Source organism: Gallinula chloropus (assembly GCF_964237585.1).
Source record: "Gallinula chloropus genome assembly, chromosome: 5".
Classification (NCBI taxonomy): domain Eukaryota; kingdom Metazoa; phylum Chordata; class Aves; order Gruiformes; family Rallidae; genus Gallinula; species Gallinula chloropus.
The window spans coordinates 71,801,746-71,873,834 of NC_140090.1; the positions used below are offsets into that span (position 1 = coordinate 71,801,746).

Genomic DNA, 72,089 nt, shown 5'->3' on the forward strand with positions numbered 1-72,089 from the left:
GCTCTACAAAAACACTCACAATTTTTCAAATCCTCTGATGTTGCAGGTCAAGTTAAAGACTCCTTTTCCTACAGCAATTCTGTCCTCTATGGGTTGTGTGGAACCAGTCAATGCCCAGAAGCCAGTAACACAGGGAAATTAAAACGAGAGGCTAACCTACTTGTGCTTGTGAAGGATGGCATCCTGTGAATGGCAAAACCAATGAAATGCCGTTTTCTGTGAATTTGTGTCCTGCCTCCTCCAACCACCCCCTTGTCACACATCTTCTTGCAGCCCTTACGTCTCCCATGGGGCACGTGGCGGTAGAAGCAGAAGCTGATCTGACACGGCTGAGGGGCTGCTCAGCCACGCAACTGCTGCCGCGTCTCGAACAGTGAAGGAGCTGAGCAGCGCCGGGATGGTATGACAGCTTGTTAGTGCAGCTGCAATTACTCTGACTGGTGCAAGTTGGTTGAAATTGTCTGGAAAAGAAGACAGACGTCCCGGCTGTCTGAAGAACCTCATCGCTTAAAATTGCCAAGCACAAGCCTAAGCAGAGCAGGCTGGACTGAGGCTCTCGAGGCCGCTAGATTATATCTGATTTCTACCCATGCCTCATTCTTTCAAACAGCTGTTGGTGCCAGCGAAGGCAGAAAACACTGCTGAACTTTGGCTGGCGCAGAGTCCCACCCTGCTGCAGGGCAGTACCGAAGAGTTGCAATAGGGACCACAGTGACAACAGCGAAGGCACCGGACTGGAAGGGATGTGTTACAGCTGGCAAACAAAAGCACCAGTTAGAGGAACATCAGAGCCCATAGGGAAACATGCATGTTCATTTTTTTCAGGTCTCGTCTACCATGCAGAGGAAAATTATAGAGAAAGAGAGTGTTTGTGTGTGTTTGTATCTCCACTCAACTGTGCCAGAAAAGAGAAATCATCCAGAGCACAGATTTATCTAATGTGGAATGATTTAATGGCATATGGCATAATTCAGCGAGTAACCTGAGGCAATCTCCTCCTGCTGCAGCCCAGCAGTGTGGCACAGTCATCCTCCCCCAGCCCCACGGGCAAGGATCCTCAGGGATGTGGCTGCCTCTCCCCAGCAGCCGCCTCTTCCTGCTTGATCCAAAGGCTGCTCCCGCCCTCCCCAAACCTGGGGGGCTGAGGGGTGATGGAGCAGCTGCTCCTGCGATGGAAAGCTGGAAGTTGTTTTATTTCTTAACCTGCAGTGCCTGCAACTTCTGCTCAGAGACATTGAAATGATCACATCCCTACTCTGTATTGAGTCGAGGGATGGCTGGAACTGAGCTCCTGGACTGTGGTGCCTTGGCACCAGCTCCAATTGAAGCACTGGCGCTCGTGGTCCCACCTCACCTTCCCTTTCTTTCCCTGGTGCCAGCTCCAGTGTGCTTCTGGTCCAGTGCTGGGCTGTTTCAGCACTGGGATCTGGTGGACAAGTCTCCATTGTTTTGCTTTGCTGGGTTTGTTTTCACACACCAATCAAGCCTTGTCCTCTTCTGTGTGCCTCCCCAGAACACTCCTTTCCTGCTGTGCCTGTCAAAGCATGTGAGAGCCCAGTCAGCCCTTCCACCAGTATGGCCCTGCTGTTGGTAACTGCCAAACCTCTCTGTCCAGACCATAGGTTGCAGGAGGAAGGTGAGGTGAAGAGCTTCTCTCTCACCAGCCAAACCTCTCTGGCACAGGTGTCTCTGCCGCAGTTCAGCATCTCCTGCCAGGCTGCATCATACTGCAGATGACCTTCATCATGGTGTGCATGATGTCTGTGTCCCTCTTTCCACCGCATTGAGCCCCTTGAAGAGAAGCTTCAGAGCTGTAGAAGGCTTTTTCACCATGAATATCCAAATTGCCCATCATGCTCGATGCCCTGTCAGGTTCTGGAGAGAGCAGCTCCAGCAGGAGCAGCAGGGAGACTCAGAGGGGACTGAGGTGGGGGAAGAGGTGTTGTTTGTCCGAACTGGTGTTAGCAGTGGCATTGGCTGTGCTGGTGGGCAGGTGAGCAGAGGTGAGCTGCCATCCTGGATGCTCAAAAAGCTGGTGGATCCCAGAATAATGGAGTGAAAGGAAAAGGAACGTGAGAAAGCAGGAGGGGGACAGATGATCTGATGTGAGGGCAGTGCTGAGTTTCCCAGCTGCCCTCCGGTGGCTGCCTGAGTACGTGTAAATCTTCCCTGGCTGGATTAGCTCCTATTCCAGGTGTGGAAGAGATCCCTTTGGAGTTCTCCTTGTGGCAGAGCGACTGCTCCTCTCACAAGCAGTTTAAGACAGAACAACCGATCCCTTGTCATTTTTGACTAAAGGAACCAAATTCTGATCCCAAGCAGTTCAGTGGCAGGATAATAAAACCGGTGTTGCTGCTAAAGCTGTTGGGGTCCAGGCTGCAGAGGGCAGCCACAGGGAGTAAATGCAGCCTCTCCCAGCTCAGGGCATGCCTTTGGACTTAAGATTTCTGGGTCAGAACCGTGATCCTTCTCACTTTTAAACCCTCTATAGGGCAATTGCTCTTTTCTCAGACCCAGGCCTTGGTGTGAGCTCTGCCCTCCATATCACCTGAGAGGAATGAAGGGACCTAAGGCTCCTGTTGTTTTTTCTTCATTACCTTCACCTTGCTTTTTGGGCTAGCTGGAAATTCCTTAAATTGCCACAGAAATTGAGAAGCCTGAAGGGTAAGAGACCCTGAAAAAATGCTGATGCAAGGTGTTCCAGCCCTCCTTTCAACTTTCCTGCATCATTTGTTCCTGTCACCAGCTTGGCTCCCTCCACTGCACTGACAGAGGCCAGTGGTGCTATGCAAGGTGCCAGTCTGGGACTTCAAACTCTAGAAAAATAATCTGGAAAGGAGGATGGAGGGTGAGGAAGCTGCAGAATTCCTTTTATTTGAGCCCCTAGCAAAGCCTCAAACCAGCTGCATGGGAATAAGGAGACAGGGGGATCTGGGAGGAACTGAGCAGGGACAGGGAAGGGGTAAGGACAGGATTTGCCACATCAGTGCTGTTGTCATGAAATGCATGAACCACATCTCCTGGCTTCCGAAAACCATCTGAACACCAGGACAGAGGTACTCAGCAGGGCAGTGACCATCTCCCTGTCCAGACCTCACTCCTACATGCTGTGTGGTAGAGTGAAGTACACTGACTCCCCTACCCTCAAGGATTCTTAAACGCAGGGGATGGCTCAGTTTTTATCTAGGGTGAGTACAGATTCACTTTGCATTGGTATATCAGGATGTTTTCCTGTAAGAAACAATGTGAACTGATGAATTCCGCTGTTTGCTGATCTTTTAATGACTCTTCTTCCTGGGACACCGGAGTTCAGAAGATTATCCTCACAAGGAAAGGCCTGCAGAATATTTTAAAACTAAATTAATGCCTGTAATACTTTGCTGAATATTCAGGAGATGTAGTGATACTATGAGGACACCTTGTACCCACATTCAGCCAAGGTCTTGGAGATGCCCTCCAGCATTTAAGGCAGGTTTTCATATAAAGCAGGATAAACTCAGCTGGCAGCCCTGCCAGATATCCAAAACACCCCAAAGATACAGCTTCTCCTTTTCACCTGCCTTGAAGATGACCAAATTCTCTGCCTCTACAGAGATAGAGGAGTATTGTGGCTGAAAGGGTAAGGGGTATGTAACCCAAGAGTCACTTTTAGAGTCCAAACTGAGGCATGCTCAGGTCTGTACTTGCAGCTGCAGCTTTGTTTCTTTAAAATCCCTGTCCAGACCATAGGTTGCAGGAGGAAGGGGAGGTGAAGAGCTTCTCTGCTAAGGCAGGTTTTGTATTGAAGCAGCATAAACACCGCCCTGTGCCCACAGGCATTAAAGATGGTCTTTCAAGGTGGTGGTGTTTGTGTCAGGCACCAAACCCAGCCTGACTCCTGCAAGTATAAAATATCAATCACAAAGACAGATAAAAATCAGCCCCAAACTAAGTGCTTTCCATGCCAAGCAAATACTGCATCTGGCTACAGAGGATACGATGTTTTGTTTCTAATGGACAGCCTGGGGCTGAGGTGTGGGACTGGCAGTGTCCAGGCCCTGGCTGGCATCACAGCTGTAGATGAAACTCCACCACCATCTGCTGGACACACTGAGGATGGAGCTTTGCTCATTCGTGTTTATTAGCAAAATCACAAAATCCCTCTAAGGAAAAGGAAGGTTACAGACGCCGGGACCAAAGGCCTTAACCCCTTGTTTTCCAGCCACCAGGAACTTCTTTTACCCAACCACGTAAGTGGCAACCGCACAACTCCCTGAGAAGTCTGGTTTTGTTTCCTTTTTCTGTAGCCCTAATCCATCTGAGAGGCAATACCTCACAAAGTACAGTGTGAATACAAAAGCAGGCAAACAGTGGGGAAATAGTGTTTTCTTAGGCCATTCAAACAAAAAAAAAAAAAACCCCAAACTCTGAAGTGGTTTACACAGTAGGGAGCAGCTGAACTCAAAGTTAACCCCCCATATGAGATGGGAGATAGAAATCACTGTACCAGAGCTCATGCAAACAGTGGGAATTGCTCTAGTCACTTAGCAGTAACAGGGAGAACTGAATTTTTTGTATTAAAGAAGAGAATCACTCTGAGCTAGTTGGATTGGGAGTCTGAATCCGCCTCCCATCCCCTCATTTATCCCTACCTGCTGCTGAGTGGCTGAAACCTGCCCGGGGTGGCAGTCCGCTGCACATGCCACATGCTCCATCACTGCTGTGCAGTGGCCAAGTAGGTGCCACTTGTCCTGCTCAGGCAGAGATGCCCAGCACAGAGATACACCCGGGGATTGCCAGCACAGTGTGCATTAATACCTGTGGTACTACAGAGGCATCCATCCTCCTGGGAGCTGCAAGGCACCATGCCATCACCTCCTGGGTGCTGAAGGACATTCTAACAAGCATAGAGGATTAAGGCATCCTCCCAGGCTCACATTTGGAGAGCCTTTGAGAGACAGGAGCTGAGTCTTCTATCTCTGTGGATCAGAGCAACATCCCTTCAACCCTCCTCTGGTGCACAGCTCTTCCAGCTTTCCCCTCTCAGCTCCTCACCTCTTCACAGGACCCGCAATAACAATCCCAAAGGAAGTGACCAGTCTCTCTCCTGGAGGTCCTGCATACCCAAAATTTCCTGCACTGAATCCACCTTCCACTTCATCCCAAGTCCACAACAGGGCATGACATGCCAAGCTATTGCAACAGCAATGTCTAAAGCCTTCTGCATCATTTAGACCTGATTCTTTAATAAATGAAGAAGTGAGGCTTTAATAAGAGATAAGGGAGTCTCCGACTGCCTTGCTCAGACTAATCTTTTAATGGTTGAAGATGATAGACAAGCTGCTCCAATTCCTTATCTAGCATTTTGCTTTGAATTATTAATAACCAATTTGTGCTTAATTTACTTAGTTCAGAAAATTAACTACATGTGTCACTGCTTCCAACATTTTTCATTTTTACTGCCTTCTGCATTGGCAAAGGGATAACTTCATATAAACCAATTAAAAGACAAAAACACACACACACAACCTCCTGCCCTGGTTTGCTCTCCTCACTCTCTGGAGTATTTCCAGAGATACCAGATTTTAGTATTTCCATGCTTCTTTGCTTCAGACTTGCTTAAATGACAGCCTGAGTTAATGATTACAGCTAGCAAAGGGACAGAATTCTCCTAATATCCAAAATAGTTTTTATGGACTCTTGGGCAAAAAAAGAAACACTTTGGGGTAGAAGGGACAGAATTTGCAGTTTTGAGGGAAGAACTGGAGTTCTAAACCCCAGCATTAGCATTAATTCACATTTTATCTAAAGTATTGCAAAAATGTAAGCACAAGAGGTGTCTAAACTTCCCTGGGAGGCAGGGAACATTCATTTTAATGCATCTAATGATTTCTTTTAAAAATATTTTAAAATTATTTTCCAAGGTATGTGTCCTGTGATGTGGTCTCCTCAAAACGTAATTTCTTTCACAGAACATGATATTCTGCAGCATAGCATTAAAGTTCATCTCATTGAGTCAGGATGATAATTTTCAAAAATAGCAAGTAACATTTATTCAGGAAAACAAAGATTACTGGATTAATCAATCTAATCTCCAAAAAGGAGACGAATGACATTTCAGCAACAGCTGAATGAAACATCACAAACATTTCAAATCCTATAGTTTTGTTGAAAGTTTTTATGGAAAACTTTTTCTAGAAAAATCTTGTTCTACCTTCACTTTCAAACCCCCAAACTGAACAAGGCCAATGCTTCAGTGCAAAGTCTTTCTTCGAATACTAACAATTCTTGCATAGGAACATACCTGCTTTTTAACACAACAGTTTTTAAGGAGACAGGATCTTAGGAAAAAGAAAAGATAAATAATGCTAATTACTTTCAATTATCATGTCTGGATTTATTTTTGTATTCTGGGGTCTGTGTTTGAATGAGAAAACCAAGTCTCCCAGCCAAAGAGTTGCGGTAAAGAAGGATGATGACAACCCCCTGGGAACAGGAACAAGCATGAGGATGATGAGTATCTAAACCTATTGGACACAGAAAGAAGAAACTGGAGGCTATAAATGGCCAAACAGAGAGAGGGGGAGATTTGTAGGCAAAGGTGCTGAATTATGATAATTAAGTTTAATGCAGAAGAAATATCAACACTATAAAAGAGCTTTTACAGTTTTCTCACAGTTTGATTGGCCTTCTCCATCCTGCAGAGACAGAAGGAAGGCTGGTTCAAAAAGAAACCTAGGACCACTGCTACTTAGGGAGTGTGGATATGAACACAGCCTGTAAAGCTTTCCAGAGATAGCCAAATACTTAACTGGGGAACAAACCATCTGCCAGCCCTGCCTTAGCCTCATCTGAAGGAGAATGAAACAAAGGTGAGAGGTTGGTTTTAGAGAAGGGCTCCAGCTAGCTGTTAACAAGCCATTAATTACACAGCAGTATCACACTTGAAGAGGTTGCTTAAATATTTGGGGGGGGGGGGGGGGGATCCTGGAAAGTCTTCCAAAGAAAAGGTGCTAACTGAAGGTAGTGCCACTGTCAATCCTGAGGCATTTATAAATGTCGTTGCTTCCTTTGGGTAGATATAACCACCAGAGCCTGAACTTCTGGGGTAAAGCAATAGTCAAGGCAGAGGTAAACAAAACAACTCAGAAAGTATCCCTTGGCTTTCAGCCTTTCCGAAGCAGGGTCAGAGTTAAACTCTAATCTGTTAACAGATTACAGAGTTAATCTGTAATTTCTTTTTGTGATTTGTCAGGAACAGTCTGGAAGGTGAAAATGCCAGGGGCAGGCTTCCTCACTCACTTTCCAGTCACTGGGGTTTCTCCATTGGCTCCTACATATCTCCCCAACAAAACGCTCACACGATGCTTGAGGTGCAGTGCAGAGGCATTGCGATGCTACCTGGGTTCTTCTCTATTCCTTTTCTGATCCCTGCTGGCACTCCATCTGCTTTTTTACCAGCAGAGACACTAAGCAAACATTTTTTACAGAACAACCCTTTCACACAACACCAGCACCTCCCCAGCCACCTATTTCAGTGCTTCGCTAAGCTTGAGGTAAACAGATTTTCCAGTATCTAACCTGATTCTTTTCAGTGAAACTGAAAACTAAATTCACTACTTTCATCCCACCTGGGTACTCCCATATCCAGGGAATAATCATGACTCCTCTTTTTCTCCTCAATGAGGAAAATAAAAGCCAATCCCACATCCCCATCCCCTACTCCCCCCGCCGCATCTTGCCCATATCAGCCTTCACATAGGCTCCTAACTCCTCAAGCAGAACATGGTGTCCCAGCTGAGACCTTACCAATCCCTTCCCAGATAAGTTTTGCCCCGTGTTTGTCATTCATGTGCAGGTGTAAGGTACCTGTGCATGGCACTTGCCCTTTCCTGAACAGCATGTTGCTTTCGACTCACGTTCTGCTTGTGATCTGGCCAGTAAATTGGGAGTTTTCTCCAAAGAATTGCTACACAGCCAGTTTATTTCCTTGCCTTTTCATTTAGTTTTACTTCTCTCAGTCATGAACACCTTGTACTTCCCCTGCTGACCTGCATTCTTTTTTGTCTTCAGCTCTTTAGAAAAAGGGGGATCATGACAATCTCTAGGGCACTATACTACCTGGCTCTCCCAGACCTTCTCTGCAAATATTAAGAGCAAACTCTCCCTTCCATTCCCCAGGTCACTAATGAAGATACTGAACAGATTAGACTCAGAACAGGTGCTAGTAGAATTATGTCCACTACTAACAGTAATTCTTCCATTCTGACTGTCAATGTTGCTTTAAGGAGAGAAAAAAATTCCACTTAGTGCCTGTACTCTTCCTCACACTACCAGCACTTGGCAAGACAGCATCAGAAGTGATGTATAAATTAGGAGCAAAAGAATGGGCTGGCCAGTGTCACTGAACCCATGCATGGCCTGAACACACCTTATCTGCTCTCCACGTCTATGTTTCTTCACCTCTCTCAGACTGTCACTCTGTAAAACACTTGAGGCCAAGAGATTGCAATTGCTACAGGTTTAAGGACCAATAGCATTACCATGCTGGAGAAGACTCTATTTATGTAAATTACTTGTGGCAATTATGCCATGCATCTTTTATTGAAATTTTGCATTGTGTATCTGCATACACGTGCATTTGAATAATTAATATAGAATTATTGATTAAATAGCTTTTAGTTCTGTAACTCTCAGTGCTTTATGACAGATGAAATCTAAATGTCTCTTTGGGGTTTATGGTCTCTACAGTCTGAATTCTGGCATAACACTCAGCAATGAACACTTCTAAACCCTGGAAAGTTCCTTATTCTAATGACAGCATCAACTTTTTGGACAATTATATTAAGAAGTGGGCCAATTTATAGAAGAATTAATAAGGAGGATACTTCTCACCCAGCAAAGGCAAAGTGCAATGAACATCTAGAAAGGACCAAAAGGAAAATGTTTCAAGCAGCAATTCAGATCAACGTGGATCTTACCCTGAAAATACAGGGCTGCTGAAAACTTGGTGTACCATAAGAGAGAACAAAGCAGAGAGCTCAAATCAAGCGATCCTTCTAAATAAGCCTGACAAGCTTTTATTACAAGAAAACTGAATTAAGCAAAACCCAGAGATAAGTGCTTTATCTGACATTTGGGATTTAAAAAGACTGAGAAATAGGAAGACATTTGCAGAAAGAATAGCATGTAAGGTCATCACCAATAAGAATTGGGTTTTATTCAAGCTATTGACAATAATTGAATTTTAGTTTCCTGCCTCTGCCTAGGCTTGTCAATTAACTGAGCCCTGCTTGCATGTGAACATGGCTAGAGGCCTCCTAAAGAATCAGCTGCTCACACGTTATTTTTTTGTTCCTCCTGAAGGTCGAACCAGCATCCCTCCTTCCCAATTTAAGTAACGATCATCTATGCAGGTTTTATTATATTAAAGCCCCACCACAATTGATTCACATTTGCCAGATGCTGTCAGAATTGCTGACAGGTGCTTACTGCACTCCAGGTCAGCTGGAAACCACCACCAGAAAGGACAGTTTGCAGCATCAGAGCATCCCAGGCTCCTCTGTGACACTCGCCACCCCTCTGTGAGAGGAACTTTCAAGACAGGAAGCCACGCACAAAAGCCTTGTAGGGATGGGGAAGGAGAAGAAAAAAACCCAGCACTTCTTACTTCACAACAAAACAGTGACTCAGGCTTCATGATGTCACCTCAATCTGCTTTTTAAATGGTTCTGCTTCCATCTGTACACTTCTACAATGAAAGCTTTGGACATAGTTACTGAATTAATCTTAACAGATAAATTTAAAAAGAAACAAACAAAACACACTTGAGGAGCTTTTTAAATGTCATATTAGCAAACAGTTTAATTTATTAAAATGACTCCAGTACACCTCTGTGCTTCTACAACGGACACAGCATTACATAGAACAGGTAAAACGTGGTAACATTCTCAAGGAAGCAGTATCAGGTCCATCAGCACAGAAAGACAAGAGTAGCAGTATCTTCCATCCCCTCCCAACTCAACCTTCTCCTATGCCAAGATCCTGATACTTCTCTGGGGAACACAGAGTCAGCCAAATGCAAGTGTGTGTAATGCTTCCTAACCAGAGATGGGTGAGTAAAGCCCTATGCTGCCAAAGGCAAGGCAGATGTGCCTCCAATGTCAGCATGAGTACAAATTAAACACTTTAATAGGTTTATGATCTCTGGGGGCCTGCGCAGCCGTGGCAGCACGGGAAGTGGAGCTCTACATTTTCATCACTACAAACAACAGTATCTACAGGATGCACATGGAAAGATTTCTCCTATCAGGAAAGGTCCTGGCCCCAAGAAGACTTGCACACCTGAGTAATACGCTCATAACAATGATGAGACTTGTGTAAGTCTTTGTAAGAAGAGAGTCTTAAAATACCATTGTGGTAATTCAGGGCCAGTCCTTTCTTCTTACCAAAATTAACTCAACCTGGCATTCTATCAGCCACAGAAACATGAGAGGTTAAGTAAAGTCAGAAGACACTGAAGGTGTAAATACAGTGCAAGTGTTTGGTTTAGTTTTGACTGTTACAGCCTAATAATTTTTATTCTGTGCTTTATTTTCAGGGAAAAGCATAATTGTGGTGTGTCATAATATACACGCTTGCATATAGCCATAAACCTACACACTTGCTGCAGAATGCAAGGGCTGCCAGTGGCATATGATGTGTAGTACTGACTTCTCACATGCAGGTTTTTTTCATACAAAACCAAACCAATTGTAGAGGTGCCCCCTCCCTCTGCATACTAAATGCATTCATTAATGTGTATTCACATGCATTATTACCCTACCCACGCATTGAATTACATTAACCAGATTATTTTTATTTTCTTTTCTTATTTTTAAATTAAGCCATAAGTTATCTTAGTCACCACACCTGGCCAGAACACTCCAGTGACCACAGTACTCCTGGGTTGTATGGTAATTAATACATCAGTTGGCAGAACATTCTTAATAAAATAACTCAAGTTTCATTTGCTTCATATTGCTTCATTTTAAAAAATCCTTTTTATGTGCAATCTCCACTGTTTGTTAGTACATTTCAGATTTACTGAAGTGCAGTAAACTATGAGAGCTCATTATTCAGAAGCACCTAGACTTTTTTTTTTTTTGACATGAAATGGAAGCCATCAGCAACAACTGTTGTGTGGAGCATTCGTCAGGCTAAGGAAAGGTGCACATCAGCGAGTATGAGATGAAGCCGTTTCCCAAAGAGCTATTAGACTTCACAGAACAAGTGATGCGTGATGTTGTCACTATCCTGCTGAGACAACAGAAGGACGCAAGAACAAAAGCGACTCTAGAGTCAGTTTCTATCTGTATTAATGTAGCTTTGGTTCAGAAAGTCTTTTAAGTGTTGTAGAGCACCTGGTTTAGTGACAAAACACACGCATCTCACAGTGCTAACAGTATAATGCTAATAAACTATAAACTGCAGGTTTCAAATATTAATAGCATTCAATAAAAAAATTTACAGAAGGGTTCTTGTTGACAAATGTGCAGTACAAACGCAAGCTCCTTGGCCACGAACTCAAAGTGTGTGCATCAGTTTTGTGCTGGCGTTACAGTGCAAGTGCTGGGATTCAAGTATGCTTTTCTGGATTGATGTTAAGTGACAGAGAATATATGATGAAGTTTATGGGGGAGGTTCTGCTCACAAGGCCAGGATGCAAGAATCAAGGGAAACACTGCAGTAATTGAAATGTTTGATTTCCCTCAGATAGAAAGCAATCTCAGTGAGGAAAAACACATTTCACAAGCAAACCAGCTTCACGTACCACCGAGTTATTGCTTCAGCTAGATCAGCTGTACTAAAATACAGGACTACAGCTTGCAATCAAATCTCCACTCACATGAAGAGAAGATGAAATCTACAGTGCAAGTTCTCCATGCAAAAGGATCAAATTGCAAGACCAGGGTCCTGTTTCGTGGGACAGGATTTATTCATCATTCATTTTTTGTCTGTGGATTTGGTTTTGGTAAGTCAGATCAGAGTCAAAAAGTACATTGCTTATGGTATTTCTCTGTGTTATTACTTCATGCCAATTTATATCTCCTCAGCAGTGGGTTACAATATGAACATTAATTTCCAGAGAACTGCAGAAGTTATTGCTGAATTTTTTTAGGGCCAAAATTAAAAATTATTTCACCAAATCAAGTAAAAAAAAAAAAAAAAAAAAGACAAAAAAAATCCTATTAATTAAAAAAACCCACCAAACCAACTTAATAGCTTTTTTCAATTAAATAATAATCTAAGATTTTACAAGATATTCACATTCAGGCAACTGTCTCGTGACTTTCATCTGGCTGAATGACAGATGCCACAATAACAAGAACGCTACTCTCACATTCTTCATGACAGCAGTGATTAGTGCAATTTACCGCTGCACTACACAGCTCTAATAGTGCAAGGTGTGCCTGCTAACAGTGTTTCTCACAATCATCTGCTACATGATCATTACTCTCAGATGTCTGCAACTGTTATTAGAATTTTGGCATTTATGTTAACATTTATGAAAAACTATGGCTTTATCCATGAAACAGATATCCTGCCTAAGAAAGATTTTAAGCCATTTATTTAAAATAATAAAACTGAATTGGAATGAAAGTTATTTGTTTATGCCAGAAGCTATGTTGCCACTAAACTCAAGATCTCAGGGTTAGCTACAGATCACAAATATGTGTATTTGTGCACCTGTTACAGTCTTTAAAAGTAGCTTTAAAACAATAACACTGATAAAACTCCACTCTTCATTTTAAATCTAATTCTAACAATTTGTCTTATTTTTTGCAACATGTTTAATTAGGTGTATCCAAAGTGTCATCTGAGTATCGCTGTATTACAACAGGATTGGGATTGTAAGAAACCCATAAATGCATACATAAGAAGGCACTTGTCTTCCAGTAGTTCAAGTCAGAGGCGGCCTTACCCAGACAGTGGCACCTTACACTTTGAAGGATTAGCAAATGTCCCCAGGCTTTGACAGAGTCTCAAAGCCTGTCTTCATGTCCCTGGACAAAGGTGCTATATGCGCTCTATAATACCATGAAGCTCATGATGAATTCCAGTAGTCTTTGCCTGTTGCGCTGAGGTAGGAACGTAGTGCTCAGTTCCAAAATGGTGTCTCTCCTTTGCTTCGTCTGATTAAAGACCTAAGGCACAGCATGAACATGTGTAAGTATTACCAGGTTCAAGGAATTTCCTTTCATGATGAGAAATTTATGGTCTCTACTAAATTTGCCCTCAATTACAAGACTTTGTTTTCCCCTGTCCTTTCCTGAAGGCTTAGATGGCAACGCCTTTAGATATCATTAGAATTCACTGTAAGTTGAAGCCTTTCAAGTGGCAGGGAAGAAGAGAAAATGAGAAATGAGCACAGTTTATGGGAAACATCAAGCTTTCAACAGCAAGGGATAAATCATGCACTCAAGAGGCATCTGACCTCAAAGTGTAAGCACTCTGATGACAAGAATTCAGATGTTATGCTCTGAATGGATTCTCAGCAGATGCTATCTAGTTCCACTTCTCCAACACCAGAATAAACCAGAATTAAAAAGATGGATTTGGTATGTGCTTCCTTCGCAGCTCTTACAATCCACAGGAAAACACCCTTACTATAGGCTTTACTATAGTAATACTCTAGCATTAGATTACTTAATAGAGCAGAATTCAAGAACTTCAGAACTCTCATCTAGCAATACTTTGCCTAAATGCCAATGCTTTCAAAATTATAATAGTAAATCCCATCTGGTATTCTGGAAGCCACGCCATTCTGATGAATGAAACTGTTCATTTGCAAAATCAAGACAGGCAAAATTCAGGAACTAATACCTTTTGAAGATTTAAGTAGCCCTTCAAACTTCGATTTAGCTGTCACTACGCACAGAACATGCTCTCAGCCTACCAACATTGTCACTGACGTCCGATAAAGAAACAGCGTAGGGCAGAGAAACTTCATTTGCTGTGAATAAAACCACCTAGACACCTAACCCTCATCTAGACAGGTTTTTCTGAGGGGCAAGAAGTGCTCTGTTTTGCAGTGTGTACTCTTCTACAGCCCTGAGCTTTAAGGAAAGCAAAATGGTCAAAACCCACATTTGCACAGATACATTCACAGATTTTAAACTGACACCGAACAGGCTCCTGGAACTGTCAAAATTGTGCTCATTGAGATGATACTTAACAGTTTCTAGCTTCGATCACCAAACACTTACCCCAATTTCTTTAAAGACCTTCACTGCATTTTTCACATGGCTGTAGGTAGCGCTCTCAGCTGCAAAGAAAACCCAGAGATAAATAAACTTCCAACCTTGTGCTAGGAAGAACAGAGTTAATCAAAACTGGTTCCACAACCAGTTTAACATACCATATACAGCAACATTCTTCTCTGTCCTGCTTATTAAGTGCTTGTGCAACTTTTGAACGTATTCAGACTCCGAAACAGGACCACTAAAATTGTGCACGAAGATGACAGCAGAGCTGTATGCCTCCAGTAAAGGTCCCAACAACCTCTGCAGGAAGGTGATGTACTGCTGGTGCTCTTGAGACTGGCTCACCTAAGAAAGGGCAACAAGAGCCTAAGTGACAGAGACCAGTGGAAACAAGAAGCAACCCGCACATTGCAGCCAGCATAATTCTTAGCATGGGGGCCCAACACTGAGCATAGTGAAAGGAGAGCAACAAAGCAGTTTACCATGAGGGATAAGACAGGTACTGCACATGACAGATCAGTAACACTTTTTTCTCCTCCAGCATATTAAAATTATTTTCCCAAGATAAAATTAAAGATGTTGTACCATTCTCCATCCAACAGAAGGGCTGCCATACATTCACAGAGATGGACATAAGTTTCTAAGTTTTAGCAAGATATCAAAAATAGTGCTGGTGCCAGCTCTGTGAGAAAACTGGTAGTATGTCTAAAGCCAACATGATTAATTTATACAGTGAAATTTTGGCTGAAAATAAATACCAGCCAGGTGTACTCCTTTCAGAATGCATGCTATCAGTAAAGAATAATACATTTAGATGCTAAGATACTTGAGCAGTACCAGTGTTCATGACACTAACCATTGCCTTTCAACCTTCTTAAAAGATTATTTGATGCTTCTTTATCTGTTTTTCCCATGGGAAGGAGAGAAAGGTGTCTTACTGATTGCAACAAAATACAATACATTAATACCATGAACCAGCAAAATAAAACCTAAAAAAATTATCATTACCCTTCCTGAACTAGTGAAGTATATCTTGCAAGCAGCTGTAGTGTTACTAGCCTTAGGGTAATATTACCTTCAGGTAGCAATCTCTTTGCTCTTCTCCAAAATCACTGTCTTCATCTTCCTCATCACTTCTCCAAGATAACGGTTCAGGAAGTTTTTTATCCCACTGCTGCTCTGTAAGACTGGGGCTAACATCCTCCTGATCATCCTGCTTCAATGTGAAAGACAAGCAGGTAAATAGACAAAAAAACCCAAATCCAGGCAAAAAATAGATTTACTTTATAATCTTATCTGTTTTAGTCTATTCATTAACCAGTATTTAATGAAAGCAGGTGAGACCAAATTACAGACAGGGTTGAGATAAGCAGAAGAGATGTGGTGAAAAAGACTGTTTTCCTTTAGTTTTGGGGTCACATAAAAGCAAAAGTCATTGCAAGGGTTGCTGAATCTTTCTAGCAGAAGCTGTGTGGTAGCAGTTGCCAAGAAAGTATTTTCAGTTGTGTTAGGACAGAAAGCTGAGATGCTATGTGGCTGTGGGTGATGCTAACCTCTGTACTACTGTTGCCTTAAAGACAGAGTAGTAACCCCTGTGTCCTCATATTAAAATAGCTGAAATCTCAATCAATGCAGAATGCCCCAAGTCACTATGTGGAAAAGGTAACTTACTGCCTCTAATGATGCTGTTCTCGTATTCATCCCCACGATAGAGGTTGGAAAAGAGCAAGCCAGTTTTAACCACAAAGGCCCCAAATTGTTTAAAACTTGATTATGCTGAAACATTAAGACCACTCCACGTGATGCATCACTGCAGTTCCCTTGTGCTAATTACCCTGATAAGCATCATCCAAGTTTAGCCTATAGATGCCCCACAGTAATCCTCCCCTGGAGCAGGTATAGCAAGTAAATAGCACCTATGGTTACATATATTGAAAAGGTAAGCATGGATCAAAAGGTAGTCAGCAAGGTCAGGGCGAAGCAGAGGCTGTGTGCAAATACACCAGAGGCAGCTCTAGCCTCCTTTGGCACTGGAGGAGCTGCAAGAAGAAATTAGTCAATATGTAACTTTCTTCTGTGTCCTCCTTAAATTCTGTTGCTTCCTCCTGGGCACCAAGTTTTGTTCACCAGGCATGAAAAAAAAATAAAATTGGGAAACAAAAGTATGCAGAGCCCACTGTCCCCTGGTTCCCAGGTTTTATTTAGTCTGTATGCCTCTGGCAGACTGTGCCACACAGCCACCTGTATGGACACCCCCTGAAACACACAACTGTGCTAGCAGAGGAAGGTCACAATCGTTTCGAATCGATGCAAAGGAATCAAGAAATGCCAAGTGATCATGCCTGTTGATTCCTGTAGAGCATGCATGTAGCCATGCTACAGTCTGAAAGGGCTCCAATAACAAAATAAATCCCCACTTTACAAGACAGTATAAAATATATGCCTTCCTTAGTATGCTTAATGGTACAATGAAATTGCACACAGGCATTCACAGCATCACAGGATGACTATACCCAAATGCCTGGTGCTTACAAATGCATGAATGTAGCAGCAACAGTCCTGGACTTGGAAAGCTGTCACAAGCTTTCAGTAACTGCATATATTTACAGGACTCACAACTACACAGCATAAACTAACGATGGTGAAAAGCACAACAAACAAAGCTCATGTAGCATTTCTACCACCTTACCTCAGCCACCAGAAGAATGCCATACTGTATCAGCCTTTCCACAGATTCATGGCAAACTTGGTATATCACCTGGCAAGGCTGCACAACATAGAAGAAATACAGTGAAAAAAACCACAACCATTACACCCATTACAGCAACACCACCCCCCCTGTGCAGTGGGGGTGTTTTAGATAAAGCAGTATATTACTTCTTTTAAGCAAGTTATTAAGCTTCCACTGGCACAATCTCAACATAAACTCTTATGTGTATCCTGGCAGACAAGCAGACATTCAAAAAACTACAGTGAAATAGGAATATTTAAAATTTGCTAAAGTTTTTAAGTGCATTATTATACTAGTAGAAAGCCCATTAAATATTCTCCCCTGTTAATCGCCCCTAACCAGATTTTATCCCAGAATTGTTAATAAATTGAAGTCATCATAAAACTAAAAGCATTGAGACTCATACCAGCAGTGTATTACTTGGAGTTTAAAGGAAAAACATTTTTAAGAATAGCCCTTGTGTGTTTTGAAACTCTGAATAAAAAAACACCCCAGCCTCTTCTACATTGTTCATAATCACACAGGAAACATTTTCTAAGTTAAAAAAGTCAATTATTAACTCTAAAAGGAAGATATGATTAGTAAAGAACCCCGCCAGATGAGCTACATTACTGCCCAGATGAAAATATTAGAACTGGCTTATGCTTGGTTTACAAAGGCATAAGTCAGAACTACGTGTGTGTGAACTTATGAACTAATTCAAGAATCTCTAGAATTTTAAGTAGCTTCTACATTAAAAAGAAAAAGCACTTAAAACTTCAAGCATAGAGAGTGTAAACATATGGAGTGTCTGCAAACTGAGATAAGATCAGGTCTCCAGTGTTCTGTAACAAAACCAACCCCAAAGTCAGGCCATGTTTAAAATTGCCACTAAGTACTAGGTGTGGCCCTCTGGGACTGCACTCCCATGCAAATTAAGATGAGCTTCAAAATCTGGAGCCTCCGTTCCCAGTATAATTTCAATCACCTATGCAAACTCATATGAGTTGGGTACTCAAGAAGACTTGGATTTGTCTAAGTAAAAAATATGTAAACAGTTTGGGCAGAATGCAGATAGAGGTGTGATGGTCTAATGGCGTAAGTGACACAAAATCTGGTAGAAGGCATTAAAAAGCCCAACCTCAAGTTGTGGGAGGCTGACCGAGAGAGGCTTTTCTTTCTCAGTAACAGCCTGGAGCCAGTACAGCAGCAATGCTGCAGGCTCACTCTACTGTAACCCTCTTCACTTTCCAGAGCAACAGGCCTTCACTCAGCATACTTCCCCCACAATCCAAATATTTGATTTTGTCACACCTAGCCAAGGAAACAAGGTAGTGACAGGAGTGTGGCAAGTTAATTCACATATTATTTTAGGCCAAACATTATTTGGATGAAACATGCTGGTGGAACTATGTTCATTCAAATGTCCAGACACTTCCTTGAAGCAAATGGGGACAATGCCATCCTCCTTTTATAAATTATATTCAACTTTTGCTAACCATTACCCTTAGACTGTACTTCCAGTGAACATATCAGAACTGTGACGCTCAAAGAAAGCATCAATTTATTTCAAAACAACACAGGCAGTTCCAAGTAGAACAGAAATTTAAACCTAGACAATTAATGTAATTACTTACCAGAGACACAGTGAATTCATTGGAAAGCAAGTAACACAAGCTGGCTGCTTTTCGGACCAGGTGCTCTTGACTAATCAAACTGGGAGAAGCCCCATTGGTACCATTTCTGTACCTCCTACTCTGAACCGCATGAAGACTGCAGGCTAGAGCAGAAACAAACACAGGCAGAGTTTATTCTTCCAAAGAGCTTTATAGCAAAGGAAACATAAAGCTTTTGTTTTTTCTATTTCCTGACTTGAAATAGTCAAACACTACAAATGCAACTGCAGAATAAAGACAGAATTCACCACTACTCCATTTGTATCCAATTAATACCAGATTGAAACAAAATCTCATTAAAATTTCAGTGACCAGAGCACACGTTTTGCCATGTTGGCTCAAAACTCTGATAGTGCCTTGACCATGGCAGTGACCAATACAGAAATACTTCAAGACAAAGTATGATGTGAAAAATTAGTGGAAACTTTCCACAAATGACAAGCAAGTTTACTTTAAAATAGCTTTTGTTAGGGTAAGCTTGGGGTGAAGCAGGAAGGGTAATGGGATTGTGGCATCATGCCGATTCTTGTGACTGGTGAAGTCAAAGTATGTCTCTCCTTGATAAGCTCCAACACATACCAATAATGGCCTCTTTAATGAATACATGAAATACTCCATTGCTGTAGAAGTTGAGTTCAAAGACAGCAGGTATTGTCGTGCTGGGAGTGATGAAGAACTCGTTGTTTCGGCTAGTGTTTGTGATATTTACACAGTTCCCCAACAAGTGGATGGCATGCATGACAACATCATCTGAGTTCCCTGAAAATCCCAAGTCAAAGTCACGGGCTAAGACCTCTTCCTTCATGGAAAAGAAATCTTCTACCAACCTGGAAAGGTCAGTTCCCTAGAAATAAAATCAGAATCACAAAGTGAAACAGACTTTTTTTGCACAGGAGTTTATCCTTAAATCACATAAGCACGTGTACAGCAAAAGCATAAACAAGCAATTAAGTTTCAAAAACCCAAAGCACAACAGGAACACCAGAAAGCCTTGTTTTCACAGAGATACTGCTAAAATAGTCCACAAGGTTTGAATTGTATGCTATTATATTTTAAAGCCACTGAGCTATTTGAGAATCCACATTTTTTGTTTTCTTCTTGGTTTATTTCACAGGCTGCATTGACCTAAGTTGTTCTTTAACAACATGTTAGAGATATCATATTTCCGTTACCTATGCTATAAAATTAATGATTAACTATCTGGAAACACTGTAATAAGCAGAACTTCTCTTCAAGTGTTTAAAGACTTGAGGAAAAAAACTTTTCCTCAAGCATATTCTTTCTTTGCCTTTTTGTCAAAATCTCTTCAGATCACATTGTAAAATGCTTCTTTCATCACATTATTTTAGGGAACTGGAAACACCAGACTGACATGACTAATGATACTGTCCTTAACTAGGATGATTACATATCTGACCAATATTTTTCAATTTGTTCTTGATGTATGTCCAATAAAAGTTTCAGATTAGAGGCAGGAAGAATTTCAAAAGAAATGCTAAACACACCTGTAGGAGAAATGCCTCATGCATGAGACAGGTTAAATATTAGTATCATTTTGCCATTGGGGTATAATATTCTAGTACCAAAGAACAAGAAGACTCATTTAAATATTAACAGAGCAGTTGCCAGCATATTCAAAAGTGAATGTGTTTAGTATCTAAAAAACAATCTTAATACAATGAACCAAATCAGCATTTTGAATTACAAACATGTGTTTCCACAGGAGTATTTATTATCATCCCATCAATAATGGCTTATCTTCAAGCAGCTAATACTAACTAAAATATTAGCATGCAGACTACCTGAAATCTACTTTAAATTAAAGGCAACTTTCCTCTTTTATTAACAAAATCATACAATAGTAAACTGCATGCTACTTAAATAAGAAGGCCAAAGTAATGTTTGGCGCTTTAAGTAGCACAGAAGCCTTACCTGCCTGTGTCTGTACAGCAGCAAACAGGCAACAATGTGGGTAGACATCACAGCACAGGACTTGTTAGCAGCTAGAGGTAAACAAGATAAACTCGTTAAGCGTCTGAGAAGTTCATTACAAGAATACCCACTATTTAAAAAAAATTACTTAACAGTAATACTATTGAGAAGGCTCTGGGGGGACCTTATAGCAGACTTCCAATACCTGAGGAAGAACTGTTCGTGAGGGCATGTAGCAATAGGATGAGGGGTAATGGTTTTAAACCAGAAAAGGGGAGATTTAGGATGGATATTAGGAAAAAAATCCTTCCATATGAGGATGGTGGATCTCTGGAGCAGGTTGCCCAGAGTCAGAGCAGTCTCTCCATCTCTGGAGATATTCAAGGTCAGGCTTGATGGGGCTCTAAACAACCTGCTCTAATGAAGATGTCCCTGCTTACTGCAGGGGGGTTGGATTAGATGACCTCTAAAGGTCCCTTGCAACCTAATGCATTCTGTGATTCTATACTGGAACAGCACTGTACCTTCCAAACAAAAAGTGTATTATGTCCATATAGTAACAATATTAATCAAATTCAAGTAACTTGAAGTAAGGTGGATGAGTAAAGCTGTAAAATGCTTACTAAGCTAAGTACCATTTTCTATGTATCTCATACCACAAACTGCAGATCTCAAGCATACACCATGTCACCTATAAAACCTGGCAACACTGGTCTACTCAGCTAGATGAGTTCATGTGTGTACAATCTTACATAACACCATTAAGACACTGCAATAACTTCTTACATGAAATAGTAAGAAATCAAGGTATCAGGATAACAACCAAACACTTCATGGTACAGCAAGTTTAGTATACTAGTCCAAGGAATACCAAAGTTAACAGAACAAGCAGGAAAAAAAATCTTGAACTTAATCAGAAAGTGTTTATTAAACTCTGAAGAGGAAGGAAGCAAAGGATGGAGAATTGTTAACACAGCATTTAAGTCATGAAGTAATCACTTGAACAAAGGGAATTGGGAAGTTCCACATTACCAAACAGCAAGTTAGTTCATGCAACCAGCAAACCAAAACAGGTAGCTAGCTGATAATGATGCCAGAACACTTACTGAACAAAATATGCTCAGCCAAGTTGGATATCAGCTCTCTTCTGAAGGGCTCACTGGTGATATCCCTGGAGTTGGGCACTGAGGCCTCTGTACCTTCATCCACAGTATCATTAGGTCTGAATACAGAATAAAATAATAATTGTTAAGAAAGAAAAAAAAAAAAAAATCACAGTATGACATTTAGGTTTTGATCAAAAATGTAAAAATAATCTAGACTGGTTTTAAACTGAAATGTTTGTGAGGTTTAATGTAAAATGAAGGATTTGCTTTAAAGTGCTATTTTTTTGCTAAGTTATTCTACAAAATTTAAAATTAAAACCAGAGGTTACTAAGATTTAAAAAAAAAAGGAAAAAAACCCCAACAAAACCTCTTTGTGCTTATTTAAACAGAGCTTCCCAGGCAGAATGCAACTCTCCTGATAAATGGCACAGTTAGAAAAACTAAAAACTTAAGACAGTTCTAGACACGATCAGATTGCCCTTAGGAAGCTCAAACACTGCTTGGAATGTAATGCAGAACACTAAAAAAAAAAAAGCAAAATAACCCCCCAACCTTTCCTTCCTCTCCCCAACACCCAAAACTTCTCTACCTTGATGGAAGGATAGCTGGTAACAAGGCTTGTTCCAGAGAAAGAGGAGCAGGCACAGGTTTTTGGCTTTGGCTGTTTACATATTCCTGTTAGGAGAAGACTTGTTATGTTTTGTACTTTTTCCACTTTATTCTTTCATTCATCTGATAATATTATATGAAAAAGGTAATTATTCAAAAAGGCAACTAATTAAAAATAGCTCATGCTAAAAGAGCAGTAATAAGGTCACAGAAATTAGGAGTTTTCAACAGTTTATTCGTTTTTGATTTTATTTTATGGAAAGTCAAACTTTCCACAGCAAGGAAACCACACTTCATTAAAAAACACTGCAACAAACCCAACACATAACCCCTGTCATCACCCTGCTGGGAACAACTCCTTTGAGACGAGCTTCTCCTTGATTAAATTAATGAGAGCTGTCTTCATTAACATGAATGAGAGCAAAGTCTAATACCCTTTCAGAACCAACACAGAGACAGCAATTATTGCTTGCTGCTGCCTTCCTGAATGCCAGCACAGGGAACTGCTCCATAGGTGAACACAACTGCAGAAGCTCCACTTCCAAGACCCATCACAGAGCCTCAAACTGAAGTGCTGGGAAAGCAGGCAGGGTACCGCATGCTTGGGATTCTTGAATCCCAAATTTCTCAAAAGCCAAGCACCTCTCTCCTTACAGGTCACCACTTCCATTACCCTGTTTTCAGGACACACTGTTCTTTCTGTTTCTATGAAGACTAATGTGGGAAACTAAAGAGCCACTTAACCTGCTGGTCAGGAAGAGAGTTCCCTCCCAGGAAAGCTGCTTAAAAGACTTTCACAGCCAGCTCACCCTCTTCTGCTTCTAAGCCTGCACTCACAGAACAGCAGATGCCCAAAATTAACCCCCAAAGCTCACCTCCTGTAGAAAAACTTGCAGTGACATAAACTACCACAAAAAATAACAGTTATACCTCTGCAAATCTTGGTTAATGTACACGTAAATAATTCGTGTCTTGTTTTTAGCTTTCTGGTATCAAAAAAAAAAAGAACACACCTACATATGAGACCTGAGAGAGGTTACTAGGAAGGTACAGAGTGATTAGCATTTCACTAGATTAAGAAGGCAGATAACCTTCTTTTCCTTATACTGATCCAAGAACAATCGTTAACTCCCTACCAAGAATAGCCTGGAAGTGACCCAAGCCTTCTCCTTTGGAAGTGAATTAATATCTTTCCCTACTACGCTAATTATAATGCAGTGCAGACGGTCACAATAATTTCTTGCTGTGGTAATTGAACCCTCAAAGCTCTCCAACCTACTGCTTTTCCGAGAGAAGTAGGGCAGAAAGAAGAACACCTAATTAATTTGAATAATGTTCTAGTAGGCTGTTGTTACAGTAGTTAATCTTATTAAAGTCACACTAAAAATAAGGTATACTGTAGCAGAACACAGATTAGGGAAAGGCAGATCAATTAGGTGTAGTACTAGCAGATTCTGCAAAGAGAGCAGAGAAAATTTAAACAGTGAAGGCAACTAGTACTGCACCACCCCCTTCCCTGAGAAACTACACAGCAGTATTTGGTGAACTCGTATAGGTAATAATTGTAAATGAGTAATAAATATGACATTCCAAGAATATGCCAATTTTGATGATATATGATCCATGACTTCTACAGCTCCTAATTTGCTTGGTAGTTTTAAATGTGCAGTGAGATGCCTTTCCAGAACACTAGTGCACACCTTTTAATTTCTCAAGCTGGAGAACAGGACTTGGTTTCCTTCAACCCCAAACGTCTGCACTTAAACAAGGTGCAAGGATCATTTTAAAGACAGTTCAAATGAAACAAAGAGCCCCAGCGAGAATACTTACACCATTTCAAACCTAACATAACCCTTTGTATCAACTCTGAGACTATTTTAATTTAACACAAACATGTTTGCAGACTCATGCCTTCAGCAAAACAAGGATACTTTTGTCCCACTGGAACAGATTTCAGCAGGTAATACTAATGCTGATAACCCACAAAGAGAAGAGTCAAAATAAATGCATCCCATTGTTGAAACATTAAAAAATGTCAAGTTTCAGAAGTATCTTCAAAATATCAAACTTACTTTTAAGGAAAATGGTTGTGCAAAATCTACTCTGACACACCCATAATTCTTCCTCAGCATCCTGAAGACTCCTCTAGCTATACTCCAGAGGCTTTCATTCTTCTTAGGCTTACCCTGGAAAAAACAGGTGGATGGTTTGGGTTTTTTCAAAGGTGCAATTAAAAGGTTATGTTTAAAATTAAAATGCATGCAGCAGCAAGCAAAACAAGGACAAATCTTGACACACCTTGTGAGATCAAGTAGATCCAGAGAACTATTGTTTTTCATACATATGCATCCACTTGAACTTATTATTTAATGTTATGCCAGGAATTTGCATTTGTAAGTATGTCACCCATACATGCTGAGAGGTTTGGTCACTCACGGTGCTACTCTCTTCAGCACTAGTGCCAAGTACATGTGACAGAGGGCTACTAGCACATCCTTTAACTATGTAGCACGTTTCCCTGCACATAAACAGAAAATCCCCTAGGCAAAACAAGTTGTTCAATTGCTCTTACCAGCTGTTCACTGTTATAGTGACCTTCAATTATGCGATCGTAGGAGATTCCCACAGGTATAATTAGGACATCAGGAGTAGCATTTGAGAAGAGAGCATCCACCACCACAGATAAAAGACCTGCTCTAGCTCCAGATGTCTTTCCACTTCGAGACCGTGTACCTTCCAAGAATATTTCTAAAAACTGCTGCTGTCTCAACAGTTCTTCTATGTGCTGAATGAGAGATTGAAAAAGAGGGGAAAAAATATCTTATTTTACTGGCAAATTTACATTTGATACATATTGTCAGCAGCCATCTCCTTTTAAAAACATCAGAAGATCATGAGTTGGCATAAATACTCGTGAAAAAAACAAAAGTGGTAATTAATGCTTGACACAAACCCAGAACAAACTACAATTGAATTTGCACGATGAATCCACAAGCAATAATAATGCCATTCCAAGAACAGCATCCCTAGCAGCAGTTGACCTAGCTGGTTTGTGGTAGTCTCTTCTGGTCCCCCAGTACACACCAGCTTCCAACATGCAAATACAGCAGTTTTATTGAATGGTGCAAAGGACTAAATCAACCCAACATCAGAAGACTCCCATTACATTCACAGAATTAGTGTAGATACATCCCCAACCCACCCCTCCTCCAGACAAATCAGAGAAACAAGGCTTTAGTTTAACAGTAATTCATAAAGTATTAACCTCACTTTCTTTAACAAGAAAGTTTACTTAAAATAAAAATTTCATCCTCAAAGGTGCTGGGCATTCAGGTCTCTTATTCAGACATTCAAGACTTGATACAAAAACGTATCCTGCTTTTGCCACAAGAAACTCCAGACAAATTCAAAACAGTAAAAAAAGGTCCCCAGACTGATGGAACTCACTTTCACACTTGCCACCCAACCGAAACGATGTCTACAGAAACAAAGACAAGAAATACAGACCACATAGAGCAGAGCTCTGTAGAGGAAGTCCTTACGACCATCAGGGCTCTGATCTAACTTCCGACGAATGAAAAATCCTCCCAACTTGCGGATCAACGTGCTGCATAAAGAAGAGTTGTACTCACTGGTTTTAGTTTGCAGGAAGTTACTACACATCCAGTACAGAATCCCTAGTACACACCAGGAACTGTGTTACGGAAACGTACTACACTTCACCCATGATGGCACCACACAAATATCACTCTATTTAACTGAAGAACCAGGCTTCTCTGTGTTTCACTCCCTTGGCAGACCACACCAACCCTCTGCCCTGACCAGAAGACCACTGAGATGTTGGTGACCCACACAACTGTTAACCCAAGCTGGCCCAAGCCTGCGCTGTGCCATACACAAGGCATGGCCATCATGCCCATGCTGTACTGCACATACCCCTTGGCTGCAGGATCAGCCCAGCCAGCTGCCTGCGGGCAGCTCCCGCTTGGCACCAGCCACTGCACCACTGGTGTGGCCTTGGCCTTTATGTAACAGTGCGGCAAGTTCTTGTGAGAACATCCTTTCTGCTTGACTGAAGAGCTGATGAATATAGGATTTTCTTACAAGAAAAAAACTCAAATGAACAAAACGGTAACCCTTTCTGCAGGCAGGACCACATGGTATGCTCCTTGTGGATCAGAGGCCCACAGGATGCTGCACAACTCAGGGTTCCCAGGGTCTAAAGGGACATCAGATTACCTATGCTAGTCCCACTCTGTATTGCTAACCCAAAGAAATAGAATTTAATTGATACTTTATAGAGTCTGAATGCCTTTCTTACTGGGATCATCACAGAAAGTCATCATCCCTCTTTTTGCCTCGTAATTTCCTGCAATATCCAGTGGCTTTTCAGAAATCAGTTCTCTCCAAATTCCGTCTCACTGGCTAAATACTACCTAAAAGACCTCAGGTTCTTCAGCCACCAGAAATTTAAACAGAGAGTACTTTCCCACAAAGTATTATTCACTCAGTACTGCTGCTGCCCATTAACCAGCTCATTAAACTTCATGAATAAGAGTTGTCAATTCACAACACTTTTTCCACATACTCATCTTTCCTTAGTCACCTACCCACTCTGGAACTTGAAGACAGGAATATCCTTCCTTGCCCTACTTAGGTCATGACAGAATTTCTCGGAAGGATTTTACTATGCTTTCTCTCTCTGAGCATGCAGTAGGAAACAAAGTAGTTCTACATGATGGCCCAGTAGTATCCAGATTATTTTATGCTTGGACATAATTGAGCACTAGGTCACCTGAAGATCTCCCCACCCGAGTCTTTCTCAAATAAGAGGAGGTTATTACCTGAAGATGGGGATGTTGAGGTTGTTCCCTGCAGCAATGTAGGGTGCTTTGATGTTGTGGCAGAAGAGAATGAATGTAAGAAGCAGGTAATCGATGTGGGATTTGTGAACAGGCAAGAAGATAAGAGGCAAATTCATCTGTGGTGGTGAGACAAGTTAAAAAGGGATAAGACAGCTGGTAAGAAATGTGGAATATTACGCCTTTTCTAACAATCCATCATTGAGATTGCTGGCATCATGCTATCAGAATTGATGGTATTTTCCAGTTACCATAATTCTGTTTGTTTACTTCTGGTTTTCATTCAGCTGTAAGAAGAACATTTCAGTCAACTGAACATAATTTTCATGGACTGTAATTTTCAGTTGTATGCATTACATTAACTATGATTAATATTCCCAATTTCTTCAGACTCCCAGTACTGAGACAGCAATCAAACAATTACAGGGATGTGGCCAAATCATCAGCGTCACCAAAGTACTGCTATTTCTTTCTGTTGTGTATCAGGAAGGATCTATGAATAGTGGGAGTTCCCAAACACAGAAGATAAAAGAACATCTAAGGAACCCTTTTTGTTTGTTTCATTCATCGATTCCATATTTGTAAGGTAAACCCTGCAAAAAGAGTCAATTCCTTTGACTGCAAAGCAAATAGCAGAATTTAGGAATTCAATAAATATCAAAGGACTGGAAATATATTATTAGTAAGAAATAGGAAAGGTTTATTTCTTAAAGATTTTTATTCCAAATTAAGAGTGAAAAATCCCAAATAAACCTATTAACTTATTACTGGCTTCCTCAGCACAAAAAGAGAAGTAATGCAGGATGCAAGTTATCTGAGATAATCATTCAGCCCAACAGTTAAAATTTGATCCTGAAGCACAGGTAAAACCAAAGTTCACATAGTATTTTAGATTACACAACTCCAAGAGCATTATATTTAATTAAAGACACTATTTCATAGATATGAGACAGTTCTGTCAACAATCTGATACCAGACAGACTTAGCAGAACTCTCCTAAAAAGAGGAAGTGCTGTAAACACGAATAGAAACTACATCAGAAATCTGCCTTACTAGCTTCTTCCCCACCCTCCCTTACCTCTGTTGCTGCTTTGACCATTTCTATTTGACCTCTGTGGATCTGAATATTCCAGAAAAAGCTGTTAAACAACTTCAGTAACACCCAGCCAGTCAACCTGAAGGAAGAACAAACACAGCTGTAAAAAAAAGCTTCATTTGTTTCTGCCTGGTTTATATTGCTGCTGCACAACTACAGCCATAAAATCTGCTTACTTTACAGTCAAACAAAATTACTATAAAATCCAATTACATAGAAAGTTTTCGCCTATCAGCCAAGCCATGGTTAGTAACCACATTTCACCCTCCTGCAGTTATGACAGAAAACTACAAAACTTGTGTCAACCCTGGGGAAGGCTGTTCAAAGGGCAGAGGCCACTTCAGATATGGGACAAGTTAACGGAAGTCCTGGGATCAATTCCTACAGCTAAGCTAGTTAGGTGACAGCATACATCTGGTCTTAATATAGTTACAAAAAATATAGGGTTTACATTCCAAAAGTTGGTGAAGGGGAACTAAGAACATGACAGAGACAAATGCATCCTTTGTAGTAAAGGATTTTTATACTTTGTAGTAAAGACTTCACTACTGTTGAAGACTTTAAGGCAAGACCTGTATTAATAACCACAGATTATGATATTCAAGGGACTACTGGAGAACAGATCTTCCACAGCCTCAGACACTGCAGCTAGCTGCTCTCACCCCATCAGCCTGACAAAACAAAGGGCCCTAATACTGGTCTAAGTGTTGGCACCAGACATTATTTCAGGAGGGGAAAGAAAAAACAACGCAAAAGTCTGTATTGAATCTTATCATAAGATTTCTCTTGAAAAAGTGGAGGGTTTCTGTTGCATCTAAAAATAAGAATAACTAATACTTCATTAGTTAACATCAGAAAATGGATTTTTATGAATAATGCATTATTTTTAGAGTAATTATTTATTATTTATGAATAATGTGTTGCGAGTTCTGCTGGCCTAATACAGAGAAAGCTTGGCTGTTCTTCTACCCAACTACTGATGAGCCCTTTTTCTTACCTGATTAAAGCAGGAGACACGTTTGCTACCATTTCCTGCAGGATTTTCCTAGCTTTCTTCTTCACTTTGCTGATAGCTTTAGGATCTGTCTGAGCAAAACTACCCGGAGCACTTGGTTCAGAAGCTTCATCTACAATGGCCTTCTGGACTCTAACATTCAAAAGTAAAACTTATGAAGCAGTCCCGCAACAGAAGAGTTCAAGACAGAGACAACAGCTACTGAAATGAGCTATATATTACTGCAGGAATAACTTGCAGAGTGTGCAAAGAACAGGCACACTGAAGCACCACATACAGCAAATGCATTACATTTAATTCAGATTAAGTAGGTGGAAGATGGATGAACGTTCTCAAAGCTGACCATATGAGACAGGATGTATTCAATTCACAGGTACTGATAGTAAGTGACTGCCAATTTCCAGAAATGGTTAAAAATGCAAACAAGCACAGCTGAAATCTCATCTTTGCTACTATTTTCTTTTACCTGCCAGAGCAATTTCACTTCCCTCATTAAACAAATTTACACAGTTGCTATTTTGCACTGCTACAGTATCTTCCCCCCTTGAATTCTCCGTTTTACAAATTGTTACTAAGGATTATTTTCCCTATTTAAAACATACCTAAGAGAGATTAAGCGTCTTAACACACCATAACTGTGGCACAAGGCAGTCTGGTTTGCTTTTCAAATGCAACACTATCATCTTCAGATGGGACTCACACATTAAAAATTCAGGAGTGTTAGGAACGCTAATGTAGGCAGTGCGTGGCCTCCGACACAAGTAGATGCAAGGAGTGGGCATGTGGTTAAATTTCTTTGTGTGCAAGGAAAACCAATACCTTAACAGCTAATCAGGGGCTCAACATGCCATTTAAAATGCAATATATGAAAGAGAAAACAAGCTCCACAAAGTAAAAGGTGGGGGTTTCATTCGATACCCTTTTCCCAGTTTTGCATCACACTGTTTGCATTCACCCCAGATAAGCTGAAATGCTGCTCTCCTATTATTTCTGAAACACTGACAACTTCTGATGGCTGCAGGACAGCTTCAGTGGTAACGATTTACATGAATCAGATAAACAAATGCTTGACGAGTTCCCATGTAACAATTTATTTTTCTGCTTACTGTCTGCTGTCCACTCACTATGAATAATTCATTTGGAGATTTATAATTCTTAATCTCTCCTCTTTTATTATTCAAACAGAAATTGCAAGGTGATATGCTGAATGGATGTGCTGAAGATATTTTATCTTCTAACATTTCAGACTCATTTTTCAAAACCTGCTGTGTCTATATTCTTAAATCATATTATAATAACCATACAATAATAATAATAGACCCATTATATAAAAATTAAGTTGTTTTGCATTATCTTACCTGCTGCTGTTCAGCACATTTTCTGTCAGATTCTTGGCAAACATACCCTTATGAACATCCCTCTCTTGCACAAAAAGGACATAACAAAGGCGTCTTGCAAGCCATCCTCTGTACCTACAAAAATATGAAGCATATTTGAGCATAACCCTCAAAATATTTCACTGAAAAAAACCACACTTAAGTAAATTTTTAATAAGTAAATTTTTATTAAGGGCTGGCTAAAAACTTCTGTATCATCTGGTAAATGGTCGATATGTTAATGTTATAGATGAAATAACTGATACGTATCTGGGACAACTGAGGTCTGCATTACTTCAACTGAAGGTGATACGGGCCTTAAAGTATCCATAGTGTGAAAGGAAAGTAGCTCCAAACCAGCTTACACGTTTTGTCTGTCCACTGGAACTGACTCCCCAGCTCAGTAAGGGGCAAAAACGACTTAGAGAGTATTTCCAATCAGGTGACTTTCCATCTGGGAATGTAAATGCCCAGCGAAGAGGTTTGTCAACTTCTTCAAGAAACACTGAGCCCGCTGTGGAAGGCTGCTCACATTGCATGCAAAGGGTAAACTCCCACAGGCACTTTTGAAAATATGTTTGCATCACCCAACACTAAAACCACTTTTTTTGGTAATCTTTTCTTCCTTTCCAGTGCTTTTAAGCACCCAGTCCTATGTTCCTCCTACATATCTTCTCCCTGCAAAGCTTCATCAGAAATAGAACCTCTAAATAATCTGTAAACTTCTCTACACGTTCAAGCATTCAAAGAGGGCAACTTCACCAATGGAGCCAATTATGGATCACACATCATCTGTGAAAATGTTATGTTTTGAACAGTTTTCCTACCATCCCAGAAGATGTATGTGACACAGGAAGGGACAGAAGCCAGACCCCTGCAGTGAACACTCATTACTGTTTTCCCTCCTCACCACCCTTGCTCCCCAGGCCAGGGCTGGACAGGCCACCACTGAAGGCTGGGACACCCGAAGAGCAGAGCCGATGTGATGGGGCAGAAATAACAGTTGGAAGAAGAAATTCAACCCCAGCCACTCCTAAGACTGGATGACTCAGCATTACGCAGACCCCAGTCCTGCAGACTGCCAGTGCAATGCACAGCTGATGCTCCAGCGAGCGTCCCAGACTGAACTGTGGGTGATGATATTCATGGTGGTTTCCATGCTGGAGTGCTGCCAAGGTCTCACTCCGGGTTGTCACCAGAGTTACTGCTGTTGGCTGCTAAAGCTCCCTACCACGTTTCAGTCCATGTGTTAAAAACAGTGAGGAAAGATGAGAAGGAACTTTTACACTGCAAAAGGCCCAACCACCGAGCGCAGAGACCACTCACACTGTAACTGATGGGTACACATGCATATTCAGACCGTTCTGAAGGACAAAGAATTTTGCTATTCATGCTGTCAGGGAAGTAGACTGGGACTGTGTTTTAATTGCTTTTTTTCCATTTTTTCCCTTCTTAGCAGGGTTTGAGAGCCTTATCCAATTTTCTAAAGAGCAAAGTCAAGGAGATATGCTTCTTTCTGGCAACAGTTTTGCTAACTGGGAACATATCATAACAGCACACAGCTATATTGTCAACAGATAAAGGCTTCCACGTTAATTTTACAGCTTAGACACAACATCATACAATTAGAAAAATCTGGTTTTGCATCGTGCAGCAATGACATGAGACACAAACAGCACAGAACAGACTCAGTCAATGTATTATAGAGCTGACATATTCACACCTCAGGACAGGCTGTGGTGCTGTCTCTATTCAGGTCCAGCATGCTAGCAAGCAGTTCAGAGCATCCCTCTTGTTATCTAAGGCCAAGAAACTGTGACTATGTAGCCCCACAGGACCTCAGAACTTCATTAAAATTGTCAATTTTCAGACTACAATAATATTCTGAGCTAAAGGCATTTTATTTCAGAAAGATTCATTAACCCACATTTTGTTGCCCTTAAGCAACTCTGACCACTCAGAACCATTCAGGCATTAGACTTTGGAAACTTTTTTTTTTTAAATAAGTTAAAATTACACCCTATTTCTGCTATTTTTCTGTATTCTAAACTACATTTTCAACTCCTAAATACCATAATTTATTCAAATTGAAGAAAGAACAGCCTCTAACATTAGCTTCCTCCCTCTCAAGCACCACACAAAGCTGCCGTTCTTCCTCTCAGACACTTTGGCTCGTTTCTTTCAGGCTGCTGGCCTCTCTTTGTTTGCTCTGACTCTATGACAAACACTGTGGGATCTGCTTATGCTAATGATTACTGTAAAACCCTTAGCAAGCACTACTAACTTTACAAAGAGCAAAATAAAGATTTTTGTGTACTTCCAGTGTGTTCATCCCAGGAAACAAGATATATTTCCAATAGCACAAAGACACATCCTCAGTTTTAGGCTACGTAGACCATTGTTCAGGAGCTGCGCTCTGCTTCTGAGGCAGAGGGGAGACTGTCTAGCAAGACATGATCAGATTTAAACATCGTTAGGGACACTAGGCAACACGTAAAACATGAGCCAGATCTGCTCAGGAAAATAAAACACATCCCAACATCATTTTTAAGCATGGGAATAAAACAGCTCCTCTCAGCATTACGCTACGGATGCACTGAAGGAGAAAGGATTTAAACGTGCTCTGGTTTTTGTGAAACAGGTTTGACCCTTACACTCCTTCCCTGTAACCTCCAAAGGACTTTGCCCAGCTCCCAAATACACACAGCCAGATTGAACAAGCACATTACTTCCCTGGAGTCAGCATCAATTCCTGACTTTTAGGACTGCAATATCTATTCCCTCAGCCTGGACTGTGCTAGAGATTTCCTCTGCCATAAGATGAGAACACACTGAATTTTAAAAGCAAGAGAAAGGCTTGCTACATTACCTCGTGTGCGTTTCATTGATATAGATGACGTTACGTAGACCCAAAGAAGGAATACTAGCATTGAAGAAGTTATCCTGTAAAACCAAGGGGAAAATGTAAGGTCGGTGGTCTGTTTCATTACATAATTGTCATGTCTTTATATTCATCATAACATTTAAGATAATTCAATGTTTTTCATCTCTATTATAAACAAAAGCTAAAGCAGAGTAGTGCTGAAATTGCTTATAAAGTAATTCTGAAATGAAATGTAGGAAGTCACCATCCCCAACTCCAATACTTTCAAGGCACTCTCTAGGCTTTACTGCAAACAGAAATGGTTGCATTTTTCAAGCCAGAATATTTTGTCATATTCCAGTGTAATATAAACCAGAACTTGGCACAATGCAGAACTCATCTTTGAGAGAGAACTTTATTAAGCCACGTTCAGCATCAGAATAATCATGAGCCTTTAGACACTCCTTCGGCAACATCCAGTTTGCCAGATCCGGCATCCCTTAACAGCAGCCCAAGGGTAGGGATATCCATCCATGGTTAGGTGGCAAATCTCCACATGCCTGCTCTGCCCAAACAACAAAGTACGTCCCTGGTACGGGCTCCACATGCCAGGCTATTAACTGTTCCCAGATGAGTCTGGGAGCAGTTCCACTTTGCAAAAAGAAAATAGTCCTTGGCAGGAACAACTACATTTTAATCTTCTGTATTCCAAGTAGGTACCTTGACTGGGAAGCTAGTTTCTTTCTGCCCCCAAAAAATGTAATTATAAAACTAGTACCATGCCAACAGCAAATTACAGCTAAAACCAGGAGGACTGTGTATGACAAAGAAGGCAAAAACAGGACAGTGAAGGAGAAATGATGGTTACCAGCCACGGCATAGCTGCAGCAGCTTCACTACCAGCTCTGCAACGGGAGTCAGGCAAGAGTCTCATTTGTTTGTATTTTGTTTAGGATGCACCATTTGCCACAAATTAAAATCCATGAGTGTCCTATGCCATCTGAAAATCAGGTCAAAACCAGGTGCCACACTGGGAGCACACAGGCTTTTGCCTCATGTTAAAGCAAAACTGTAGTACATACAGTCAACATGTTGTTGTTGCTCTAGGCTCTTAAGAGGAAACTTCAAGGTAATACTAACTTTTCTGAGTACTCAGTAGTATTTTTTGGTGGGTCTGGAAGCTAGATGAAACATTCTGGAAAAGAGAAGTGAAATGATCCGTTCTTGGTCTCCCAAAAAGTCAGAAACAGAGTACCACTGAATGCCCAAGTCCACTCCAGGGCTCTAACTGCTAGGTTATAACCTCAGCCTGTGAAATTCATCCTCCGGGTGTAATGTCACACGTTAACTTCTGCCTATTTAACTTCTCCATGATCCTGTGTCAAGATGCAATTCTGTGAGACCAAGTAGGCTGGTACAGCATCTCCCTGCTGCCACCAGAGAGAAGCCCAGCTTCCACCATCATGTCCTGCCCCTTCCCACTGAACACTATCCCCCACCTCCCAACTCACACCATCTCTTGCATTTATCACACCCCTTCATGAGACAACTTCATCCAGGCAAGGCAGAAAACTAAGCCAAACTAAATGAATAAATAAAGCAGGTGTTTTCCTGCTTGGTTAGTAAACCTGATCAGCTCCCAGGGGGGCAGGAAGTAACAGAAGAGGGAGAAGGGATACTTCCCACTCCCTGTACCAGCACTCAAGGAATTCTGTCTCACTTGTCCATCCTTTTTCCTGAAGTGAATTACCAAAGCAGGCAGCTCAAAGCAAAACATCTCGAGTCTAATGAGAGGATCTGGTTTGTTATCATGCGCTGCAAGGATGGTATTTTCTTCCTTGTGTCTAAAGGCAATAAAGGGCTTAATCAGGTCATGCCCCTTTCCTAAGTGGGATCTCAATGCAGGTAATTAGCTCCTTATTAAATGAACAAAATACAGAACAAGATTTTTCTTCCTAAAGCTCGGTTTCCAACTTGAGAGGAATGGCCTAATTACTAAATGCATAAAGGCCCAAGTTGCGGGTGACTACACACCTTTTAACAAGCTGAAACACTTATGAGGCTGTTAGAATTAGTCTGGGTTTATCTAACTGCTTGTCTTGTTGCCCACTGTCACAGGTAGCCTTCACACCCATTTGGATTTCTAGCCTCCATTTGTATGCTGGCACTGAAATTTTCTATTCCAGCATAGGAAAGGAATTAAGTAACAACTTTTCCTCCTTCAACGAAACAAACAAACTTTTGCTCTAGCCCAGCCAACCACAGAGCTCAGTGAGGTGTAATTGAGTGCAATTTAAAGCCCGGGGTGTACACAGTCAAATTACACAATGAACTGGTTGCAAACTACATTATGCCATTTATCGGCATTGTGCATCTTCAGCTTACAGAAAGCCTGCCCCATACAGTTCAATAAGGTTTGCATTTTAAATCAGCTTGTGCAACCCCTCCAGAGCCACCATCTCAACACTGTTCCCAGCAGACCCTGACTCTCCTTGTTTCCAGGCTGGGCAGAGAAGGCAGGAATCAGCCAGGTGTAAAAAAGCAACCTGCTTTCTGAGGCACTGCTCTTCAACTCTGAAGGGAAGCATCTTGCTTTCCTTTCAAAACTGTACTTACTCTGTGGTTAGAGAATTAAGTGGCCTAAAACTCAGCCTCAACACTTTCACATGCACCAAATTCCCACTGTTAATCTAGCAGAACAGGTTATTTTTTTTTCCATACAATTTCCTAGTGCTAACTCTGAAGAGCTGGAGAATTTTGTACAAGAAGAAAGTCCACACAAGGAGTTAATTCCACACTGAAAAGCAAGAGACGAAGCACCACAGTCCGTCTCTGTCATCCATTAATTCCACAGCAAAGACAATACAACCACAAACAAAGGAGAAAAACTATGACCCTTTACAAAGTAAGAACATTGTGGCCTTAATTCTGAAAGTAAGAAAAACTACTAAAACTTCATTACGCTGCAACTATGCGTTATTGTCAAACATAATCCAGTCCATAATCTTCTTACCCGGCTCTGGGGAGTGCATACGTAGCAACATCGTCCCACAAACGGCCTTTTTTTGCTCAAGAGAGTCTCCTTCCATTTTAAAGTGGCAGATCGGAAGAGAGTGGGCCTAGAGTTACATTCTCCCTGTGGAACAAGAGACCACCATGTAAATATCCAGGAATTTAAGTTTCCCTGCCCACGTGAAAACTTTGAAAAAAGAGGAGTTGCCTGACACACTGAAAAGAAAAATTAACCCCCAAAATTACGTAAAACAAATAGACTTTTACTGAAGGTTTTTTTTCCAGAATAAATTCTATTATCTCCAGATAATGCAGGTTTTTTAGAAAATAAAAGCAAAATTACATTGTTGCACTTATGTGTCTTAAGCACTGGAGCATTTGTTGACACACACAATTCTAAAATAAATAACAACAACCAAAGGAAACTGACAGCTGAGAAAAGTGGAAGAAATTAACAGTAAATTACACTCTCAGTAACATAAGGGCGGTTGTAATATGAGCAATGTATCTTAAGCTTCAACTGGACATTACCCTGTAAAATTGCAGGTAGACTGAATGCACACAAAATATTAACTCAGTTAACTCTACAGGCTCTCTCTCAGCAGTTTCATGCAAAGCAATATGAAAAAGAAACCACTGTGCCTCCTCCAATGTTAGGCTGTCTTTTTGAAGGTTACAGAAGCCCAAAATCCAGTAACTGCATTCACAGAACACTATCTCTATGCTAGAAAACAGTGAAAATATCCTTAACTGCAATTTTTAAAGAGACACTGATTATTCCCACCGAGTTATTGCTCGTATGAGAACGAGCACCAGGTTGGCTTTTTCTGAACCATACGTTCTCAGCTTTTAATAAAAGGGAAGTTACAGAAACAAAACAAAACAATGGCAAGATAAACTGAAGTGTGTTTAAAATAGCACATTTAAGCAGAAGAGAAGCAGAGTGGAACCACAATCTTCAACCAGCGTAAGGGTTAGGAAACACAAATGCAGAGCATCGGATTCCCAGCTAGAAAGCCAGCCCCGTGAGAAACCACCAGAAAGTCAAAAGCAACACTGAAGATGACTGAAGACTAAGATGTGCCTATATCACATTTGGCAAGCAATATGAATTGGCAGTTATTGCAAGGCCAAGTCTTCTATCTGAAATAAACAGTCATGAAGATATTAAGCCTGGCCCAGCCCCTCCTCTATCACCTTCTGTAACACGAACTCTAAAATTAACCAACTTTATAACAACACTCTGTTCCTTCTGCTCACCTCCAAGTCCTGACTGAACTCACCACACTATTTTTACAAAACCTCCCTCTTATCTTTCTCATCCCACCTGCCTTTACCCTGTTCTCTCATAGATCTCCCTGTTATGGCAACTGCAGTCCAATGTGTCCTACACCTGGCTACACAGAAAAGCCAGCTACCAGGACAGCTGCCCTTTCCCTCAACTCTGACCATGTCTCCAACTCTTCTCCTGTATCAAGTTCAAACTCCCCCTCTCCAGAGCCGTGTCTAATTCCTCCCAACCTACTCTTCTAAACCAACCAGCCCCAGCCTGGTCCCCATGTGGCTCCTCCTGTGCCACCCAGCCCCCACTACTCACTGCCCCCCCTCTGTATCCTCCAAATCCCAGTGCTCACTCAACAGAGGACACAGTCTTTTAATAGGCTTCTTATTTATAGCCACCAAATTTTCCCTGCCTCCTGTACTGCATGAATAGCTCCAGCTGTAACAGCTACACGACCGTGCATCTTGAGCATCACACTCCTTTTCACTTGCGCCTTTCAAACTACATCCCTCAGAACAGCAACAAGCTTTCTACCTCATGTTCTTTTTGACCTCAGTCTGTTACAGGGTGGGATTCTGCACATTTACAGCTACCATAAATGATTAGTAACATCATGCCAGAAGACCACAGGACTATCACTGGGATTTTCTTTACTAGCAACGTTAAGCCCCTTGTACAGTACTGATATTTGTTCCTCCTTAGGTTTCAAATTAAATTACAATCAAACTGTATCACACATGAGAGAGATGATGATCTTCATTCTTTATAATAAATAAAAACCATCCACTTTCAACTTGGAAGGAAAAAAAAATAAGGTAAATATGGCCAGCCACCTTCACAATTTGTACTTACCCATTCCTCACCGGAATGCTTACATCTACTGATACTGCACTCTGCAGAGGTGGACAAATAGGAAACATCTATTGTTCCAAGGGATAAAGTAGTTTCATCCATGACACACAAGTTGACCTGAAGATCAGAAGCTGCAAAATAATGATATATACAAAATAATATATATGCTGAATAATACACACACATAAAAAAACCCGAACCCACATATGCACACACAGAATCTGAGTGATGGGTGTCTACAACAGTAAGTTAGCAAACTGGGGGCTTTGTGCCCTTCAGTAAAGTTACATTCTTAAAAGTGTCATCGCGGTCAGAAATTGGCATGATTTTAATGTGACAAAAACCCCCGCACACATCCAATTTCCACAAACACAGCGTATCAAGCAGCTACCTGCAAGCTCTTCTCTCCCTGCTCCTCTTCCCATTACTGGCCAGTATAGTCCCTTTATGCTTTCCCAGTGTTCTCATGGCATGGTTTAAGCCATTCAGCCACAAGGATACACATTTCAGCCACAAGGATACACATTTCAGCCACTTTCAAAAGTTTACTATTCTCTTGCACTACATGACCTTACTGTTTCATCATTTGGTTCTCAAGGACACCCACTACCTACAAAAAACCTTCATTAACGCTCTCTCCCAGCCCTACCTGGCAGTCTATTTCACGCCTCTGATTTAGCTGTAGTCAAACCAGTTTGCAAGCTGGGAGGAAGGCGCTCTCCACACAGAAGCACACCCCTGCACCCGAACGCGCTGCTCACTGAAGTGACACTATGGGCTCGGGGGATTGAAAAGCTGCAGAGAAGTCTAAACTTGCGGTGTTTAACACGGAAGGGTTACAGCTCATGTCATAAGCCCAGTAAACAACGCGTCCTCAGCCAAATTAAAAAGAAGGCAGGACAAATAGATGGGAATAACTTAGGGCTGCTTAGAGGACAAACCGCGCTGCCGGGCTACGGAGAGTCATGGGAACAGGAATCCCGGCATCTCCCTCCAGAGAAACTGCGAAGCGGCATCGCCGCCTCTTCCCCTCCGCCCCTGCAGAGGGGCTTTCTCCGAGCCGCGAGGAACGAGGCCACTTCCCACCCCTGACATCTGCAAGAGCGAGGCCTGAAACTTTTAAAGTCCAACATTTCTCCTTTCTTACCGTGCCCGTCCCGTCTCCTCCTCCCCCCCCGCCACCAGCCCCGAGCAGGCGCCAGCCTTCCGCACGCCGCTGCGGACGGGGCTCCGGCACCCGCTGCTGCGAGCTCCTCTGGCCACGCACCTACCCGGCGCCGCACAGCCCGGCCACGCAAGTTGCCCTTTTCCTCTGTGCTGCCCTCTTACCGCTCCCATCAGCCCTGATTTTTAAATCAGCGCTCGGGCAAACTGCTAACCCCAACCCCGCAGAGAGCACTTCAGAAAGGCTCCCGAACACCTGGACCGGTGCAAGCTGAACGCGTCCTCCAGCCGTGCTCAAGGTGACCTTGGCCGCGGCGACACACCGAGAAGACGGACTTTAAAAAGCCGCCTTCATTAAAAGCGTGAGCCGAGCGGAGGCAACTTCATACGAACCTCGATCGAGACCTGCCCGCCCCACTGCGCGCTCCCCGCTGCGGCGCTCCGGCTGTTCACCTGCCGCCGCACGCCATCCTCCGGTCTCCCGCCCGCTCGCCGGATCTGCTATAAATAAAAACACGGCGGATGAGCGCGGGCACCGGGTGCGGAGCGTCCCCCGGCGCCGCCGCCGCTGAGGGGCCGGTCCAGTGCGCAGCTCCGGCCGACGCGAGGGGCGGGCGCCGGCTCCGGCAGGGCCCGGAACCTCCGCACAACTCCCCCCCCCGCTAAACGCCGCCGCAGAGACGACCGAGGCTGCTCCCCTGCCTGCCCCCCCACCCCCCCCCGCTCGGCTCCGCTTCCCGCCGGTCCTGCGCACCGCCACACGCGCCCTCCGCACCCCGACCGGCAGCTCCTCCGCGGCGCCACCGCAGCTCACGCTCCCCGGCTGCGCTGCTGGCAGCGAGCGGCCCGCCCCCTGCCGCCACGCGGCAGCCCCTCGCCTTGCCCTGCCCCGTCCCGCCGCGGGGGGCAGCACAGCCGGGCCCGGACTCCGGCCCGAACCCGGACACGGGACCTGGAGCCGTACCGGGAGCCGGCTCCGGCCACCACGCCGGGCCCTACCCGCACCGCGGGCTCCGCAGCGGGGGCTGCCCCAGCCCGCCAAGCCGCGCGGCGGCGCCCGGCCTGACGCGACTTCCTGAGCGCCCGTCGCCATGGTGCGGGCCCGCCGCTTTCTGCCTGGGCCCGCCGGCTGCGGCCCCGCCGCTGCCCTCCCGCTCCTCCGCGACTGCTTTACCCGCCTACCCCACCCCGCACACCCGTGGCCAGGCCGGTGGCCGCGCTGCCCTGAGCAGCTCCGTCCGGCCGCAGCACAGCGCGGCCTCTTCCCTCTGGGAGCCGAGCGACACCGGCTGCAGCCACCGCGGGTGCAGGGGCATCGCTAACCAGGCGTTCCCACCCCAAGCCGCCTCCCCTCCCCTCTCCTCCTGGCGACGGGACCCACCAACAGTTACTTTGTTCTCAGAGCTGCTAAAAAGAAGAAAAAGACCCGCTGGAAAATTGATGTAAAATCGTCTTTATGTGGGTTTGCAGCGACTCCTGAGCCGCGACTGAGCTGCTGTTGAAATGAGATCGATGGCAGAAAATTCGGGACAGGTATCGATCTGCCTACCTGGCCTTGCAGCGCTGCCAGTTTGCCTTTTACTGAGCGCAAAAGCAAATGTTGATTGAGATTGCTGCATAGAAACAAACATGGGCCGAGAGTATTTTTTGGCTTTGGCGGTCTTGGGCTATTTAAAGATCGTCTCTGTGCAGCTGGAGCTGGGTTACAGACCTATGGAAAGGCTTAGCTCCTGCATTTCTCCCCTCGATTGTCTGAGTGCTTAGTCAAAACAGTGCAGCACAGGAACAGTGACACAAAAATGTGGTGGACTTGCCAGGTTAACGGCTGGCCTTGAGGATCTCAAAGGTCTTTTCCAACCTTAACAATTCTATGGTTGGAAGAGACCTTTGAAGATCATCAAGTCCAACCATTCCCATCCTATGCTAAACCATATTCTTAAGTACCTCATCTACCCTTTTTTTAAACACATCCAGGGAAGGTGCCTCAACCCCCTCCCTGGGCAGCCTGTTCCAGGCCCTGACAACTCTTTCAGTAAAAAAATTTTTCTAACATCCAATCTAAACCTGCCCTGGCACAGCTTTGTGCCATTTCCCCTTGTTCTATCTCCTGTCACCTGGCTGAAGAGACCATTGCCCACCTCTCTACAACCTCCCTTCAGGTAGTTGTAGGTGGTGATAAGGTCTCCCCTCAGCCTCTTCCAAGCTAAACATCCCCAGCTCCCTCAGCCGTTCCTCATATGATTTGCCCTCCAGCCCCTTCACCAGCCTGGTTGCCCTTCTCTGCACTCGCTCAAGGACCTCAATGTCCTTCTTATGGTGGGGAGCCCAGAACTGCTCACAGTACTCAAGGTGTGGCCTCACCAATGCTGAGTACAGGGGCACAATTACCTCCCTAGACCTACTGTTTTTGATACAAGCCAAGATGCCATTGGCCTTCTTGGCCACCCGGGCACACTGCTAGCTCATATTCAGCCTGCAGTCAACCAACACCCCCAGGTCCTTCTCTCCATCATTTTATGCTAACGCAAATATTCTGCTTACACATTTAAGCAACCCAAGGAGGTACTCTCCTTCTGGAGGTCTCACTTCTAGGTGCCATTCTTAATTTATTACAAATTAAAATTGTTAAGAATTGCAAATGCTTTTCAAATATAAAAGAAAATGCAGAAGATGTGGTAGACAAAACCCAAAGTGCTACATGCTTCAGTGAGTTGTACTGCTTCTCACAGTGGAGTGCCCCTGGGAATATCACTGGGGTATCAGAGCTGATGCTTTACCATGTCCTGTGGTTTATGGGTCAGAAGAGATTTTGAATCTGAATTTTCTGCCTTTAGCAAGAAAAGATACTCTGTTTTGTTGCAAGGTGGACTTTGGATTTTAAGGTGTCTACTTTCCAAATAATAAAAACAATTAAAATGTGATCTACTGAAAGGTAAAACTCGTAACAAGTTTGTATCTCTGCACAATATACAGTGCAGCATTTTTTCACAGCAAAGCACCACTTTCTAGGGCATCACATTTTGTACAGAGAAAGGAGAATCCCTAATTGTATTTCTTATGGTTTCTCCCAATTTTCTCATAATCTGGGCCAAGAATTTCTGTGTGTCAGTTCTGTTGAGGAAGAGTTGGTTCAAATAGTGCCAAACACCCACTTTCCAGTTTTGGCTTCGACAAGCAATACAGCCAAAATCTCTGGCCACTTCTGAAAGAGAAGCCCCTAACTGTCCAGCTTTACAACAAAGATTTTGACTCAGTATCAGCTTTTTCTGGAATTGATTTACTCAAGGTCAGCTGGGAAAGAGAGGGGCAGATTTTCATCTGGGGCTGAGTGGATTTGTAACTAACTGCTTTGGCAGCGGCCATCAGAATGGAAAGAGAATAGGTACAGCTTTCACCAACAACAGAGTCACGGTGCTACTGTCAGATTTGTGCAACCTCAGTTATTACATCCTCATCTCACCTTCGCTTGCATAATGAGCATCTCATTGACTTGATGAGTTGTGGAGGACAGAGAAGACATCTGTCTCTACTCCTGCGGCCCAGCCAGTCAGCATCTCATACTTGTCATTGCGTGGAGATTGTCCTACATGCACTGGGGAAGCATTGGAAGGGGAAAGTCTGGACTTCATTCAGAACAGTGAAATCCAGTGTTATGTCACGTATTTTTTGTAACTCTCTCTGCATAAAGAGCAGATGATGGTAGTCAAAGCCCTGGTATCATGATCATCACCCTGCATCCTGGTCGTTGCTGTGAGCATAGGTCTGTGCAATGGGGGAAGCCAGAGCTGTGACTGAAGTGGCAGAATTATTTCAGAAATCACGTTGGAGGAGATGATTCAACAACTGGATTACACAAAAACTGACTGTAACAGAGATGGCAATAAATGGTTGCATCTCAGAAAATACATGAAATGTTAAGCAGTTAAAATTCTTGTTAGTGTTGTCTAATAATTTCATTGCTCGACTGCATGTGTATTGTTACTTGGGCACTTTTTAGTAGGTACTTTACCTTATAAAGGACTCTCAATTTTCCTTACACACAACTTTACTTTCTCTATGGAATCACTATTTTTTTCACACATAAAACCCTAGGATTGAACAGTGCATTCAGTTTCAGCGTGCTACAATATAACTCAGAGCAAACTCTCAGCCTGCAAGTGTAAAGCAAGCTTGCCTGCTTTGCTTCCCTCTATAAAGATGAACTCTGGTACATCCAGAATCTAATACAGACCTTTTGGCATGCTTTTTTCTTGCACACTTTTATGCTGGTATATTTTTCAGGATGTAAAGTAGCTATTTCTGTGATATAAGCAATACAAAAATCAGAATAAAAGCTTCAGCGGCTTTATCAGATAATTTTATGCGGTCTCTAGGGTCTGGTTTTAGTATAATTTGTGAGAAAACTGCTTAGGCTATTCTCTAGAGTGTTTTGGGAAAGAAACAGTAAATAGACACAGTGTTTTACTCCAACAGCAATTCCATGTAATCAAAAAAACCCCAACTTTTTCTGGTATGACTGTAAAGCAGTTTTCTTGTTTTCCTAACCTTTGAAAATTCTTGGCTTATTGTAAAATAAATCCAGAGATGATTTTGTCACTCATCTGAAAAGGACGCAGAACTAGTCCAATGTCAACTGCAGCTCAGCAAGATCTTTTTACAGGATATGCTTCTATAAATCCTCAGGCTTAGTAGTAAAATCTCATTTCAGTGTTGAGAGCTTGGTGGTGATGTTGTGTTGCCATGGAGTCAAGCAAATGGGAAAAATTTTGGAATGCCCTAAAGGAACAGACTTTGAGAGCTGTGTCTGCTCCAAAAAGCTCAAATACTGCTGGGTCTCGCTTCCAGAAAAGAGAGACTCTATCCTACTTCCATTGAAGTCAATGGGAGGCTTGCCACTGATCTCAGTAGGAGCGGGAGCATGCCTAAGTTTTGCAATCCATCTTTTTAAACTTCTTAAACCGAGGTGTTTCCCGTGCCAGTGAGTCCAGGGAGGTGATTTGCATAGGATGGCAAATCAGCAGAACCCTGGCTTTGTGTGAATAAGCTGCTGACCACATCACACATAGCAGCCTGCAAATAAGAGCGAGCTGGCAGGACTCCTTTTTATTTTAAATAATGGTTAGTCCTTCCTATGTTTAAATTCCTCATGAAGCTTCCAACGGAGTTCAACAAAGTACCTGTTTGCCAGACAATGCTCTGCAGAGGAGGAGGGAGAAGGGATGCGGGGGGCTTCTTTTTACATCGCCCCTACCCGGGGTCTGCGCTCCCAGCTCGCTTCCAGCGATTCCCATGATGTCACTTTTAGTAATGGAGACATGTTTACAAAAGAGTACACAGCATCCTCTTTGAAAAGGAACTTTCAAAACCGAGGAGTGCTACAAAAGTTAGGAAACCAAAAACTGAGTGAGGAGGGAGTAAAGACCGAGACAAAGGTTCTTTGTTTGCAGTGACCGAACTCGACCTCACATGACTATGAACAATAATGAATATGCAATTTGGCAGTTGCAGAACTCCAAGTCAGCGGTATTGCCTCTGGTATACAAGGTTTTAAGAGCATCTGAGAGTGGCAAGTGGCCATGAAATGGACTGATAAGATTTTACACAGAAATGGTTTGGGTATACTTTATATCTCCGTTCAAGAGAAAGGGTTTCTTCTCTTCTATTTCATCTCCCTTATCTTGAGAACAAATGCAAAATTCATTAAGAGCGCAGTGACTCTCCTATGCAATGCAGCACATCGTGTTTCTGCAATTTCTTCTCATTCAAATATCACATTTGTTATTGTAAGAAAAAGATAAGGGCATTTCAGCCCAAACTGCTCCTAGCTTCTCCCTTGAACTTGTTATTCACTTTAGTACAAAAAAGGCTTTTGTTCTAACAGAAAGCACCGCTGGGTTAAAACCAATAAATCTAAGTTTTATACTTGTAAACTTAGCACCATTTACCTATCATGCAATTACACACATACTTGTATTACACACAAATCAGAAAATCTTAACTACTCAAAAGAATTTGCCTGCATTTTTAATTTAGGAATGCTGAGTGACAGAATTTGGAACATGATTCTCCTATACTCAGACCTTAAGCAATTATCTGCCATAACAATGCAAGCGTCCCTGTGCCTGCTGTGAATAAGGGGAACCTTTTCTAAGGGTGGTCATTGCACTTCTCTGCTTTTCTTTGTTGAGGGTATTTGCAAAGCTGACACTTTATCTAAGATTTTGCCTGGAAAACACCACGGATGAAACAACTCATTTACTGTATATAGGCCCTAAATACTGTTGGATGCCTCAAGATACTATTTGTAAATCTTTAAAAATCAGTATGTAGGTGAGGGGCTCTGATTATATAAAGGATAAATCTAGATTTGTGTTTGCAGATATTTATAGTTTCGCTAATGACTTTATGTCAAGTCCAATGGACTTCTACTTGTTGTTAACCTCTCCCCAGAAGGGTTTCTTCTCATCTGGTTCCCTCTTCAGGGATGCAGAGCTGCATTCTATCCTTCTAAGCAAGCAACCAAGAAATAGACATGCAGGAATCTGAGAGCTGAGGGCAGTGTGGACCATTCTGAAAAATCATCATCTCATTAAAAAAAAAAAAAATCACGAAATCATGATCTGACCAAATTTGCTGTGATTCATCCTTGAGAGATTGCATTTTTTTCTAGAATAACACAACTCTTGATTGTTATGAGATGCTAGGCAAGTCTTTCATCGGTATCTCAAACAGAGAAGGGTTTCACCACTCAGGTTTGCTCTAGTGTGCAATTGTTGGCTTCAGGAGGACTTGTCATATCCTAGAATGTAAAGCACTGTAGATATTGGCAATTGTGCTCACAGACAGCTACTTCAGCCTCCTATGCACAAGAGTCTTTGCAACAGATTGTAGGACCCAGGTGTTGATTTGCATGCTGTCCCACCCCTCCCCGCTACTGCAGGGATGTGGGACCATAATCAAGGTGCTGACATATGGAAACGCCTTGATGCCTTTGACCTGGAAGATGTAAGACCTGTTGCTTGTTCTGTCTCCACAGACAACTGAAAAGAGGCTGGCTATTTCCCCTTGTTTCCCACACTTAAGATATTGATTAGATCCCCTCTCAGCCTTCTTTTCTGAAGGCTGAACAGTCCCAGCTCACTCAGCCTCTCCTCATAGGGGAGATGCTCCAGGACTTTAATCATCTTTGTAGCCCTTTGCTAGACTCTTTCCAGGAGATCCCTGTCCTTTTTATACTGGGGAGCCCAGAAATGGACACAATACTACAGGTGGGGCCTGACCAGGGCAGAGTAGAGGGGGAGGATCACCTCCTTTGACCTGCTGGCCATGGTCCTTTTAATGCACCCCAGAATCCGATTGGCCTTCTTGGCCACCGGCTCACACTGCTGGCTCGTGGCCAGCCTGCTGTCCACTGATGATTTAGGTTTTGCAAAAAGCAAACAGGAAGTAAAGCTTCCCACAGATACGTAGATTTATTTTCTTTTTAAGACTGTCTCACTGAAAAAATACAAGGTCTCCAGGCTTTAGTTTATCATAGATGTATATAATGAACTACATGTAACTGGAATTTTATCCATGGTCACAATCAACAGAAAGTAAATGATATGTTTTGTTCCAGCACTACAAAATTAACCAATAACCCTGAAAAAAAGCCATATTTTTTGCCTTTGGCCTTCTCTTCGAACTCATCTGTCTACACCAGTTGTTACATTCCACTTCTGACATTCAAATCACATTGAGCAATTTTCCCACAGTGCGTTTCCCAAACAAAAGCACTTTTTCCCACTCCCACTTCTGTGTCTCCTGGATCTGGGAACTGCAGAAGAATATTCTTCTTTAAATCCTAAGACCCAGCCTACAGCTCTATTGCAGCGCTTGATTTCATAAACTACCAGTGATCATTTGAGTAACACGATACCAGTTGTAGGCAAGCTGCTTTTGCCTACAATTTGCCTAGTAATTTTCAGTTACTAAATAACAGATAATTCAATATATAGCATAGGTGTTTGTTTGTTTGTTTTATGTAACTATTTGAAGCGTAACCTAATACTTCCTCAAGCACCTTGTAAGTACCCTAAAACTATTAAATTGCTTAATTATTCCAGGATATTCACCTGGAATGGCAGAGGTCTGGAAAGGGATATATAATCTCTTGTTAAGATGATGTTTTTTTACAGCTCTGGCCTTTCCCCTTTATAAAAGCACAGTGTGTATTAGTAGCTTGGTATTTCACCCACAACCACCCAGAGCTTCAGGAAAATTGCACAGGGCACAGCACGACAGGCTGGTTTCATAAAGCTGTTTGTGGGCTTAGGACTGAGTCACTCCACAGCTCTTTCAGATTTAGGATAATGCATGATCATACATGCCTTGTATTTCTTCCTGCACTTTTCCCATTTCATTCCCTCCATAGGAGGGGTAAAGCACCTGTGGTTTCTGGAGGGTTCCTGTTTGTTTTACCTTTACCTGCAGTGAGAGATTAGAGTACACATTCCCTGCAGCAAAGTACCCTAGGCTGTGGGATAAGAGGTGTTTTGAGTCAGGTCTTTTGGGGAAGAGAAACGATTGATGCCTTTCATTAGGACCTACTCAACCTAACCTGTGGTACAAAGAGAAGATTATATCAGCTGTTGACTTCAAACCACGTCTTTCAGAGGCACAAGTTACAAAATAGCCATTTCAGCCACCATATAAAAATGGGGCAAATTTGAGCACCTATGTGTCAGCATGATTTACTATACAAGTGTCACAGTAGTTCAGGCAAAATCAAACTGGCATAGAATTCAGGTTGAAAGGGAAGATGAGGAGCCTCTGGAAGAATGTGTCTTATTTCTTCTGACAAGCTGGAAAAAAATGTAGTAAACTATAAACAGCCCTTCTGCATTTTGTGATTGAACTTTTTAATTGTCAATGTTATGGATTGACTACACTGCTCTGATTTTATGAAATACAAAAAGTAGTGCGCAGGCCACTCAAAAATCTGCTTTAGTGGTCAGAATATACGGGTGTATATACTGCCTTTAGGCTCTTCCTTGCAAAACGTTTTCTTCTCATTTTCTGCTTGTTTCTATCTTCAATATGAAACTGAGCTTCACCCCTCAAGCTGGGTGGCATTTCCCCACCAGCTTTTTGCATGAGAGAACTTTCTGTGCATTTTCACCTTTGACATTTCTCAGATATGCTTTTGTGGGTAGTTAGTATTTAGTATTTCTTATATGACAGAAGTTAAGTATGTTTTAGTTGAGTTATTTAATTAAAAAGCCCAAACACTTGGGAAGCACTGGCCAGGTTGGATACTGGAGAAGGCTCCTTTGCAGTTAAGAATTCATTTCCAGAACAGCCTTCCAAGAGAACTATGGGGCCAATATCAGCCTTAAGTCCAACCTATATCATGGGATCATCCCGACATTTCTGGCCAGTTTCAGCACCTCCAGTAGATCCTTAGTACATATGGGCCAGGAGGTACCATCAGTAATCCTAGTATGATGAAAGATGGAACAAAATTTCATAACTTGTTTACACTAGGAACACTTGTTGCTAAAAATGTCTTAGTTACTATATTTTAACTAATATTTCAAGTGCTAGCATAGATATGTTATCTGTTCCTGATCAGCCCTCAAAGTGAGAGCCAATGTATTTTGAAACCTGATTTATTTTCTAACCTAGGCCTTGATGAATCTCATAAAACCTGGGTCAGGCAGATCTGGAGAAAAAGTCATCCATATCTCTGTACTTGCAAAATCTGGAACAATGCACGATCAAAGAGTCTGAATGCCCTTTTGCAACTTTGTGATCAGTAGCATGATCCACTCTCTCTGTTCCTCTGTTCTATCTATTCCTCTGGAAAATCCATACAAGATGGTTTCTGACCATAGATGTGCCACATCTCATCAGCTGATACTTGGAATTGAAAAAGGCTCCATACAAAGCAAGGTGTGCATTTTCAGAAAATATATGCTGATGGAGCACTCCAACAAAGAAATTCCTTAAATCTAACTTGTGGGCTGTGCTATGGAAATTAAAATTAAATAGTAAGAGAGGAGTTAAAGTATTGTTAGAGGAGGAAAGGAGGAAAGTGTAATTATAGATAACAACATTTCAAACTGCAACTCTATAATACTTCTGATTTAGATTTAGATTTGAATAGTTGTTTCATTTTTCTGAACTAAGATTCCCCCTCTGCCCCTGCATATCAATTCTCTTCAATTTCTTCCACTCCAGGCTAAACCCTGCATGTAGTGCAATGTCTAAGACATCTTTAGCCTCTCCTTTCATGACTTAGCCCAAGTAAAATTAAATACAAGAAAAAGTGCTAACACAGAAGATGTAACTCGTTACTGTTGACTAAGTCTTCTGATGTCTTCTCTGTCTGTATGTTACTATGTTCCAGCTGGTACAGCCTGAGACCCTTGGGGTAAACACTGTCATCCGGAACCGGAGGGCTGCATCACAGTATATGGTACTTAGATAACTTCTTTATATATGGTACAACTATCATAATTTATATGCAGGGCAATCACAGCTGCATATATTGACCCGTTTGAACTTAGATCATACACTTCTGTATTAATCAAGTATTTGGCTTATGTGCAAAGAATTTTAATTAATGTAAAATTAATTTGTCCGAGAGTAACCTCTGAAACCATGCTTACATTATCAGTTGAGATTTGTGCAGGATACTTCATGGAGCTGCAATCTATGCATCCTTACGTAACAGGCATTAAGAAGCAGTTACACAAGTTAACGCAAACACCACCGATAGATGAAAATCCATGGCACAGACAGGATCTTGAGTAATCATCAGAGCAGTGCCAGAAAGCAAATGCTACCTGCAGAAAACTTTTTTCTTTGGTCATGTTAAATGCATTGCAGGGGATGCTCTGCATTTCAGTTGCTGGTAGGCAGACTGAATTTTTCCAAGCCTTAATACAGGGTCTGCCACAAAATGGCTTTTTATTGTAAACTTTTTAGCCCTCAAAACCTGTTAATACAAACTTTGACCAATGCTGCCACAAAAGGTATGTGCAACTCAACTCATATCTTTACTGACTGCAATAATAAACTTTTGGTCTAAAACAAACAAGTCATTAGCAAACAAATACCTTTGTGCACTGTGGTTACTTGGGCCCCCTCCCATCATCCCCTTTTTCACTCGCTGTTCACATGCTTTGAGTCTGATGTCTGAGTGTGTCCTCATGATGCCAGGGCCTTGCAGCTTTCTCAAATTTAGTATGGGGCAAGAACATACTCCATTTCTCCGTGCACAAAGTTTATTAGCATCTCAGGTGTTAATTTAAGGCACAGGATATGGCTGAATTCAGGCAGCTGTGCCTGTAGATACATGTATTTTAACTCCAAGAAATGTGATCCAATTAACTCTACTAGTTTCAAAATATTTTTTAAAGTTGATGTTAATTCCTGATAAATATATTTCATTTTGCACAAGAGGATCATCCTGAGCCCCCTTTTTTAGATATGTTATATTGCAGGCATTAAAGTGCTATACAGACTATTTTGTGGGGCAGATTCTATCACTTTTACATCAATAGAAATTGGGATGACTGCAAATACCTACTGGTGCAACAGAGCAGATTTTTTTTCTCAGCCATTATAAAAGACTCATATTCATGGCAAGGCATAACTGTGTGGTCAGACATACTTTTTGAAAGATGCACAGTTTACCACAGTTTAACTGCATTACACCTTCAGAAAACACACAGGTCTTTTAGCATCAGGCCTGGAGGAAGACACAATGCTTTTTTTCTTTTTTTTTTAAATCTGTGGCATTGCCTGCTTCCTTGGAGGAGGTGTTCTCAATGGTTTAAAAGGTAACCAAATATATCCCAACAGCAGTAAAATAGTAGTACTGGGTGACTAGGGTGCACAAAATGAGGTTGCATTGAGTGGGACAGGAATGAACAAGGGAAGGAAAGTTTGGGTTTACCCTTTTAGCAGCCTGATAAGAATCCACCCACACAACTTTACTTCTAACCCACTAGTCTAAGGAGGCATTTCATTTCCCCTTTTAAGTCTCCTGTTCTTAGGCCTCCATCTCTCCAAACACAACCTCATGCAAATAAACACATTCATTTGGTCTCTGACAAACCTACTCAACATCACCCCAAAACCTGAACCCTCCTGATTCACCTTTTCCATTTGTTTTCCATCTCCTCTCAAGAGAAAGAAAATGTATCATTCCTTTGGGGTTTTTTTTTGGTTAAAACTAGCTAATGACAAAACATACCCCTCAGCTGGGAGGTGTGCAGTGAGCTAGCTGGGGGAAATGATCCACCTGAAATATAACCATCATTCTGGTGCAACTGAGGCAGCAGAAGGGTGGGAGGAATAACAGAGGGAGGGACAGGAGCTGCGCAAAGCAGCAGGGCCATTAAAAGACATGGCTGCAAAGTGGTGCTCACAGAGTCACATCCTACTGCCTGTGAGGAATAGCATTGCTTACTGCTACTGAATGAGAACACAAACATGGTGGAGGCAGAGCCCCAGGAGGAAAATAGACTTCTTGGAGAATGAGGTTAAATCACAGCTTTAAAATGTACATTCTTTATGTGATTATCCAGGTCAAGGCTCAGTTTTGTTTTCTGGGTGTGTTGCAGAAGAGTGGGAAATAATTCAAATACTCATAACATGCCTTTTCTCTCATTGAAAATAACTTCTTTTTTATAAAAAAAAAAAAAGATAAATTAATCAGTTTTGCTTGTATGCTGACAAGTCAATTTACCAGAACATATCTGCAATCATTTCTCAATTAAAACTACATTCCATTTGTTGAAGCCCTTGAGAGCACAATGATGTCAATGGGATCAATCATCACAGCATGTTTTCTTTAACAAGTTGTTTTCCTCAGTGTGATGTTTTGCTACAAGTTATAGCCAATTCAGCTGCTCTTGAATACACTGTAATTATATTGGTCAGGAACATATTTTTTGTCTTAACGAAACAGGTTTCCAAAGTGGTTTCTGCCACCTACAGTTTGGACACCAGTATATTGTCATATAGGCCAACCAAAGTGCCATCTTATCTCTATATGCATGGCTTAGTTAAAACCTCTGCATGCAAACAGAGGATCCATGAGTACAGAATAATCCAGGAAATGTGACAAAGCATTTACTTACTGTCTTCTCAATGACTTTTACCTTCACCTCTTATTTTTTAAATGCTTCTTTGTACTGGTTATTCCAGAATTGCCTGTCATCTGCAACATTCTAACTGTATTGCTTTAATTAACAGAAAAGTACAAAACATCATTCCACAGACTTAGTTTTAATTGTGTATTTCTCTTCCTCCATGGAAAAATAACAATAAGAGAACACACAAGAAGATAACTGTCAAACAGATGGTGATTCTAAAAGAAATTAAGCTGTTCTGCCCCAAATAATTCAGTTCACTTTGCCCGCTGTAAGAGACCTGAGAACCATGTATTTCCCACCCTTCCCTCTGCCTACGAGTGTCCTGGGCACTGTATGGGCACATCAATTTCAATTTTATTTTCTTTTTACGCAAAAAAATAATGACAAAATAACCAGTGTCTTACCACACCCAGCCAATGCTGTTAAACCTGTGGTCATGAACAAGGACATAAATAAAATCTGCCTGGATGAAGTATGATTCATATTTAGAGGGGAGGATGTGCCAGGGATGATCTCTGTGCCCTGCTATTTTATCTGTCTTGCTAAGGCATTTACATGGCTCCCATTACTATGATGCCAGGATATATGGGAGCATACGGCTATTCTTACCACACTCAAAGAGGGTGGCCAGATTACATGGGTTATCCCAGGTCACAAGTCTGAAGCAGAACAGATCATTAAACAAGCTTCACAAGCTCTTGATCAGAAGGTGCTTATCGACCATTTAGATACAAATCAACACCTAACCCCAAGTATCCATGTGTTTCTCAAGGATTCATGTGTTTCTCAAGGATTCATGCTAAAATAGTCAAGAAGGTCCATCACGGAGGTCTCACTGGACATGAAACAATGGTTGAAATGAACTGGTGTTGGACTTACAGCAGCTTCTTTCAATGCACATCAAATGCTCTTCAGCTATGGCTGTTAAAATAAATTTATTTCATAACAATACTTCTAAGTTTCTATTTTAGTCAGTCATTTTAATCATAAACTGCCCCAGCAAGACTGTATTTCCCCCATTTCCTATGCGGTCATAAAATTGAGATAATTTCTATGAGAGAAAATGTCTCTAATTTACCTTTAGGTTTTCAAAGTTAGATTATCAGAACATGCTTTAAAGCAGCTTTATATGTGAAATTGATCTGGAAGCAAAATATAACCCGTTTACATACATATACCTTGGGGAAGTTATCTCCAAGATCCATGAATATGATCTTATTAATTTACTGAAGCCAGCAGCCAGATACCTGCATGGAGCAGGTATGTCTACTATGAGTGATGTATATTCAAACTGATGGTTGGATGTCACCTGGTAGCCTCTCCTGTAGATGTACACCTTGCTGGCTGGCTGAGTAACACAGGTATGTACCCCTCAGTCCATTAACTCTATACTCTGCTTTGGTACAAATGGAGGAATAACACTTTTATTTGCTTCTTTATGATTCCCACATGATACCATACAGTTGGAAAGTATTAACATTTATAATTATTGTTACCTGTAAAACAGCAAAATACTTACCAACTTGTTAGGATGATGGGAAAGATAATTATCTATTATTTGGAAAAGCTCTTAAAGGCTGCTGAATGCTAAGTCCTGCAAGAGAAAGAAATATATGATCCACTAACACTTGGTTAACACACACCCTGTGTCATTATCCATGCAGCTTTTGTGGCTTCACAGGCCTTGATAGCCAAAAGAAATAACCAAGGCTGGATTGTTAAAATTAATGAGTTTGGACAAGACTCTGCAACTAAAAATGTTTTCATTATGTTGACATCTTTTCCCTTAAAACACCCAGTATTCCGGTTTAATCCAAATATTTTTCATTTACCATCTTTCTAACATGATAATTACTCTATTTTCCACCATTTTGCTTATAGCACTATGTGTTCATTCTCATTAGGTAACTTTATTTCTATTTTCTAACCCAACTTCTATTTTTTTATTCTCAGTTTTAAAGTCACAGGGATATATTGTAGTTATCCAGACAAAATCCTAATTCCAGAAAACCTGTGACCAATAAAGGTACCAAAGCAAAATATACTAGAAGAAAATGTAATGAAATTCCAGATGACAGAGACACTTTCTGCAGCAGTATCACTGCAGCAATGTAATGAAGGTAGTTTTTAGGATGTATTAATACATTTCTGCTTTGAGTGGTGACAATTTGAGCTTAGTAAAATCAGGGGGTTTGGACTGGAGTTGGTTTCACACACTGCACCCATTCGAATGGCTTTGGGAAGTTGTGGTTTCCTTTCATATCTTCACTCTGAAGTATCATTGGGACTTTTTCAGCTGTAACCAACATGTGCTTTAAGATCAATTTAACACATTAACCTTCATATGGTGTAGTCAGATGTAAGAGCCATCCCATTCTGAAATGTTCTTAATGTGGTTTAATGATGTTTTGCACTACAGCTCGTAGGATATTCTTGCATGAAAGAATGGATGGCAAGTATGGCACAATTAGTCTCCATGGGAATTTTTGTTGATGTTCAGCTCTCGTTTCATCCAAAAATATAAGTAAGCTTGACCCAATCACTCGCTGATAAATGAAGATGTTAGCTCAGAAATACTGCAACACTGCCTTAAGGAGATGGAGGATGAGCTCACAGTTTAATAGCGTGTTATCAGTAACGTCAGTGTGCTTCAGCAGAGATACAGTCCAAATGCTTCCTGCCTTCTTTCTCCTCCCCGTGCTAGAATCCTTGGCTAGGTTATGTGTTCTGCAACATCTGTCCTGGCATAGTGCACCTTGAGAGAAGTTGTTGGAGACAGAAGTTCATGCACCGAAGTGCATCATTCGAGGTCTCAGCAGCAGTATTTCTGATTGGGCAAGAATTCTGGTTTGCTCTTTCAGAAATCTTTGGACAAATCTATGAACACAGACTGACTTTGCTCTGCTCTCTTTACAGAGACAGCCTTGCACACACATGTCAAGGGAGTTTAGCCACACAGGGCAGTTTGCAGTGGAACAGCATTCGTAGAAAACACGGATATAAATCCTGTCCTGCCCCTCAAACACTTGTTCTGCTGAACAGGCCCCTCTCAGCAGAGGAATCTCAGTGATGCTGAAGAGGCCTGCGACATACATATTACTCATGAGAGCCATGGTGCAAGACTGGAAGTTCACTTCCAGCTCATTATGCATGTATGGTTTCAGTTCTCTAATGGCAGGCTTACATAGATACATACAGTGTAACGACACAGCAGTGGGTGTAACAAAACCTGTAAGCATTCAAGGTAAGTGTAACAGCCATGTGCCTCAGTAGGCACCTCTCCACAGCAACTGGGATGAGCTGATAGCTGTTCTGTGCCATACTTCAAACCATGGAGAGGAGATAGGGCAGAATGAAGGCTAGGAGGAGTTCTCACAACTTTACACCAGAGGGTTCATCACAGGACTTGAAAATTTCCATTTCAACCCCTGGATATGCATATTGGGAAGAATAAAATTCAAGATGTGAGGGCCATAAAAGGCAGTAAGAAAGAAATCTGTGCATGAATAAGGGGAAGGAAAATTAGGCTCAGCATTCAGTGGAAACGAAAATCTACTGATGAAGGGTGCTGAGAAGGCTGAAGTGTGTTGGATCTTTTAATTTCCACAAGTACCACAGAGAAGTAACAGTTCAGTGACTGCTTTTGCTAATTCCTGGGGCATTTTTTTTATATACCGGTTCTCTCTATATATGTGCTTTAAAATGTTCTTTAAAGTGTCTTTTCTGTTTTATGACTTAAGCTCCTACCACATAGTTAGAATTAATGTTGCTAAGCTTCTGGACACAACTAATTTTCAAATTGCAAACCCTGAATGATTTAATTATTTTATCAACTGCTATTTGATCTGTTTCCATGTTAAGCAGTAAATTTCTAACTTGCCTTTGTCTTTCCTTCACATTTTCATTATAGAATCTTTTCTTCTTGTTCTTCTATAGCTTCCAAATTATTCAATTTAGCCTTCCTGACTTTAGTCCTGTGTTCTTGACCTTTACAGTTATCCTCAGATATATCTCTCTGCTTCTACTTTTTATTCACATTTCATTTTAAGTCCCAAAAGTGATCCTGGTGCAGCTCTGCCAGTTCTGGGGGTAGGGTGTAGCCACAGCTCACTCCAACTCAGAAGATTCAGTTTTTAGTCATTTTGAACATGTCCCTACAAGAAATTAGATTATTAGATGCCAGCAACCAGGAAAATCCAGTTGCTGATATCGTAGGACATGACTAGTAGATACTCAGATGAGTGAAAACAGCTTTGGTGCTAATCAGGTAGGAAAGTCTGAAATAGCAACACAGAAAACCATTGCGGGTTCTTAATTTGGAGGAGGTTATCCTCTTGGACAGTATCACAAATATCATTACCACAACATTGCAATGCTGGCTCTAGCCCAAGGGGAGCTGTGGTTCTGTCTCCCTAACTATGTGTTAGACCTTCAAGGTCGATGAGTTAGCTCGGAAGGGATGCTAATTCGGAGGTTTTTTGTAAAAAGCATTAATAACCTGAAACTGGAGTGGGCTTTCAGGTCCAAAAGAAGTTACATAAATGATTTGCACACCTGGCTTTTCTCTTTGCTTTCTCTGTGCCTCCTGCCACATAGAAAATTACGTTCCTAAGTCCCACTTAGTGCTGCTAATACTGAGAGGTTACTGAGAGGCTAAGGAAAAGCTGGACTGGACTGAAGGGCAAACGTGCTGAGTGAGTTTCATCCAGCTAAGCGTAGGCATCTATATTTGTATCTCACTCTGGAAAGAAACATTCATTTCTAGGGCACAGTTCATCTGATCCCAAAGCAGATGCCTCAAACATTCAAATGCATTGCCCTGAGGAACCCTGCCCCTCTGCACTGAACATGAAATTAGTTTAAGGTCACCACCCCAAACACAGTCAAACTACCGACTTCTGGTGATGAGGAGAGTAAACTGCATCCCAATTTCCAAGCATTGACAGTACAGTACAAAGGAAATAAATCAAGAGTTAAAACAAATGTACAGGACTGACATGAAGCCCTGAGGTGTTTGTAGTTACCCACTGGAACAGCTCAAGGGAGTCAAAGCCTGGACTTTGAAATATGAAACTATAAACATCTTCAGACTGATCATCAAAGGCTTGAACCAGCTTGTATCTACTCCAGCAGTACTTCGCAGCTGGGCTCCCAACTTCCCTGCAGGGTTGCTTCAGTCCTTGGGGTAGACATTATCCTCCCACTGAAGATCTCCAAGGATCTAGCTGTGACGGAGCTAATTATAGGTAATCTGCTGCTGTATGATTAAATATGCTCCAAGTGCAATTTGCAGGTTGCGTGACATGCTCTGCTACACCACACAAAAGGACCTGACACTGAACAGCAATAAATAGCAGCTCGGACTGCAGGAGATCAGTGATCTGAAGCACCTGTTGAGTGACAAAGACATCCAAGCTGGGATGCCAGTTCAAACAAATTCCCTTAAACAAGGATGCCTTTGCCATGTATGTGATGGGAAATACAAAACGTCCCTAATCACCATTTAGGAGTAATTTTTTCATATTTACTCTTTACTACAGACCAGAGGAGTGGCCAGAACTGCTAATCCACCCACTGTGCTACATGTGCTACAAATATAGTAAGAAGAGACAATTCTTCCAGTACGGAGACTGGAAGCTAAAAATACAAGGCAGAGGCTGAAGGGCAGCCAAAGGCACAGGGTGATACTCCACGCCTGTGATCACATGGCTAGTCTGTGCCCAGGAACTGTCCCCTGTCCCCGTGGCACTGCTTAAATAGTGCCCCAATGGTGACAGTGGAAATGAGGAAAGCCTCTAGAGATTGTAGAAGAAAGGGTTGCAGGGAATGATGTCTTTCACACTGTCCTTAACTTGAAGCCAAAGATCACAGCCAGTGCAAGGCCATGTGAGTCACTGGCTGTGTTTCTATAAAATGGGTGGCAGAATCTCCTTCTTAAATGATTGGCCCTCTCAGCACTGCCTGAGGATTGATGAAACCAGTAGTGGGATTTGATTATGAGTAGTCTCAGATTGGATCAGAACACTGTTTTACAGAAACCATTGTGCAAAACACCAAGTAAGCCTTAGGAGAGGCCCAAGTCTCTGCAGAAATCCCTCCTGAACTGAACTCACAGGCCTGGGAAGGGGCTTTGCTCTACACCAAATTTCCCAGAGTGCCTCCAGTCTGAGCACAAGGAGCTGCAGGAAACAGGATTATATTCTACATAGTAAGGCACAGTGATTCTGTCTTCTACACCTAACGAAATGTAACTGGCACAAAACCAAACATACCTCAATGGCTGAATCATGGTGGGAAAGTTGAGCTGCAACTACATCCTCCAAAAAGTTTATGTAACTATCAAAGGCACCCAGAGCTCAAAAATACACAAGACTCCCCCATTTTGCATGTTGAGCTTCAGAACAAAGTCCAAAATCTTTTGTTCAAGTAATTTCTTCAAAGTTGCTCTCAAAATGAAGCAGCCAAATGAAAAAAAAAAAAAGCATCAAAGAACTCATAAGAGATTATGAAAAATCCAAAGAAACTACACTAAACTTCTCAGTCCCTGTGCCAGCACTAGCACATAGCGTGTAAGTACTTGAACATAAGAGGATTTATTCCTATCCATGGGCTATTCGATGTATTTATGTTTGGAATTGATCTGTTGCACAATGCAATGAATAACACAGTAATAACAGAACAGAATAAATCTGTTTCCTTGGCACCAGGTTCTCAATACCAATAATATGCAAACACCACATGGCTCATTGTCAATTCCCCTTCATATGCATATTTAAAGGCAACAATATTGAAGTTTCTGAAATTAAGTCCATAGAGCCAGCTATATCCTGTTGGCCGTGAGGTATATTGTCCACTAACCTGGTTCCTGAGCCAAAGATTATTAGCCAAAGGAGTTACACAAGAATGATGAACATAAGCAGTATCTTTAGGCCATAACATCTATGGCAAAACAATGGCTATTAAGTAAAAGCAGAGCACAAGCTAGAAGTGAGTTAACAGCTACCCATGTTACAGGTGGGAGAGAATTAGTACTTTCCAAAAAAAAAAAAAAAAAGGTGGCAGGCAGTTTGGTTTGGAAACAATCAATGCCTTCAATGTTAATTAAGATCATAAAACTTAAACCACCACCATGAGTTGTTTTGACAAGAAGAGCAGAGGACACAGCACCACATCACAGGAGAAGTCCTGGTCTCCTTGACATTTAGTCAAGAAATGGCTCAGTTCTGAGGCTTTCTTTTTAACCCCTATTTGGGTCTGGAAGAACAACACAGGGAGTAGAGAAATTCAGCACAGGGGAGGCAGGTGGTGGACACAACACACTTCCAAACCCTGCATCGTTAATTATAGCCCTGGAATCACACTCAATTGATAGTGTGGGCCAAAGAGATTCTGGGGCTTTTTAATTGCTTGTTTCTATATTGATGTTACTTTTATAGTTATCAGAAAAGTCATGACTCAGAAATGAGCCACCACAGGAATGACAAGCATTTCAAACTGGAAATAAATGCACTGGTCTTTCCTGATGGAGGTTCACCAGGTGGTAAGGTGGTGTAAATGAAAGGGAATCTAAAAGCAGATAAAATATTTCACTTAGCCCTTGCATGTTATTAAACACCTATTAGACATGAGTAGCATAGAGTCTCGTGGGGAACAAAACTGATGAAGTCAGGTCCACCATGCAAGTAGTTCAGAAAGATCAGACCTTTCTACAGCTGAGAATGCAAGTGAGCACACCCTCACTGCTGCTGCACAGATGGGTGCTCAGCTAATGGGTGTACTCACACCCAGAGCTGAACACACGCACGCCGGCAGCCATGCACCTCTGTCCAGATTCAGGCTGACATTGTCTACACAGCCTCATACACACACTGAAGAAAAGCCCATGTCCCTCCATGGCAATGTCTGTGCTAGGAGCATACCCCCCACGCTGCTTTGTGTTAATTTGACCTCCCATCCTATTTCTTTCTCACCTCTTTCACTTACCTGCTTGCATTTCTTTTGCATTTCCGTGTTTTTAGAAGCCAAATGACTGCTATGTAACAGCTGTGTTAGTGCAATTGTTTACCCAGCAAGGTCAGGAGGATGGCAAGAGCTATCTGGCATACAGAGGTGGGGGAGAAGAGCAAACAAGGGCAGTCATGCCAGACACTTTCAGAAGCATAGCCAAAGGCAGGGTCAGAGGGACCACAACAGTTAAAATGAGTCAAAATGTCCTATCCTGTGCACTGCAGCAATGCTTGGGGCATAGCCATGGAAATCATCACCCTCTCAAGTAAATTTTCCTTTGCACTGTGTAAGAAAAAAGTTTTCACATCAGAAGCAGGTATTTCCTTGTAGAAGACTTTTGACCACAAATCACTGACTAGATCTATCTCCTAAAGATCTCTCACTTTAGGACAGAAATAAAAGCAAGATGCAGAGGCTGACTGTTCTGCTCCCTACCAGCTGCTAGTTGGCTATTTAGAAACTCATTAACTTCCGCAACAGACCTTGGCCCTAATTAGTACCTGGGGTGATCAGCCTGCCCCTTTCTCCTTCACCTCTGCCTCTCAGAGGCTTCCACAATGATTAAAAGGAACCATACTCCTTTTGTACAATTTTAAAGCTGGAATTTTTTGAGCTATCAGGATCTGTCTGCGACTTGAATTCAGTTCTGCCCTGGAGTTTACCAGACCAACCCAGAATTATCCTGCTTGCTTTGACACCCTAATTCTTCACCTGTACATGTAGATAATTCTCTAAACCAGACTCTGTAGTTTCCTTTACTTTGTCTTTTGTACAACAGAATCTGCTGAGACTGAAGTGTCAGCAGGGTCACTCAGCCAACTGTAATGTGGATGCCAACCCTGCAGTCTCTCTTAACAGAGGGAAATGAACAAACAGTTGATTCATTCCATCTTCCAAAATTATAATGTGGAAGTTATGAAGATATGTACCCATGCACTCTATAACGGTGACAAAAAGAACTTCCTTATGTAATAGAAAAACAAGGGAACTTCTCACTTCAATTTCTGCCTGAGTGGATGCAGTTAACAGTATTAAGTTCAATAACTATATGAACTGAAATATAACCAAAATGTAGAAAGCAGAATGAGAAAGCTTTTCATTGCAAAGAACAAGCACAGTCTTACTCAGGCACTTACACAGTTTAATGTATGTGGCCAACTTATGCAAAATGTTTTTGTATTTCCTGCATTTCTTCCAATTTCTCAGAAATGTCTCACATTCAATATGCCTCCACAATAACATAAATGCTGCTGTGTCCTGAAAATGGTCTTTTGGAAGACTGGATGTGGGTTCCAGTGCTCCACAATCACAGGTGCACTCATAGCCCGGCTAAAACCATCCCCTTCCCAGGTAACCATGAGAGTCCTTACTCACCAAAATAAGGGGAAGTATTGTCCTTGCACATGGACTATTAAAACAGTCAGTCCAAGGGCTATAAAGTAGTAATACTACCCCAACACCTCTCTAATTAATATAATTACTGTAAATGCCACCTAAAGACTCTTATCTTATCTTGCATATGCACACAGATCTTCCATTGGCATTACAGGAAGGCAAACTGAAGCCATCATAATTCATTACCATAATTATATATTAATGATAACCCTAGATTTTTTTCCAAAACAATGTTTGAGAAACATCATCACTACAACAATGGAAATCCCAGCAGGAGTGAGGATAGTAATCTCACCTCTAGCGATTAAATTAAATAGTAATCAACAGATTTCTCAGCTCAAAGACAGCCTGGTGAAAATAATAAAATATTTTAACAAAACATGATGCCATGACACCCAAGGAATTTCCTAACATTATCTCCAAGAGGTGCATGAAACTACAGAGCCCATTGAGAATAAAAGTCAGTAGCCTGTTAAAAATGTTCCTGTTTTGGCTTCCTTGCCTTGACTAGTCACTTATTTACCAAGCTTGAGCTGCAGATATGGCTAAGCCATGGATTAAATATTTCCTGAATTCTATTGCTGTTTTCCTGAGGATTCCATATGTATGTACCCAAACCACAGTTGCCACATTGCTTTCACACATCCTCATACACAAATTTCCAACTCTGTGTCAACTGTCCTTTGTATTCAAACACAGTTTCCCTCAGGCACTCATGGATTCTCAATTTCTTTAATGACCACACGGAATATGTAGACATTTCCCACTAAGTAAAAAATTCACTGTATATAACTCCTGGGAGAAAAGACTTCTGCTTCTGAGAATTCTGGGGGACACAAAGCTTTCCCAGACAAGAGGTGCTTCCAGCTTTGCAATCACTGTCATTCAAAATGCAGACTACTGAAGAATGCTGCAATATTTCCACAGTAATCCTCTGTAAAACTTAGATGAAAATTTGAGATAATTAACTCTATGCAAATATTACTATATCCTATGGATACACTCTCCCTACAGAACAGACCATTATCTCCTTACCCGTTCTCAATTTTAAGTAACTTGCAGGGCAACAGACCATCTTCAGAGCAAACACTGCTTTTCCAGATCACTCTGCCAGTATTCTCAGGCCAACGAATCTAAACTGCCCTCAGAAATGATGGAGGCTGCCTATACTTACAGGATGAAGACCAATCTGAAGCCCAACAGCCTCCTGGTAAAGAAGCGTCCCTGCTGGCAGAGTAGCTTCAGGGCAAAAGGTACTTTGTGAAAAATAGGAGTTATTTTTTTAAAAAAGCTGTTCTATATGAAACAAAGTGCAGAAGATCACTTTGGCAAATACAGATGGAGAAGCTTCCAGTGCTGAGTAATAATGGTAAGATGACCATCAGTTCTGCGGTCCTGAAAAGCGCTAGATTTAAACTCCTGAATAATTTCTTTTGAAATTATGACCAAGCCATCTAAATCACTTAGATCATTTTTTTGGAAGGTATTTAGGTGCCAAGTCCCCCTAGAATTGAGGTATTTGACCATGAGCTCTATGTTTTGAATAGAATAGCTATGTAGTTTCAAAACCAAACAAAGGCAAAACCAAAAACAACCCCCCAAATTAGAGCACATTGGCCAAGCAGAAAAATCTGTTACCAGAAAAAAAAGCTGTTACCATCACAATAGCCAACCACATAAATAAATCACCAGCGTGATTGATCTCAGTGGCCTTTAATCCAAATGGCTCTTTTCCCAGGCCACCTAGGACACTTTGTTCAGTATGTTAAATCTAAAAGATAAAAACTATTGTCGATAAGACTTATATGCAGTATTTAGATATAAATATTGGGGCATGTCCCTGTACAAGAACTATATTGCCCACGAGTCAGGATGCCCCCAACTTTGGCATGGACGGACAAATAAAAGATAAAAGGACAAGAGGAGCTGCCCCTGCTTGTGTGATCTGTGCAAGGACAGTCCATGCGTCCGGGAAGGCTGGGGCAGGTCCTCTTGCACACCAAGCCATGGAGACCTCCCTGAAGAAGGCAGAGCAATGAAACATCGAGGTACAGTTTCACTCTTTTTTTCTTTGAGCTTCTGGGGCCACTGAGCAGCAAAGCTCAGGCTGTAACTGGCCTACTCACTTTGAGAGACCATAGTTAGACCGAGACTAAAGGGTCCAGGCTGGCCATGATGGTGCAGCTATTCAGGCAGCACAAGAGACTTTATTTCCTTCTCTTTGGATGGTATTGATTAAAATAGCTGATAATAAAATGCAAAACCATGCATGAATAATCTGGGATCATAGCAACAGCTTGGTGCCAAGGAATTGTGTTAGCTGGCCACCACTGACTTCCCAACACCAGCTACTGTCCCCCAGCCCGAAGAGCCTTTCCTGGCTGATGGCATGCTCTTAGTGAGAGAAGAGGCAGGGACCAAGGAGGGAACCACCACTAAGGCCCTGCTCGAAGTGAGGGAGTGTTGGAAGGAAAGATTTACAAACAAAATCTAAGGCAGAAGTGTACTGAAGTAGCACACAGGAAGTCATGAAGTGAAGGAGACTGCACGAGCATCTGTGTTTGATGAGCTCAATGAAAGCAGTAACTGCACAGAAGGGTGGTGGGAGAGGAAACACTAAAGGAGGTGTGAAGATGAGAAGCTAGCCCACAGTCCCAGAAGGTGGCATTACATAGTAACAACTGCAGATGATGTGTTTAGTGGCATATTCAACAGACCATAAGGGTTGCAACTACAGGAGGAAAATGAAGCTAGGAAGTGAAGAAAGGATCTGGCATAGGGCTTAATAGTGCTGCTTGAAAAGGAGACTGGTTTAAGGCCACTCTACAACTGAGGCTGTCAGCTGAGCTGGCTCCTGGCAGGAGTTGAAGAAGGAAGGGAATGTACAGCTGAACTTCTTTTGCTCACATCTCCTGTTCCTGAGTGATGTAGGCTTTGATCTAGTCTATTTTAAATGACCAGATAAGACCAGATAATAAATTATCTACATTATTAATTAATGAATGTATCCCCAAAGATTCAAGGAAATTGCTTTTGCCTTCATGTGGTTGCTTACTTGCTATGTTGAAACAGCAATACTGAGCAATAATTACTATGGATAACACAGATAATCAGAACAGGCCAAAGAAAGATCCAAGAGGTGGGACAGCACTCAGGTGAGGGTGAAATGTCTTCACCAGATTTTGTAGGAGTGACTGAGTCACCTTGCTGTTCTGTGTCATGTGTTGTCTGTTTATAGTACACCACTAACACCATCTCCTGGCCAGTTGGTGTCTAGAGTCAAATCTCTATAAAGGTCTCTGACAGCCTGTAATGAAAGGTATTGCAAACCTAGCAAATAATACCTTTGCCATATCTTAAACACATTCATTGGTTCTACATGTGCCAAAATAATACACAGAATGAGAGAGAGAATTAGATGCAAGGTGTGAGCATTCAACTGCTTTTTTTTTGCATATCAGAATACTCTAAAATCAGCTTACACTTTCAGAACTGGCCATTGGTTTGGGTACACTTTGTTTTGGGGCCCACTGAGAAAACCAAAACTGAAATGAAGGAAAAGCCAGTGAAAAGAGACTTTATTCTAGTCAAGTTCAGCACTTTAAACCTTTCACATTTTCTGAAACATCATTAATGTATCCTCCCAACCTATTGCTGTTAAAGAATCAGTATTCCCTGATCTTTTTTACTCATTTTTTTAGATATCAAGACCATCCAGAGATGCAGAGAATAATTTGTCCACTGTATGTACTTTTGATACAAGCAGTCAATAGACCAAGGTCTGTCCAGTTAACACTAAATTTATCCAGCTGCTTTCAAGCACTTGAGACAAGGATTTGACATCTTCTTGATCTTTCCAAATCTTAAATCTGTAGATGTCCAGCACATCATGTTATGGAGTTACCTTAGAAATAGCCCAGGGGTTACTGGCCCAGATACCTTTCATTTCAAAATCATTTAAGAACTGCCTCACAGCTCAGGGAAGATACCTTCTGAGTTTTGGCTTTAGATGCTGTATTTTAAAAAAATCAACAGAATCACTAACTTGTACTTTTGCCTTCATATTAATTCAGGAACACGGGGTCAACTTCTAATTTTAGCTAATCCCAGAATAAACAAACAGCAGCAGAGCCTCCTGCGTCATTAACAACATAATCAATCTAGAGTCTTCAGCACAGTCTGTCCTAGAGAATTGAGTACTTGAGCTACAGTGAGTTCCTGAGGAAAGCAACCCTCTGAATCCCTTGGAAGGTAATCAGGGATTGTCATAGAAGAAAACTGCAGTGTCATACTTTCTGGAATAGCTTGTAGGAAACATTATATGAATGCCTCTGGTGTATTATAATTGCAGACATTTTGCAGATGACCACAACACTCTGTTCAGCAAGCTGAGATCGAAATCATCGCTTTCTGGGGAGTGCACACTTCACCCCAGTACACTGATGTGAGCCACACCAGAAGACAGAAACAGGAACTCTAAAAGCTAGCAGATAGTACTTCTGATCATCATACAAGGTGGTAAAATTGATTTTGAGTGAATCAGTGCAATACCAGCTACAGCATGGCAGAAGGAAGAGCAAAGGTGTTAACTTTCTGATGCTTGGTATCAGGAGCAGCTGTACACAGGCAGTAACAGGGTCTTTTCCATTTGGTGTTTCAGTGATTCTACAAGAAATTCTACCTTCAAACAGCCAACTAGAAAAAGGAAGAATTGTTTTTTTGTTTGTGGTTGATTGAGTCATGGAATAAGAAGTATATAAGTATCAACTGAGTGCTTGAAGCCTCTAGACTTGATTGCTCTGCTTTATCGCACTATATGGAGCCTGTAACATCTCTCTACAACTATAAAGCATGGTGAATGGAAAGAACCATCTCAATGCATGTCATCATTAGTGTGATGGTGCAATTTGAAGAAAATCATATCCTTTAATTGGTCTGAAATGTGGTCTGTTGTTTATGAGAAGCCTCAGAAAGTGACCTTCTTGGAGGCTGAATGCACTAAAGACAAACTGAGAAGAAAAACTTGGTTTATGGCACCAGAAGAGAAAAATTCACTGACGCACTTAACTGGTGATGGTTTGTGAGTCATCAAGTCATTGTTAATAAGCCATAAGGCCCAGTTTGAATGGTAAACTGACAAGCAGGGGGAGTTTAGTACTTTAGGTGGTAAAATAGTCTGAGATAAATGGGAGTCCTCTGTTCCAGAAGACATGGCCTGACAGTGCAGGCAATCATCTTGCAGCTTCCCAGAAAGCTTTTCTAATTCATAGGACAGAGCCATCCAAAGTTTGCTTGGATAGCTTCTCCTCCAAGCTGCTTACTGTTTCAGTGTCACATGGGAAATAAGAGCAGTATGAGCAGCTCGAGAGCCCTTCACTGGGCTTTGCCTTTCCATGGCTCAGTTCCATTATCTGCAAAACAGAGATAACGGTACTAAGATCGTGATAAGCATTATTATGATCACTTTACAAGCACAGCACAAGCTAATTAATACAGCTAAGTTTGATACACGTAGGTCTCAAAGCCACATAATTCTTTATAACAAACAGATCCCTTTCACAGCAAGAGAGACTGTCTCCAAGCATGATGCTATCAGCTTGCTTAAAAATCCCAAACTTTAAAAAATGGGGACAACACTAGTATAATGGATGCAGTGTGCTAAGGAAAGTAGGTCTAGGAACAAACTAGCAGGATTACGTAGCTCGGGAAACCAGAATGGTGATTCTAATCATCAACTGCTATTGATAGAAGTGCAGAGGTTTGTGTTTGATTTGAGAGGGTAGCACTACAGATACCAAAAGATTATTTCATTAGGAAATTCTTAGCACTTCAAAGGCCAGAAATTATGGTGAGCATTCTAAAACCTGATTTTTACCAGTCCTTCATGTGTACGACCCTATCCAGATCCCACAAAGCAGGTTTATAATTCATCTGGCTCAGACCACTGGCTAATCAGGACGTTGAAGACAGGTTCTGCAGCTCAGTTAAGGGTAGGGATGTTACAGAAGGAGCACAAGTATTCTGTGCTCCCAGGACAATATAGATTGCAAATTTGACAGAAAGTTTCTAGGCTTAGGAATATGAATGGAGACACTTCCAAGCTAGGTGGCAATCAAGTCTTTTATTATAATTCTGCATTCCTCCTGCTTCTGAAATCTCTTGATCAGTTTGCCTCTGCATTTTGCTTTGCTTTGTTTTTTCTTACTCAACTGTATTTGTAAACTAAGCAGCATAGAGTCAGTTCCTCAGCAGTCAATGGAACTGCCACTGAGGGACGTTAGAGGAGAAATTGGCCTTTAATATCTTTTTAATGCCTCACTGCACTGCAGTCCTTTTTTTAGTCAGCTTCTCTGTAGCAAAGCATTTAGGCTGGGTGAGCAGCATTATTTACGGCCAAGGCGTCAGGGCGAGGAACCAGGCAGAAGGCCAGACAGCTGCTACAGACTCTTCTCAAACTTGTAGTGACATACCCCAACCCAAGCTGAGAAACATCATATTGCTGCAACGTCCTCAGCACTAGCAGGATACCGTCCAGAAAAAAGGAGCGTTACTGGAGTGAGAAGAGCCACGGTTACTGTGTCAGAGCCAGCTGCCAGCCTGAGGAGATTAAACTAATGAATGACACAAAGAGTCCATTCTACCTTCTTTCTCACCCACGTCTAAAAATCACCCTGCCCATCCGCCACCCCACAGCTGCCAAGACATCAAGACCTGTTGTTGAGATAACAAGAACTAAAAGGCTTACAAGGTGTTATACAGGACGGCATGGTTGAGATCCAAAAAAGCACTTAGGCGCCTCAGAAGTCATTTAGTCATCCAGGTGATTTTAGACTGCTATTCCCTAGCAACATCATTCCACTACCAAACACTTAATTTGTGTATTGTCCACAGAAAATGCCAACCATTCTGCTGTGGCACATACCTAGTGGGATGGCTGAGCAGCTGCAGCCACGCTCTCCTCTTGTCAAAGGATGGCTGGAGGAGACAGCCTTGATGGTCAGAGCCCTCACCCACGACTACAGGAGACCCAGACTCAGTTCTCCTTGCCTGCAGAGTTCAACGTTATTTTTTTCCCAGAAGTGCTCTAACTTCTCCCTTGAAGCTAGCCTTGGGCACTCAATGAACAATTTGAAGGCACCATGATGACTGGAGCAGGCTCAGGCACATGTGCCATAGAGCATGCAGGGGTGCTCAGACTTCCAAGGCAAAAGAAAAATTAATGTAAAGCCAACCAGAGCAGCATGCCTGAATGGTCTCAATTCAGATGCCTTCACACAGACATCCAGTGTCATTTCAGATGTGCTTGAATATCCTGCCTGGCCTCCAGATCCCACTTCAAAAGCACATGAGGTCCTATAGGTCCTGTGTCACATCTGCAGGTACTGTTACTGTGAGACATGCTTCGTTTAGGCAAATGAATCAAGTGCCTGGCAAGTTCAGGCATCTCCAAAAGGTGGCAGCCCAAAGACTGCTGTGGTCTCATGTGACCCACATAAGTCATCAGTTCTGGTCTCACATGACCTGTTATACATGTCTCATGCCTTTATTAAATCAAGCCCCAAATCTTTATCCTGCATAACTAGCTAGCGCCAGGACAGCCTGTAAAGAAATACGCCAAACAAAATACTTACTGACAGAAAGGCTTCAGGAAATCTCAGCTGGAAACCGATGTTTTGTGTCAGCAGTAGTGAACTCCAGGCAGAACTTTGCTGGAGAAGCTTCCAAAGAATATGAATACGCTGGCAGAGCTAAACAACAACAAGCTGAAGATGAAATATGCTTATTTACTTCATCCAAAATTCTGTGCTCGGTGAGATTTGCTGTTGTAAACGTCTGTGGGAATGCCTCGGACAGCAGAAAAGTTCAAGGGAATGCTGCTTCTGCTGTGGGTGAGTGTCTGTGCTCACCCACACCCCAGGGAGTGCATGTTCCAACAGCAGCACTGTCTCGCCAAGCGTATGGCTGCAGGTGATTGCTGAAAAATTATGATTCAGTGTTGTGTAGTCAGACAGACAGACAGGTGATACATGAGGAAGTTTGGAGCAGAAGACTCTCTTCTGGTGGCCCAAACCGCCATCTCTGATTTTCATGTGGCACCTTCTTCCACAAACACAATTTCCTCTAATTTCCCCTGCTTCTGATTTGTTTTGTGCAGTTCTTGAAGACTGTGAGCCACCCAGGGACTTAGGGTGCAGGGTACCTCTGGGTCACTTGCATGGTTCTATCATCTGCTCACAAGTCTGGAACATCAGACAGTGGCATCATAGAATTATTTAGGTTGGAAAAAACCTACAGGCCTTTAAGATTGAGCCCAACAGTAAAACTAACACTGCCAAGTCCACCACTAAACCAAGTGCCACATCTGCACATCTTTTAAATACCTCCAGGGATGGTGACTCAATCATGTGCTGAAGTACGTGACCAACCAGTGAACAACCACGTGCCAAGAGTAACTAACAATTGGAAAGGTATTTATTCTATAAAAGGCAAAACAATGCTGAAATCCATAAAGCATTTATGACTCGAGGAAATGACTCTACACAGCACACTCGCTGGAGACTTAGGATCCAGGACAGGTTTGACTGTATGAACACATTTCCAACAGGATCCACTAACTCACATCAGGGCCAATATAAGTGCAGTTACCACGCTTCCAGACCTAGCATGGATATCTCACCTGTGAGGTAAATACATTCCTTAGACAAAACTGAGTATGCCAAGCTTTGGTGCGTGGCTGGAAACACCATCATCAATACATTGCAGCCTCTAGGTGACCATCACCAGATCTCACTCCTCCTTCCAATCGTTGTCTCTGCTGATCCTCCTTACCCCATAAAGTCCTTCAATATAATAAATGTGTTCTTGGGGCTTACTGTCTTACTCAAAACAATGAAAATTGTAAGACATAATATCTCCTGCGGTTTCAGACAGAACCTGTTTGCTTCATGTAAGAACCAGACAGTAGATATTCGCACAGCTTTCCATCACAATGCCAAGAACAAAGCTGGAGAGACAAGCTGCCCTTGTAGGTGAAATTCACAATAAGGCCTTCATTTGCTCTTTGTCACAATCTTTACGGATACTTAGATCGCTGAGATTATTCAGTTTGGAAAGAGTCAGGGAAATGCAACAAACCTCAATGGTCTGCTTTGCAATTTAATGGCTTTCCTTTTTCTGTGTGTGCAATTACTGAGAGAAACCTAACCCTTCCCCAGACCTTCACCTTTGATCAGAGCAGGTATCAAATGCTGGTTAGCTTAGGTACATTTTGTGCTGGTTTCTTATGCAAATGCAAACTACTATACACCAGCTGGCACTTTTGCCAAATTTGTTTCATGGATTTCATCCTGTTTTCTACCTTTCACCTAAAAGGGGTATTATGTACCTGGGGATTACTTTTCTGTGAGAAGATAGTGAGAGATTTATTTTCTTTCAAATATTATGGGACTAAACCCATCTTGGAGTAAGTCCACTGAAACCTGTAGCCTTACACCAATGATTACTTAATTATGTTATTTGCTAAAAATCATCAGAACAAAGCTCATCTGTGCTCAAATAAGTGCTTTGTTAATGTTACAGCGAGATTGACCACTTACATCCTTTTTAGCAATGCATTTACACTATGCCTAATCAAGGTTAGCCAAATATCTTAGGCTCCAAATCAGCCCTAGGTGGGCAGAGCTGACAGACCAAGTCCAACACCAGGGCTGATCTGATCCCTTGTGCTTGAAGAATTGGTTTGTAAAAGGTCATGAGGC

General features: G+C 41.9%; 1 protein-coding gene across 1 annotated transcript; it reads right to left on the reverse strand.

Annotated features, from left to right (window-relative positions):
• Positions 1-9,812: 9,812 nt before the first annotated feature.
• On the reverse strand, positions 9,813-40,250 carry GPAM (glycerol-3-phosphate acyltransferase, mitochondrial). Its single transcript, XM_084264991.1, has 21 exons — positions 40,175-40,250; positions 38,618-38,748; positions 36,485-36,607; positions 33,478-33,551; positions 30,591-30,704; positions 29,215-29,364; positions 28,200-28,296; positions 27,104-27,240; positions 25,767-25,866; positions 24,832-25,044; positions 24,332-24,445; positions 22,240-22,325; positions 21,650-21,765; positions 20,544-20,614; positions 19,191-19,455; positions 18,573-18,715; positions 16,915-16,992; positions 15,301-15,441; positions 14,381-14,570; positions 14,229-14,287; positions 9,813-13,166 (listed from the first exon to the last, which is right to left on the reverse strand). Exons 2-21 carry the CDS (start codon positions 38,717-38,719, stop codon positions 13,050-13,052), a joined length of 2,490 nt encoding a protein of 829 aa, XP_084121117.1. The 5' UTR covers positions 38,720-38,748; positions 40,175-40,250; the 3' UTR covers positions 9,813-13,049.
• Positions 40,251-72,089: the final 31,839 nt, after the last annotated feature.

Bases quoted from the DNA above. Each gene is read 5' to 3' on its own strand.
- GPAM (XM_084264991.1), bottom strand. From the start codon at position 38,719: ATGGATGAAACTACTTTATCCCTTGGAACAATAGATGTTTCCTATTTG. The intron at 24,446-24,831 runs GTAAGAGCAATT...TGTTTTTTCCAG, and splicing joins ACTATAACAGTGAACAGCTG to GGTAAGCCTAAGAAGAATGA. The intron at 22,326-24,331 runs GTAAGTTTGATA...TTCTCCTAACAG, and splicing joins CACAACCATTTTCCTTAAAA to GAATATGTAAACAGCCAAAG.